The sequence below is a fragment of the Triturus cristatus genome, chromosome 1_1, assembly GCF_964204655.1.
Source record: "Triturus cristatus chromosome 1_1, aTriCri1.1, whole genome shotgun sequence".
Taxonomy (NCBI): Eukaryota; Metazoa; Chordata; class Amphibia; order Caudata; family Salamandridae; genus Triturus; species Triturus cristatus.
The window spans coordinates 696,218,112-696,290,200 of NC_140579.1; positions in this window are offsets into that span (position 1 = coordinate 696,218,112).

The following is a 72,089-nucleotide window of genomic DNA, read 5'->3' on the forward strand; positions in this document are numbered from 1 at the left end:
CAGAGAAATGGGGGTGGGTGCAGATGAATATCAGCAGAGTCCAGACATATGGGGGTGGGTGCACAAGACTCCCAGCAGTGGACAGAGACATGGGGGTGGGTGCAGTGGACTCCCAGCAGTGGACAGAGGCATGGGGGTGGTTGCAGAGGACTCCCAGCAGTGGACAGAGACATGGGGGTGGGTGCAGAGGACTCCCAGCAGTGGACAGAGACATGGGGGTGGGTGCAGATGAATACCAGCAGTGTCCAGACATATGAGGGTGGGTGCACAGGACTCCCAGCAGTGGACAGAGACATGGGGGTGGGTGCAGATGAATACCAGCAGTGTCCAGACATATGGGGGTGGGTGCACAGGACTCCCAGCAGTGGACAGAGACATGGGGGTGGGTGCAGAGGACTCCCAGCCGTGGACAGAGACATGGGGGTGGGTGTTGACGACTCCCAGCAGTGGAAAGAGACATGGAGGTGGGTGCAGAGGACTCCCAGCAGTGGACAGAGACATGGGGGTGGGTGCAGATGAATACCAGCAGTGGACAGAGACATGGGGGTGGGTGAAGAGGACTCCCAGCAGTGGACAGAGACATGGGGGTGGGTGCAGATGAATACCAGCAGTGTCCAGACATATGGGGGTGGGTGCACAGGACTCCCAGCAGTGGACAGAGACATGGGGGTGGGTGCAGAGGACTCCCAGCAGTGGACAGAGACATGGGGGTGGGTGCAGAGGACTCCCAGCAGTGGACAGAGGCATGGGGGTGGTTGCAGAGGACTCCCAGCAGTGGACAGAGACATGGGGGTGGGTGCAGATGAATACCAGCAGTAGACAGAGACATGGGGGTTGGTGCAGTGGCCTCCCAGCAGTGGACAGAGACATGGGGGTGGGTGCAAATGAATATCAGCAGAGTCCAGACATATGGGGATGGGTGCACAGGACTCCCAGCAGTGGACAGAGACATGGGGGTGGGTTCAGAGGTCTCCCAGCAGTGGACAGAGACATGGGGGTGGGTACAGAGGACTCCCAGCAGTGGACAGAGACATGGGGGTGGGTGCAGACGACTCCCAGCAGTGGACAGAGGCATGGGGGTGGGTGCGGAGGACTCCCAGCAGAGGACAGAGACATGGGTGTGGGTGCAGATGAATACCAGCAGTGGACAAAGACATGGGGGTGGGTGCAGAGGACTCCCAGCAGTGGACAGAGACATGGGGGTGGGTGCAGATGAATACCAGCAGTGTCCAGACATATGGGGTGGGTGCACAGGACTCCCAGCAGTGGACAGAAACATGGGGGTGGGTGCAGAGGACTCCCAGCAGTGGACAGAGACATATAGGTGGGTGCAGATGACTCCCAGCAGTGGACAGACACATGGGGGTGGGTGCAGAGGACTCACAGCAGTGGACAGAGACATGGGGGTGGGTGCAGATGAATACCAGCAGTGTCCAGACATATGGGGGTGGGTGCACAAGACTCCCAGCAGTGGACAGAGACATGGGGGTGGGTGCAGATGAATACCAGCAGTGTCCAGACATATGGGGGTGGGTGCACAGGACTCCCAGCAGTGGACAGAGACATGGGGGTGGGTGCAGATGAATACCAGCAGTAGACAGAGACATGGGGGTTGGTGCAGTGGACTCCCAGCAGTGGACAGAGACATGGGGGTGGGTGCAGACGACTCCCAGCAGTGGACAGAGGCATGGGGGTGGGTGCAGAGGACTCCCAGCAGTGGACAGAGACATGGGTGTGGGTGCAGATGAATACCAGCAGTGGACAGAGACATGGGGGTGGGTGCAGAGGACTCCCAGCAGTGGACAGAGACATGGGGGTGGGTGCAGATGAATACCAGCAGTGTCCAGACATATGGGGGTGACTGCACAGGACTCCCAGCAAGCAGTGGACAGAGACATGGGGTGGGTGCAGAAGACTCCCAGCAGTGGACAGAGACATGGGGGTGGGTGCAGACGACTCCCAGCAGTGGACAGAGACATGGGGGTGGGTGCACAGGACTCCCAGCAGTGGACAGAGACATAGGGGTGGGTGCAGATGAATACCAGCAGTGTCCAGACATATGGGGGTGGGTGCACAGGACTCCCAGCAGTGGACAGAGACATGGGGGTGGGTGCAGAGGACTCCCAGCAGTGGACAGGGAAATGGGGGTGGGTGCAGACGCTCCCAGCAGTGGACAGAGACATGGGGGTGGGTGCAGAGGATTCCCAGCAGTGGACAGAGACATGGGGGTGGGTGCAGATGAATACCAGCAGTGGGCAGAGACATGGGGGTGGGTGTAGAGGACTCCCAGCAGTGGACAGAGACATGGGGGTGGGTGCAGATGAATACCAGCAGTGTCCAGACATATGGGGGTGGGTGCACAGGGCTCCCAGCAGCGGACAGAGACATGGGGGTGGGTGCAGAGGACTCCCAGCAGTGGACAGAGACATGGGGGAGGGTGCAGATGACTCCCAGCAGTGGACAGAGACATGGGGGTGGGAGCAGAGGACTCCCAGCAGTGCACAGAGACATGGGGGTGGGTGCAGACGACTCCCAGCAGTGGACAGAGACATGGGGGTGGGTGCAGAGGACTCCCAGCAGTGGACAGAGACATGGGGGTGGGTGCAGATGAATACCAGCAGTGTCCAGACATATGAGGGTGGGTGCACAGGACTCCCAGCAGTGGACAGAGACATGGGGGTGGGTGCAGATGAATACCAGCAGTGTCCAGACATATGGGGGTGGGTGCACAGGACTCCCAGTAGTGGACAGAGACATGGGGGTGGGTGCAGAGGACTCCCAGCCGTGGACAGAGACATGGGGGTGGGTGTTGATGACTCCCAGCAGTGGAAAGAGACATGGAGGTGGGTGCAGAGGACTCCCAGCAGTGGACAGAGACATGGGGTCGGTGCAGATGAATACCAGCAGTGGACAGAGACATGGGGGTGGGTGAAGAGGACTCCGAGCAGTGGACAGAGACATGGGGGTGGGTGAAGAGGACTCCCAGCAGTGGACAGAGACATGGGGGTGGGTGCAGATGAATACCAGCAGTGTCCAGACATATGGGGGTGGGTGCACAGGACTCCCAGCAGTGGACAGAGACATGGGGGTGGGTGCAGAGGATTCCCAGCAGTGGACAGAGACATGGGGGTGGGTGCAGAGGACTCCCAGCAATGGACAGAGGCATGGGGGTGGTTGCAGAGGACTCCCAGCAGTGGACAGAGACATGGGGGTGGGTGCAGATGAATACCAGCAGTAGACAGAGACATGGGGGTTGGTGCAGTGGACTCCCAGCAGTGGACAGAGACATGGGGGTGGGTGCAGATGAATATCAGCAGAGTCCAGACATATGGGGATGGGTGCACAGGACTCCCAGCAGTGGACAGAGACATGGGGGTGGGATCAGAGGACTCCCAGCAGTGGACAGAGACATGGGGGTGGGTACAGAGGACTCCCAGCAGTGGACAGAGACATGGGGGTGGGGGCAGACGACTCCCAGCAGTGGACAGAGGCAGGGGGGGTGCAGAGGACTCCCAGCAGTGGACAGAGATATGGGTGTGGGTGCAGATGAATACCAGTAGTGGACAGAGACATGGGGGTGGGTGCAGAGGACTCCCAGCAGTGGACAGAGACATGGGGGTGGGTGCAGATGAATACCAGCAGTGCCCAGACATATGGGGGTGGGTGCACAGGACTCCCAGCAGTGGACAGAGACATGGGGGTGTGTGCAGAAGACTCCCAGCAGTGGACAGAGACATGGGGGTGGGTGCAGAGGACTCCCAGCAGTGGACAGAGACATGGGGGTGGGTGCAGATGAATACCAGCAGTGTCAAGACATATGGGGGTGGGTGCACAGGACTCCCAGCAGTGGACAGAGACATGGGGGTGGGTGCAGATGAATACCAGCAGTGTCCAGACATATGGGGGTGGGTGCACAGGACTCCCAGCATCGACAGAGACATGGGGGTGGGTGCAGAGGACTCCCAGCAGTGGACAGAGACATGGGGGTGGGTGCAGAGGACTCCCAGCAGTGGACAGAGACATGGGGGTGGGTGCAGATGAATACCAGCAGTGCCCAGACATATGGGGGTGGGTGCACAGGACTCCCAGCAGTGGACAGAGACATGGGGGTGTGTGCAGAAGACTCCCAGCAGTGGACAGAGACATGGGGGTGGGTGCAGAGGACTCCCAGCAGTGGACAGAGACATGGGGGTGGGTGCAGATGAATACCAGCAGTGTCAAGACATATGGGGGTGGGTGCACAGGACTCCCAGCAGTGGACAGAGACATGGGGGTGGGTGCAGATGAATACCAGCAGTGTCCAGACATATGGGGGTGGGTGCACAGGACTCCCAGCATCGACAGAGACATGGGGGTGGGTGCAGAGGACTCCCAGCAGTGGACAGGGAAATGGGGGTGGGTGCAGACGCTCTCAGCTGTGGACAGAGACATGGGGGTGGGTGCAGAGGATTCCCAGCAGTGGACAGAGACATGGGGGTGGGTGCAGATGAATACCAGCTGTGGGCAGAGACATGGGGGTGGGTGTAGAGGACTCCCAGCAGTGGACAGAGACATGGGGGTGGGTGCAGATGAATACCAGCAGTGTCCAGACATATGGGGGTGGGTGCACAGGACTCTCAGCAGTGGACAGAGACATGGGGGTGGGTGCAGAGGACTCCCAGCAGTGGACAGAGACATGGGGGTGGGTGCAGACGACTCCCAGCAGTGGACAGAGACATGGGGGTGGGTGCAAAGGACTCCCAGCAGTGGACAGAGACATGGGGGTGGGTGCAGACGACTCCCAGCAGTGGACAGAGGCATGGGGGTGGGTGCAGAGGACTCCCAGCAGTGGACAGAGACATGGGTGTGGGTGCAGATGAATACCAGCAGTGGACAGAGACATGGGGGTGGGTGCAGATGAATACCAGCAGTGTCAAGAAATATGGGGGTAGGTACAGAGGACTCCCAGCAGTGGACAGAGACATGAGGGTGGGTGCAGAGGACTCCCAGCAGTGGACAGAGGCATGGGGGTGGTTGCAGAGGACTCCCAGCAGTGGACAGAGACATGGGAGTGGGTGCAGATGAATACCAGCAGTAGACAGAGACATGGGGGTTGGTGCAGTGGACTCCCAGCAGTGGACAGAGACATGGGGGTGGGTGCAGATGAATATCAGCAGAGTCCAGACATATGGGGGTGGGTGCACAGGACTCCCAGCAGTGGACAGAGACATGGGGTGGGTGCAGAGGACTCCCAGCATTGGACAGAGACATGGGGGTGGGTGCAGACGACTCCCAGCAGTGGACAGAGACATGGGGGTGGGTGCAGATGAATACCAGCAGTGTCCAGACATATGAGGGTGGGTGTACAGGACTCCCAGCAGTGGACAGAGACATGGGGGTGGGTGCAGATGAATACCAGCAGCGTCCAGACATATGGGGGTGGGTGCACAGGACTCCCAGCAGTGGACAGAGACATGGGGGTGGGTGCAGAGGACTCCCAGCCGTGGACAGAGACATGGGGGTGGGTGTTGACGACTCCCAGCAGTGGAAAGAGACATGGGGGTGGGTACAGAGGACTCCCAGCAGTGGACAGAGAAATGGGGGTGGGTGCAGATGAATATCAGCAGAGTCCAGACATATGGGGGTGGGTGCACAAGACTCCCAGCAGTGGACAGAGACATGGGTGTGGGTGCAGATGAATACCAGCAGTGGACAGAGACATGGGGGTGGGTGCAGATGACTCCCAGCAGTGGACAGAGACATGGGGGTGGGTGCAGATGAATACCAGCAGTGTCCAGACATATGGGGGTGGGTGCACAGGACTCCCAGCAAGCAGTGGACAGAGACATGGGGGTGGGTGCAGAAGACTCCGAGCAGTGGACAGAGACATGGGGGTGGGTGCACAGGACTCCCAGCATTGGACAGAGACATAGGGGTGGGTGCAGATGAATACCAGCAGTGTCCAGACATATGGGGGTGGGTGCACAGGACTCCCAGCAGTGGACAGAGACATGGGGGTGGGTGCAGAGGACTCCCAGCAGTGGACAGGGAAATGGGGGTGGGTGCAGACGCTCCCAGCAGTGGACAGAGACATGGGGGTGGGTGCAGAGGATTCCCAGCAGTGGACAGAGACATGGGGGTGGGTGCAGATGAATACCAGCAGTGGGCAGAGACATGGGGGTGGGTGTAGAGGACTCCCAGCAGTGGACAGAGACATGGGGGTGGGTGCAGATGAATACCAGCAGTGTCCAGACATATGGGGGTGGGTGCACAGGGCTCCCAGCAGTGGACAGAGACATGGGGGTGGGTGCAGAGGACTCCCAGCAGTGGACAGAGACATGGGGGAGGGTGCATATGACTCCCAGCAGTGGACAGAGACATGGGGGTGGGTGCAGAGGACTCCCAGCAGTGCACAGAGACATGGGGGTGGGTGCAGACGACTCCCAGCAGTGGACAGAGACATGGGGGTGGGTGCAGAGGACTCCCAGCAGTGGACAGAGACATGGGGGTGGGTGCAGATGAATACCAGCAGTGTCCAGACATATGAGGGTCGATGCACAGGACTCCCAGCAGTGGACAGAGACATGGGGGTGGGTGCAGATGAATACCAGCAGTGTCCAGACATATGGGGGTGGGTGCACAGGACTCCCAGTAGTGGACAGAGACATGGGGGTGGGTGCAGAGGACTCCCAGCCGTGGACAGAGACATGGGGGTGGGTGTTGATGACTCCCAGCAGTGGAAAGAGACATGGAGGTGGGTGCAGAGGACTCCCAGCAGTGGACAGAGACATGGGGGTGGGTGCAGATGAATACCAGCAGTGGACAGAGACATGGGGGTGGGTGAAGAGGACTCCCAGCAGTGGACAGAGACATGGGGGTGGGTGCAGATGAATACCAGCAGTGTCCAGACATATGGGGGTGGGTGCACAGGACTCCCAGCAGTGGACAGAGACATGGGGGTGGGTGCAGAGGATTCCCAGCAGTGGACAGAGACATGGGGGTGGGTGCAGAGGACTCCCAGCAATGGACAGAGGCATGGGGGTGGTTGCAGAGGACTCCCAGCAGTGGACAGAGACATGGGGGTGGGTGCAGATGAATACCAGCAGTAGACAGAGACATGGGGGTGGGGGCAGACGACTCCCAGCAGTGGACAGAGGCAGGGGGGGGTGCAGAGGACTCCCAGCAGTGGACAGAGATATGGGTGTGGGTGCAGATGAATACCAGCAGTGGACAGAGACATGGGGGTGGGTGCAGAGGACTCCCAGCAGTGGACAGAGACATGGGGGTGGGTGCAGATGAATACCAGCAGTGCCCAGACATATGGGGGTGGGTGCACAGGACTCCCAGCAGTGGACAGAGACATGGGGGTGGGTGCAGAAGACTCCCAGCAGTGGACAGAGACATGGGGGTGGGTGCAGAGGACTCCCAGCAGTGGACAGAGACATGGGGGTGGGTGCAGATGAATACCAGCAGTGTCAAGACATATGGGGGTGGGTGCACAGGACTCCCAGCAGTGGACAGAGACATGGGGGTGGGTGCAGATGAATACCAGCAGTGTCCAGACATATGGGGGTGGGTGCACAGGACTCCCAGCATCGACAGAGACATGGGGGTGGGTGCAGAGGACTCCCAGCAGTGGACAGGGAAATGGGGGTGGGTGCAGACGCTCCCAGCTGTGGACAGAGACATGGGGGTGGGTGCAGAGGATTCCCAGCAGTGGACAGAGACATGGGGGTGGGTGCAGATGAATACCAGCAGTGGGCAGAGACATGGGGGTGGGTGTAGAGGACTCCCAGCAGTGGACAGAGACATGGGGGTGGGTGCAGATGAATACCAGCAGTGTCCAGACATATGGGGGTGGGTGCACAGGACTCTCAGCAGTGGACAGAGACATGGGGGTGGGTGCAGAGGACTCCCAGCAGTGGACAGAGACATGGGGGTGGGTGCAGACGACTCCCAGCAGTGGACAGAGACATGGGGGTGGGTGCAGAGGACTCCCAGCAGTGGACAGAGACATGGGGGTGGGTGCAGACGACTCCCAGCAGTGGACAGAGGCATGGGGGTGGGTGCAGAGGACTCCCAGCAGTGGACAGAGACATGGGTGTGGGTGCAGATGAATACCAGCAGTGGACAGAGACATGGGGGTGGGTGCAGATGAATACCAGCAGTGTCAAGAAATATGGGGGTAGGTACAGAGGACTCCCAGCAGTGGACAGAGACATGAGGGTGGGTGCAGAGGACTCCCAGCAGTGGACAGAGGCATGGGGGTGGTTGCAGAGGACTCCCAGCAGTGGACAGAGACATGGGGGTGGGTGCAGATGAATACCAGCAGTAGACAGAGACATGGGGGTTGGTGCAGTGGACTCCCAGCAGTGGACAGAGACATGGGGGTGGGTGCAGATGAATATCAGCAGAGTCCAGACATATGGGGGTGGGTGCACAGGACTCCCAGCAGTGGACAGAGACATGGGGTGGGTGCAGAGGACTCCCAGCATTGGACAGAGACATGGGGGTGGGTGCAGACGACTCCCAGCAGTGGACAGAGACATGGGGGTGGGTGCAGATGAATACCAGCAGTGTCCAGACATATGAGGGTGGGTGCAGAGGACTCCCAGCAGTGGACAGAGACATGGGGGTGGGTGCAGATGAATACCAGCAGTGTCCAGACATATGGGGGTGGGTGCACAGGACTCCCAGCAGTGGACAGAGACATGGGGGTGGGTGCAGAGGACTCCCAGCCGTGGACAGAGACATGGGGGTGGGTGTTGACGACTCCCAGCAGTGGACAGAGACATGGGGGTGGGTGCAGATGAATACCAGCAGTGTCCAGACATATGAGGGTGGGTGTACAGGACTCCCAGCAGTGGACAGAGACATGGGGGTGGGTGCAGATGAATACCAGCAGTGTCCAGACATATGGGGGTGGGTGCACAGGACTCCCAGCAGTGGACAGAGACATGGGGGTTGGTGCAGAGGACTCCCAGCCGTGGACAGAGACATGGGGGTGGGTGTTGACGACTCCCAGCAGTGGAAAGAGACATGGGGGTGGGTACAGAGGACTCCCAGCAGTGGACAGAGAAATGGGGGTGGGTGCAGATGAATATCAGCAGAGTCCAGACATATGGGGGTGGGTGCACAAGACTCCCGGCAGTGGACAGAGACATGGGTGTGGGTGCAGATGAATACCAGCAGTGGACAGAGACATGGGGGTGGGTGCAGATGACTCCCAGCAGTGGACAGAGACATGGGGGTGGGTGCAGATGAATACCAGCAGTGTCCAGACATATGGGGGTGGGTGCACAGGTCTCCCAGCAAGCAGTGGACAGAGACATGGGGGTGGGTGCAGAAGACTCCGAGCAGTGGACAGAGACATGGGGGTGGGTGCAGACGACTCCCAGCAGTGGACAGAGACATGGGGGTGGGTGCACAGGACTCCCAGCAGTGGACAGAGACATAGGGGTGGGTGCAGATGAATACCAGCAGTGTCCAGACATATGGCGGTGGGTGCACAGGACTCTCAGCAGTGGACAGAGACATGGGGGTGGGTGCAGAGGACTCCCAGCAGTGGACAGGGAAATGGGGGTGGGTGCAGACGCTCCCAGCAGTGGACAGAGACATGGGGGTGGGTGCAGAGGATTCCCAGCAGTGGACAGAGACATGGGGGTGGGTGCAGATGAATACCAGCAGTGGGCAGAGACATGGGGGTGGGTGTAGAGGACTCCCAGCAGTGGACAGAGACATGGGGGTGGGTGCAGATGAATACCAGCAGTGTCCAGACATATGGGGGTGGGTGCACAGGGCTCCCAGCAGTGGACAGAGACATGGGGGTGGGTGCAGAGGACTCCCAGCAGTGGACAGAGACATGGGGGAGGGTGCATATGACTCCCAGCAGTGGACAGAGACATGGGGGTGGGTGCAGAGGACTCCCAGCAGTGCACAGAGACATGGGGGTGGGTGCAGACGACTCCCAGCAGTGGACAGAGACATGGGGGTGGGTGCAGAGGACTCCCAGCAGTGGACAGAGACATGGGGGTGGGTGCAGATGAATACCAGCAGTGTCCAGACATATGAGGGTCGATGCACAGGACTCCCAGCAGTGGACAGAGACATGGGGGTGGGTGCAGATGAATACCAGCAGTGTCCAGACATATGGGGGTGGGTGCACAGGACTCCCAGTAGTGGACAGAGACATGGGGGTGGGTGCAGAGGACTCCCAGCCGTGGACAGAGACATGGGGGTGGGTGTTGATGACTCCCAGCAGTGGAAAGAGACATGGAGGTGGGTGCAGAGGACTCCCAGCAGTGGACAGAGACATGGGGGTGGGTGCAGATGAATACCAGCAGTGGACAGAGACATGGGGGTGGGTGAAGAGGACTCCCAGCAGTGGACAGAGACATGGGGATGGGTGCAGATGAATACCAGCAGTGTCCAGACATATGGGGGTGGGTGCACAGGACTCCCAGCAGTGGACAGAGACATGGGGGTGGGTGCAGAGGATTCCCAGAAGTGGACAGAGACATGGGGGTGGGTGCAGAGGACTCCCAGCAATGGACAGAGGCATGGGGGTGGTTGCAGAGGACTCCCAGCAGTGGACAGAGACATGGGGGTGGGTGCAGATGAATACCAGCAGTAGACAGAGACATGGGGGTTGGTGCAGTGGACTCCCAGCAGTGGACAGAGACATGGGGGTGGGTGCAGATGAATATCAGCAGAGTCCAGACATATGGGGATGGGTGCACAGGACTCCCAGCAGTGGACAGAGACATGGGGGTGGGATCAGAGGACTCCCAGCAGTGGACAGAGACATGGGGGTGGGTACAGAGGACTCCCAGCAGTGGACAGAGACATGGGGGTGGGGGCAGACGACTCCCAGCAGTGGACAGAGGCAGGGGGGGGTGCAGAGGACTCCCAGCAGTGGACAGAGATATGGGTGTGGGTGCAGATGAATACCAGCAGTGGACAGAGACATGGGGGTGGGTGCAGAGGACTCCCAGCAGTGGACAGAGACATGGGGGTGGGTGCAGATGAATACCAGCAGTGCCCAGACATATGGGGGTGGGTGCACAGGACTCCCAGCAGTGGACAGAGACATGGGGGTGGGTGCAGAAGACTCCCAGCAGTGGACAGAGACATGGGGGTGGGTGCAGAGGACTCCCAGCAGTGGACAGAGACATGGGGGTGGGTGCAGATGAATACCAGCAGTGTCAAGACATATGGGGGTGGGTGCACAGGACTCCCAGCAGTGGACAGAGACATGGGGGTGGGTGCAGATGAATACCAGCAGTGTACAGACATATGGGGGTGGGTGCACAGGACTCCCAGCATCGACAGAGACATGGGGGTGGGTGCAGAGGACTCCCAGCAGTGGACAGGGAAATGGGGGTGGGTGCAGACGCTCCCAGCTGTGGACAGAGACATGGGGGTGGGTGCAGAGGATTCCCAGCAGTGGACAGAGACATGGGGGTGGGTGCAGATGAATACCAGCAGTGGGCAGAGACATGGGGGTGGGTGTAGAGGACTCCCAGCAGTGGACAGAGACATGGGGGTGGGTGCAGATGAATACCAGCAGTGTCCAGACATATGGGGGTGGGTGCACAGGACTCTCAGCAGTGGACAGAGACATGGGGGTGGGTGCAGAGGACTCCCAGCAGTGGACAGAGACATGGGGGTGGGTGCAGACGACTCCCAGCAGTGGACAGAGACATGGGGGTGGGTGCAGAGGACTCCCAGCAGTGGACAGAGACATGGGGGTGGGTGCAGACGACTCCCAGCAGTGGACAGAGGCATGGGGGTGGGTGCAGAGGACTCCCAGCAGTGGACAGAGACATGGGTGTGGGTGCAGATGAATACCAGCAGTGGACAGAGACATGGGGGTGGGTGCAGATGAATACCAGCAGTGTCAAGAAATATGGGGGTAGGTACAGAGGACTCCCAGCAGTGGACAGAGACATGAGGGTGGGTGCAGAGGACTCCCAGCAGTGGACAGAGGCATGGGGGTGGTTGCAGAGGACTCCCAGCAGTGGACAGAGACATGGGGGTGGGTGCAGATGAATACCAGCAGTAGACAGAGACATGGGGGTTGGTGCAGTGGACTCCCAGCAGTGGACAGAGACATGGGGGTGGGTGCAGATGAATATCAGCAGAGTCCAGACATATGGGGGTGGGTGCACAGGACTCCCAGCAGTGGACAGAGACATGGGGTGGGTGCAGAGGACTCCCAGCATTGGACAGAGACATGGGGGTGGGTGCAGACGACTCCCAGCAGTGGACAGAGACATGGGGGTGGGTGCAGATGAATACCAGCAGTGTCCAGACATATGAGGGTGGGTGCAGAGGACTCCCAGCAGTGGACAGAGACATGGGGGTGGGTGCAGATGAATACCATTAGTGTCCAGACATATGGGGGTGGGTGCACAGGACTCCCAGCAGTGGACAGAGACATCGGGGTGGGTGCAGAGGACTCCCAGCCGTGGACAGAGACATGGGGGTGGGTGTTGACGACTCCCAGCAGTGGAAAGAGACATGGGGGTGGGTACAGAGGACTCCCAGCAGTGGACAGAGAAATGGGGGTGGGTGCAGATGAATATCAGCAGAGTCCAGACATATGGGGGTGGGTGCACAAGACTCCCAGCAGTGGACAGAGACATGGGTGTGGGTGCAGATGAATACCAGCAGTGGACAGAGACATGGGGGTGGGTGCAGAGGACTCCCAGCAGTGGACAGAGACATGGGGGTGGGTGCAGATGAATACCAGCAGTGTCCAGACATATGGGGGTGGGTGCACAGGACTCCCAGCAAGCAGTGGACAGAGACATGGGGGTGGGTGCAGAAGACTCCCAGCAGTGGACAGAGACATGGGGGTGGGTGCAGACGACTCCCAGCAGTGGACAGAGACATGGGGGTGGGTGCACAGGACTCCCAGCAGTGGACAGAGACATAGGGGTGGGTGCAGATGAATACCAGCAGTGTCCAGACATATGGGGGTGGGTGCACAGGACTCCCAGCAGTGGACAGAGACATGGGGGTGGGTGCAGAGGACTCCCAGCAGTGGACAGGGAAATGGGGGTGGGTGCAGACGCTCCCAGCAGTGGACAGAGACATGGGGGTGGGTGCAGAGGATTCCCAGCAGTGGACAGAGACATGGGGGTGGGTGCAGATGAATACCAGCAGTGGGCAGAGACATGGGGGTGGGTGTAGAGGACTCCCAGCAGTGGACAGAGACATGGGGGTGGGTGCAGATGAATACCAGCAGTGTCCAGACATATGGGGGTGGGTGCACAGGGCTCCCAGCAGTGGACAGAGACATGGGGGTGGGTGCAGAGGACTCCCAGCAGTGGACAGAGACATGGGGGAGGGTGCAGATGACTCCCAGCAGTGGACAGAGACATGGGGGTGGGTGCAGAGGACTCCCAGCAGTGCACAGAGACATGGGGGTGGGTGCAGACGACTCCCAGCAGTGGAAAGAGACATGGGGGTGGGTGCAGAGGACTCCCAGCAGTGGACAGAGACATGGGGGTGGGTGCAGATGAATACCAGCAGTGTCCAGACATATGAGGGTCGGTGCACAGGACTCCCAGCAGTGGACAGAGACATGGGGGTGGGTGCAGATGAATACCAGCAGTGTCCAGACATATGGGGATGGGTGCACAGGACTCCCAGTAGTGGACAGAGACATGGGGGTGGGTGCAGAGGACTCCCAGCCGTGGACAGAGACATGGGGGTGGGTGTTGATGACTCCCAGCAGTGGAAAGAGACATGGAGGTGGGTGCAGAGGACTCCCAGCAGTGGACAGAGACATGGGGGTGGGTGCAGATGAATACCAGCAGTGGACAAAGACATGGGGGTGGGTGAAGAGGACTCCCAGCAGTGGACAGAGACATGGGGGTGGGTGCAGACGACTCCCAGCAGTGGACAGAGACATGGGGGTGGGTGCAGAGGACTCCCAGCAGTGCACAGAGACATGGGGGTGGGTGCAGACGACTCCCAGCAGTGGACAGAGACATGGGGGTGGGTGCAGAGGACTCCCAGCAGTGGACAGAGACATGGGGGTGGGTGCAGATGAATACCAGCAGTGTCCAGACATATGAGGGTCGGTGCACAGGACTCCCAGCAGTGGACAGAGACATGGGGGTGGGTGCAGATGAATACCAGCAGTGTCCAGACATATGGGGGTGGGTGCACAGGACTCCCAGTAGTGGACAGAGACATGGGGGTGGGTGCAGAGGACTCCCAGCCGTGGACAGAGACATGGGGGTGGGTGTTGATGACTCCCAGCAGTGGTAAGAGACATGGAGGTGGGTGCAGAGGACTCCCAGCAGTGGACAGAGACATGGGGGTGGGTGCAGATGAATACCAGCAGTGGACAAAGACATGGGGGTGGGTGAAGAGGACTCCCAGCAGTGGAAAGAGACATGGGGGTGGGTGCAGATGAATACCAGCAGTGTCCAGACATATGGGGGTGGGTGCACAGGACTCCCAGCAGTGGACAGAGACATGGGGGTGGGTGCAGAGGATTCCCAGCAGTGGATAGAGACATGGGGGTGGGTGCAGAGGACTCCCAGCAATGGACAGAGGCATGAAGGTGGTTGCAGAGGACTCCCAGCAGTGGACAGAGACATGGGGGTGGGTGCAGATGAATACCAGCAGTAGACAGAGACATGGGGGTTGGTGCAGTGGACTCCCAGCAGTGGACAGAGACATGGGGGTGGGTGCAGATGAATATCAGCAGAGTCCAGACATATGGGGATGGGTGCACAGGACTCCCAGCAGTGGACAGAGACATGGGGGTGGGATCAGAGGACTCCCAGCAGTGGACAGAGACATGGGGGTGGGTACAGAGGACTCCCAGCAGTGTACAGAGACATGGGGGTGGGGGCAGACGACTCCCAGCAGTGGACAGAGGCAGGGGGGGGGGTGCAGAGGACTCCCAGCAGTGGACAGAGATATGGGTGTGGGTGCAGATGAATACCAGCAGTGGACAGAGACATGGGGGTGGGTGCAGAGGACTCCCAGCAGTGGACAGAGACATGGGGGTGGGTGCAGATGAATACCAGCAGTGCCCAGACATATGGGGGTGGGTGCACAGGACTCCCAGCAGTGGACAGAGACATGGGGGTGGGTGCAGATGAATATCAGCAGAGTCCAGACATATGGGGGTGGGTGCACAGGACTCCCAGCAGTGGACAGAGACATGGGGTGGGTGCAGAGGACTCCCAGCATTGGACAGAGACATGGGGGTGGGTGCAGACGACTCCCAGCAGTGGACAGAGACATGGGGGTGGGTGCAGATGAATACCAGCAGTGTCCAGACATATGAGGGTGGGTGCACAGGACTCCCAGCAGTGGACAGAGACATGGGGGTGGGTGCAGATGAATACCAGCAGTGTCCAGACATATGGGGGTGAGTGCACAGGACTCCCAGCAGTGGACAGAGACATGGGGGTGGGTGCAGAGGACTCCCAGCCGTGGACAGAGACATGGGGGTGGGTGTTGACGACTCCCAGCAGTGGAAAGAGACATGGGGGTGGGTACAGAGGACTCCCAGCAGTGGACAGAGAAATGGGGGTGGGTGCAGATGAATATCAGCAGAGTCCAGACATATGGGGGTGGGTGCACAAGACTCCCAGCAGTGGACAGAGACATGGGTGTGGGTGCAGATGAATACCAGCAGTGCCCAGACATATGGGGGTGGGTGCACAGGACTCCCAGCAGTGGACAGAGACATGGGGGTGGGTGCAGATGAATATCAGCAGAGTCCAGACATATGGGGGTGGGTGCACAGGACTCCCAGCAGTGGACAGAGACATGGGGTGGGTGCAGAGGACTCCCAGCATTGGACAGAGACATGGGGGTGGGTGCAGACGACTCCCAGCAGTGGACAGAGACATGGGGGTGGGTGCAGATGAATACCAGCAGTGTCCAGACATATGAGGGTGGGTGCACAGGACTCCCAGCAGTGGACAGAGACATGTGGGTGGGTGCAGATGAATACCAGCAGTGTCCAGACATATGGGGGTGAGTGCACAGGACTCCCAGCAGTGGACAGAGACATGGGGGTGGGTGCAGAGGACTCCCAGCCGTGGACAGAGACATGGGGGTGGGTGTTGACGACTCCCAGCAGTGGAAAGAGACATGGGGGTGGGTACAGAGGACTCCCAGCAGTGGACAGAAAAATGGGGGTGGGTGCAGATGAATATCAGCAGAGTCCAGACATATGGGGGTGGGTGCACAAGACTCCCAGCAGTGGACAGAGACATGGGTGTGGGTGCAGATGAATACCAGCAGTGGACAGAGACATGGGGGTGGGTGCAGAGGACTCCCAGCAGTGGACAGAGACATGGGGGTGGGTGCAGATGAATACCAGCAGTGTCCAGACATATGGGGGTGGGTGCACAGGACTCCCAGCAAGCAGTGGACAGAGACATGGGGGTGGGTGCAGAAGACTCCCAGCAGTGGACAGAGACATGGGGTTGGTGCAGACGACTCCCAGCAGTGGACAGAGACATGGGGGTGGGTGCACAGGACTCCCAGCAGTGGACAGAGACATAGGGGTGGGTGCAGATGAATACCAGCAGTGGGCAGAGACATGGGGGTGGGTGTAGAGGACTCCCAGCAGTGGACAGAGACATGGGGGTGGGTGCAGATGAATACCAGCAGTGTCCAGACATATGGGGGTGGGTGCACAGGGCTCCCAGCAGTGGACAGAGACATGGGGGTGGGTGCAGAGGACTCCCAGCAGTGGACAGAGACATGGGGGAGGGTGCAGATGACTCCCAGCAGTGGACAGAGACATGGGGGTGGGTGCAGAGGACTCCCAGCAGTGCACAGAGACATGGGGGTGGGTGCAGACGACTCCCAGCAGTGGACAGAGACATGGGGGTGGGTTCAGAGGACTACCAGCAGTGGAGAGAGACATGGGGGTGGGTACAGAGGACTCCCAGCAGTGGACAGAGACATGGGGGTGGGTACAGACGACTCCCAGCAGTGTACAGAGACATGGGGGTGGGTGCAGACGACTCCCAGCAGTGGACAGAGACATGGGGGTGGGTGCAGAGGATTCCCAGCAGTGGACAGAGACATGGGGGTGGGTGCAGATGAATACCAGCAGTGGACAGAGACATGGGGGTGGGTGCAGATGAATACCAGCAGTGTCCAGACATATGGGGGTGGGTGCACAGGGCTCCCAGCAGTGGACAGAGACATGGGGGTGGGTGCAGAGGACTCCCAGCAGTGGACAGAGACATGGGGGAGGGTGCAGATGACTCCCAGCAGTGGACAGAGACATGGGGGTGGGTGCAGAGGACTCCGAGCAGTGCACAGAGACATGGGGGTGGGTGCAGACGACTCCCAGCAGTGGACAGAGACATGGGGGTGGGTGCAGAGGACTCCCAGCAGTGCACAGAGACATGGGGGTGGGTGCAGACGACTCCCAGCAGTGGACAGAGACATGGGGGTGGGTGCAGAGGACTCCCAGCAGTGCACAGAGACATGGGGGTGGGTGCAGACGACTCCCAGCAGTGGACAGAGACATGGGGGTGGGTGCAGAGGACTCCCAGCAGTGGACAGAGACATGGGGGTGGGTGCAGATGAATACCAGCAGTGTCCAGACATATGAGGGTCGGTGCACAGGACTCCCAGCAGTGGACAGAGACATGGGGGTGGGTGCAGATGAATACCAGCTGTGTCCAGACATATGGGGGTGGGTGCACAGGACTCCCAGTAGTGGACAGAGACATGGGGGTGGGTGCAGAGGACTCCCAGCCGTGGACAGAGACATGGGGGTGGGTGTTGATGACTCCCAGCAGTGGACAGAGACATGGGGGTGGGTGCAGATGAATACCAGCAGTGGACAAAGACATGGGGGTGGGTGAAGAGGACTCCCAGCAGTGGACAGAGACATGGGGGTGGGTGCAGATGAATACCAGCAGTGTCCAGACATATGGGGGTGGGTGCACAGGACTCCCAGCAGTGGACAGAGACATGGGGGTGGGTGCAGAGGATTCCCAGCAGTGGATAGAGACATGGGGGTGGGTGCAGAGGACTCCCAGCAATGGACAGAGGCATGAGGGTGGTTGCAGAGGACTCCCAGCAGTGGACAGAGACATGGGGGTGGGTGCAGATGAATACCAGCAGTAGACAGAGACATGGGGGTTGGTGCAGTGGACTCCCAGCAGTGGACAGAGACATGGGGGTGGGTGCAGATGAATATCAGCAGAGTCCAGACATATGGGGATGGGTGCACAGGACTCCCAGCAGTGGACAGAGACATGGGGGTGGGATCAGAGGACTCCCAGCAGTGGACAGAGACATGGGGGTGGGTACAGAGGACTCCCAGCAGTGGACAGAGACATGGGGGTGGGGGCAGACGACTCCCAGCAGTGGACAGAGGCAGGGGGGGGGTGCAGAGGACTCCCAGCAGTGGACAGAGATATGGGTGTGGGTGCAGATGAATACCAGCAGTGGACAGAGACATGGGGGTGGGTGCAGAGGACTCCCAGCAGTGGACAGAGACATGGGGGTGGGTGCAGATGAATACCAGCAGTGCCCAGACATATGGGGGTGGGTGCACAGGACTCCCAGCAGTGGACAGAGACATGGGGGTGGGTGCAGATGAATATCAGCAGAGTCCAGACATATGGGGGTGGGTGCACAGGACTCCCAGCAGTGGACAGAGACATGGGGTGGGTGCAGAGGACTCCCAGCATTGGACAGAGACATGGGGGTGGGTGCAGACGACTCCCAGCAGTGGACAGAGACATGGGGGTGGGTGCAGATGAATACCAGCAGTGTCCAGACATATGAGGGTGGGTGCACAGGACTCCCAGCAGTGGACAGAGACATGGGGGTGGGTGCAGATGAATACCAGCAGTGTCCAGACATATGGGGGTGAGTGCACAGGACTCCCAGCAGTGGACAGAGACATGGGGGTGGGTGCAGAGGACTCCCAGCCGTGGACAGAGACATGGGGGTGGGTGTTGACGACTCCCAGCAGTGGAAAGAGACATGGGGGTGGGTACAGAGGACTCCCAGCAGTGGACAGAGAAATGGGGGTGGGTGCAGATGAATATCAGCAGAGTCCAGACATATGGGGGTGGGTGCACAAGACTCCCAGCAGTGGACAGAGACATGGGTGTGGGTGCAGATGAATACCAGCAGTGCCCAGACATATGGGGGTGGGTGCACAGGACTCCCAGCAGTGGACAGAGACATGGGGGTGGGTGCAGATGAATATCAGCAGAGTCCAGACATATGGGGGTGGGTGCACAGGACTCCCAGCAGTGGACAGAGACATGGGGTGGGTGCAGAGGACTCCCAGCATTGGACAGAGACATGGGGGTGGGTGCAGACGACTCCCAGCAGTGGACAGAGACATGGGGGTGGGTGCAGATGAATACCAGCAGTGTCCAGACATATGAGGGTGGGTGCACAGGACTCCCAGCAGTGGACAGAGACATGGGGGTGGGTGCAGATGAATACCAGCAGTGTCCAGACATATGGGGGTGAGTGCACAGGACTCCCAGCAGTGGACAGAGACATGGGGGTGGGTGCAGAGGACTCCCAGCCGTGGACAGAGACATGGGGGTGGGTGTTGACGACTTCCAGCAGTGGAAAGAGACATGGGGGTGGGTACAGAGGAATCCCAGCAGTGGACAGAGAAATGGGGGTGGGTGCAGATGAATATCAGCAGAGTCCAGACATATGGGGGTGGGTGCACAAGACTCCCAGCAGTGGACAGAGACATGGGTGTGGGTGCAGATGAATACCAGCAGTGGACAGAGACATGGGGGTGGGTGCAGAGGACTCCCAGCAGTGGACAGAGACATGGGGGTGGGTGCAGATGAATACCAGCAGTGTCCAGACATATGGGGGTGGGTGCACAGGACTCCCAGCAAGCAGTGGACAGAGACATGGGGGTGGGTGCAGAAGACTCCCAGCAGTGGACAGAGACATGGGGTTGGTGCAGACGACTCCCAGCAGTGGACAGAGACATGGGGGTGGGTGCACAGGACTCCCAGCAGTGGACAGAGACATAGGGGTGGGTGCAGATGAATACCAGCAGTGTCCAGACATATGGGGGTGGGTGCACAGGACTCCCAGCAGTGGACAGAGACATGGGGGTGGGTGCAGAGGACTCCCAGCAGTGGACAGGGAAATGGGGGTGGGTGCAGACGCTCCCAGCAGTGGACAGAGACATGGGGGTGGGTGCAGAGGATTCCCAGCAGTGGACAGAGACATGGGGGTGGGTGCAGATGAATACCAGCAGTGGGCAGAGACATGGGGGTGGGTGTAGAGGACTCCCAGCAGTGGACAGAGACATGGGGGTGGGTGCAGATGAATACCAGCAGTGTCCAGACATATGGGGGTGGGTGCACAGGGCTCCCAGCAGTGGACAGAGACATGGGGGTGGGTGCAGAGGACTCCCAGCAGTGGACAGAGACATGGGGGAGGGTGCAGATGACTCCCAGCAGTGGACAGAGACATGGGGGTGGGTGCAGAGGACTCCCAGCAGTGCACAGAGACATGGGGGTGGGTGCAGACGACTCCCAGCAGTGGACAGAGACATGGGGGTGGGTGCAGAGGACTCCCAGCAGTGGACAGAGACATGGGGGTGGGTGCAGATGAATACCAGCAGTGTCCAGACATATGAGGGTCGGTGCACAGGACTCCCAGCAGTGGACAGAGACATGGGGGTGGGTGCAGATGAATACCAGCAGTGTCCAGACATATGGGGGTGGGTGCACAGGACTCCCAGTAGTGGACAGAGACATGGGGGTGGGTGCAGAGGACTCCCAGCCGTGGACAGAGACATGGGGGTGGGTGTTGATGACTCCCAGCAGTGGAAAGAGACATGGAGGTGGGTGCAGAGGACTCCCAGCAGTGGACAGAGACATGGGGGTGGGTGCAGATGAATACCAGCAGTGGACAGAGACATGGGGGTGGGTGAAGAGGACTCCCAGCAGTGGACAGAGACATGGGGGTGGGTGCAGATGAATACCAGCAGTGTCCAGACATATGGGGGTGGGTGCACAGGACTCCCAGCAGTGGACAGAGACATGGGGGTGGGTGCAGAGGATTCCCAGCAGTGGACAGAGACATGGGGGTGGGTGCAGAGGACTCCCAGCAATGGACAGAGGCATGGGGGTGGTTGCAGAGGACTCCCAGCAGTGGACAGAGACATGGGGGTGGGTGCAGATGAATACCAGCAGAAGACAGAGACATGGGGGTTGGTGCAGTGGACTCCCAGCAGAGGACAGAGACATGGGGGTGGGTGCAGATGAATATCAGCAGAGTCCAGACATATGGGGATGGGTGCACAGGACTCCCAGCAGTGGACAGAGACATGGGGGTGGGATCAGAGGACTCCCAGCAGTGGACAGAGACATGGGGGTGGGTGCAGACGACTCCCAGCAGTGGACAGAGACATGGGGGTGGGTGCAGATGAATACCAGCAGTGTCCAGACATATGAGGGTGGGTGCACAGGACTCCCAGCAGTGGTCAGAGACATGGGGGTGGGTGCAGATGAATACCAGCAGTGTCCAGACATATGGGGGTGAGTGCACAGGACTCCCAGCAGTGGACAGAGACATGGGGGTGGGTGCAGAGGACTCCCAGCCGTGGACAGAGACATGGGGGTGGGTGTTGACGACTCCCAGCAGTGGAAAGAGACATGGGGGTGGGTACAGAGGACTCCCAGCAGTGGACAGAAAAATGGGGGTGGGTGCAGATGAATATCAGCAGAGTCCAGACATATGGGGGTGGGTGCACAAGACTCCCAGCAGTGGACAGAGACATGGGTGTGGGTGCAGATGAATACCAGCAGTGGACAGAGACATGGGGGTGGGTGCAGAGGACTCCCAGCAGTGGACAGAGACATGGGGGTGGGTGCAGATGAATACCAGCAGTGTCCAGACATATGGGGGTGGGTGCACAGGACTCCCAGCAAGCAGTGGACAGAGACATGGGGGTGGGTGCAGAAGACTCCCAGCAGTGGACAGAGACATGGGGTTGGTGCAGACGACTCCCAGCAGTGGACAGAGACATGGGGGTGGGTGCACAGGACTCCCAGCAGTGGACAGAGACATAGGGGTGGGTGCAGATGAATACCAGCAGTGGGCAGAGACATGGGGGTGGGTGTAGAGGACTCCCAGCAGTGGACAGAGACATGGGGGTGGGTGCAGATGAATACCAGCAGTGTCCAGACATATGGGGGTGGGTGCACAGGGCTCCCAGCAGTGGACAGAGACATGGGGGTGGGTGCAGAGGACTCCCAGCAGTGGACAGAGACATGGGGGAGGGTGCAGATGACTCCCAGCAGTGGACAGAGACATGGGGGTGGGTGCAGAGGACTCCCAGCAGTGCACAGAGACATGGGGGTGGGTGCAGACGACTCCCAGCAGTGGACAGAGACATGGGGGTGGGTGCAGAGGACTCCCAGCAGTGCACAGAGACATGGTGGTGGGTGCAGACGACTCCCAGCAGTGGACAGAGACATGGGGGTGGGTGCAGAGGATTCCCAGCAGTGGACAGAGACATGGGGGTGGGTGCAGATGAATACCAGCAGTGGGCAGAGACATGGGGGTGGGTGTAGAGGACTCCCAGCAGTGGACAGAGACATGGGGGTGGGTGCAGATGAATACCAGCAGTGTCCAGACATATGGGGGTGGGTGCACAGGGCTCCCAGCAGTGGACAGAGACATGGGGGTGGGTGCAGAGGACTCCCAGCAGTGGACAGAGACATGGGGGAGGGTGCAGATGACTCCCAGCAGTGGACAGAGACATGGGGGTGGGTGCAGACGACTCCCAGCAGTGGACAGAGACATGGGGGTGGGTGCAGAGGACTCCCAGCAGTGGACAGAGACATGGGGGTGGGTGCAGATGAATACCAGCAGTGTCCAGACATATGAGGGTCGGTGCACAGGACTCCCAGCAGTGGACAGAGACATGGGGGTGGGTGCAGATGAATACCAGCAGTGTCCAGACATATGGGGGTGGGTGCACAGGACTCCCAGTAGTGGACAGAGACATGGGGGTGGGTGCAGAGGACTCCCAGCCGTGGACAGAGACATGGGGGTGGGTGTTGATGACTCCCAGCAGTGGAAAGAGACATGGAGGTGGGTGCAGAGGACTCCCAGCAGTGGACAGAGACATGGGGGTGGGTGCAGATGAATACCAGCAGTGGACAGAGACATGGGGGTGGGTGAAGAGGACTCCCAGCAGTGGACAGAGACATGGGGGTGGGTGCAGATGAATACCAGCAGTGTCCAGACATATGGGGGTGGGTGCACAGGACTCCCAGCAGTGGACAGAGACATGGGGGTGGGTGCAGAGGATTCCCAGCAGTGGACAGAGACATGGGGGTGGGTGCAGAGGACTCCCAGCAATGGACTGAGGCATGGGGGTGGTAGCAGAGGACTCCCAGCAGTGGACAGAGACATGGGGGTGGGTGCAGATGAATACCAGCAGAAGACAGAGACATGGGGGTTGGTGCAGTGGACTCCCAGCAGAGGACAGAGACATGGGGGTGGGTGCAGATGAATATCAGCAGAGTCCAGACATATGGGGATGGGTGCACAGGACTCCAAGCAGTGGACAGAGACATGGGGGTGGGATCAGAGGACTCCCAGCAGTGGACAGAGACATGGGGGTGGGTACAGAGGACTCCCAGCAGTGGACAGAGACATGGGGGTGGGGGCAGACGACTCCCAGCAGTGGACAGAGGCAGGGGGGTGGGGGTGCAGAGGACTCCCAGCAGTGGACAGAGATATGGGTGTGGGTGCAGATGAATACCAGCAGTGGACAGAGACATGGGGGTGGGTGCAGAGGACTCCCGGCAGTGGACAGAGACATGGGGGTGGGTGCAGATGAATACCAGCAGTGCCCAGACATATGGGGGTGGGTGCACAGGACTCCCAGCAGTGGACAGAGACATGGGGGTGGGTGCAGAAGACTCCCAGCAGTGGACAGAGACATGGGGGTGGGTGCAGAGGACTCCCAGCAGTGGACAGAGACATGGGGGTGGGTGCAGATGAATACCAGCAGTGTCAAGACATATGGGGGTGGGTGCACAGGACTCCCAGCAGTGGACAGAGACATGGGGGTGGGTGCAGATGAATACCAGCAGTGTCCAGACATATGCGGGTGGGTGCACAGGACTCCCAGCATCGACATAGACATGGGGGTGGGTGCAGAGGACTCCCAGCAGTGGACAGGGAAATGGGGGTGGGTGCAAACGCTCCCAGCTGTGGACAGAGACATGGGGGTGGGTGCAGAGGATTCCCAGCAGTGGACAGAGACATGGGGGTGGGTGCTGATGAATACCAGCAGTGGGCAGAGACATGGGGGTGGGTGTAGAGGACTCCCAGCAGTGGACAGAGACATGGGGGTGGGTGCAGATGAATACCAGCAGTGTCCAGACATATGGGGGTGGGTGCACAGGACTCCCAGCATCGACAGAGACATGGGGGTGGGTGCAGAGGACTCCCAGCAGTGGACAGGAAAATGGGGGTGGGTGCAGACGCTCCTAGCTGTGGACAGAGACATGGGGGTGGGTGCAGAGGATTCCCAGCAGTGGACAGAGACATGGGGGTGGGTGCAGACGACTCCCAGCAGTGGACAGAGGCATGGGGGTGGGTGCAGAGGACTCCCAGCAGTGGACAGAGACATGGGTGTGGGTGCAGATGAATACCAGCAGTGGACAGAGACATGGGGGTGGGTGCAGATGAATACCAGCAGTGTCAAGAAATATGGGGGTAGGTACAGAGGACTCCCAGCAGTGGACAGAGACATGGGGGTGGGTGCAGAGGACTCCCAGCAGTGGACAGAGGCATGGGGGTGGTTGCAGAGGACTCCCAGCAGTGGACAGAGACATGGGGGTGGGTGCAGATGAATACCAGCAGTAGACAGAGACATGGGGGTTGGTGCAGTGGACTCCCAGCAGTGGACAGAGACATGGGGGTGGGTGCAGATGAATATCAGCAGAGTCCAGACATATGGGGGTGGGTGCACAGGACTCCCAGCAGTGGACAGAGACATGGGGTGGGTGCAGAGGACTCCCAGCATTGGACAGAGACATGGGGGTGGGTGCAGACGACTCCCAGCAGTGGACAGAGACATGGGGGTGGGTGCAGATGAATACCAGCAGTGTCCAGACATATGAGGGTGGGTGCACAGGACTCCCAGCAGTGGACAGAGACATGGGGGTGGGTGCAGATGAATACCAGCAGTGTCCAGACATATGGGGGTGGGTGCACAGGACTCCCAGCAGTGGATAGAGACATGGGGGTGGGTGCAGAGGACTCCCAGCCGTGGACAGAGACATGGGGGTGGGTGTTGACGACTCCCAGCAGTGGAAAGAGACATGGGGGTGGGTACAGAGGACTCCCAGCAGTGGACAGAGAAATGGGGGTGGGTGCAGATGAATATCAGCAGAGTCCAGACATAAGGGGGTGGGTGCACAAGACTCCCAGCAGTGGACAGAGACATGGGGGTGGGTGCAGTGGACTCCCAGCAGTGGACAGAGGCATGGGGGTGGTTGCAGAGGACTCCCAGCAGTGGACAGAGACATGGGGGTGGGTGCAGACGACTCTCAGCAGTGGACAGAGACATAGGGGTGGGTGAAGAGGACTCCTAGCAGTGGACAGAGACATGGGGGTGGGTGCGGATGAATACCAGCAGTGTCCAGACATATGAGGGTGGGTGCACAGGACTCCCAGCAGTGGACAGAGACATGGGGGTGGGTGCAGATGAATACCAGCAGTGTCCAGACATATGGGGGTGGGTGCACAGGACTCCCAGCAGTGGACAGAGACATGGGGGTGGGTGCAGAGGACTCCCAGCAGTGGACAGAGACATGGGGGTGGGTGCAAACGACTCCCAGCAGTGGACGGAGACATGGGGGTGGGTGCAGCGGACTCCCAGCAGTGGACAGAGACATGGGGGTGGGTGCAGATGAATACCAGCAGTGTCCAGAAATATGGGGGTAGGTACAGAGGACTCCCAGCAGTGGACAGAGACATGGGGGTGGGTGCAGAGGACTCCCAGCAGTGGACAGAGGCATGGGGGTGGTTGCAGAGGACTCCCAGCAGTGGACAGAGACATGGGGGTGGGTGCAGAGGATTCCCAGCAGTGGACAGAGACATGGGGGTGGGTGCAGAGGACTCCCAGCAATGGACAGAGGCATGGGGGTGGTTGCAGAGGACTCCCAGCAGTGGACAGAGACATGGGGGTGGGTGCAGATGAATACCAGCAGTAGACAGAGACATGGGGGTTGGTGCAGTGGACTCCCAGCAGAGGACAGAGACATGGGGGTGGGTGCAGATGAATATCAGCAGAGTCCAGACATATGGGGATGGGTGCACAGGACTCCCAGCAGTGGACAGAGACATGGGGGTGGGATCAGAGGACTCCCAGCAGTGGACAGAGACATGGGGGTGGGTACAGAGGACTCCCAGCAGTGGACAGAGACATGGGGGTGGGGGCAGACGACTCCCAGCAGTGGACAGAGGCAGGGGGGTGGGGGTGCAGAGGACTCCCAGCAGTGGACAGAGATATGGGTGTGGGTGCAGATGAATACCAGCAGTGGACAGAGACATGGGTGTGGGTGCAGAGGACTCCCGGCAGTGGACAGAGACATGGGGGTGGGTGCAGATGAATACCAGCAGTGCCCAGACATATGGGGGTGGGTGCACAGGACTCCCAGCAGTGGACAGAGACATGGGGGTGGGTGCAGAAGACTCCCAGCAGTGGACAGAGACATGGGGGTGGGTGCAGAGGACTCCCAGCAGTGGACAGAGACATGGGGGTGGGTGCAGATGAATACCAGCAGTGTCAAGACATATGGGGGTGGGTGCACAGGACTCCCAGCAGTGGACAGAGACATGGGGGTGGGTGCAGATGAATACCAGCAGTGTCCAGACATATGCGGGTGGGTGCACAGGACTCCCAGCATCGACATAGACATGGGGGTGGGTGCAGAGGACTCCCAGCAGTGGACAGGGAAATGGGGGTGGGTGCAAACGCTCCCAGCTGTGGACAGAGACATGGGGGTGGGTGCAGAGGATTCCCAGCAGTGGACAGAGACATGGGGGTGGGTGCAGATGAATACCAGCAGTGGGCAGAGACATGGGGGTGGGTGTAGAGGACTCCCAGCAGTGGACAGAGACATGGGGGTGGGTGCAGATGAATACCAGCAGTGTCCAGACATATGGGGGTGGGTGCACAGGACTCCCAGCATCGACAGAGACATGGGGGTGGGTGCAGAGGACTCCCAGCAGTGGACAGGAAAATGGGGGTGGGTGCAGACGCTCCCAGCTGTGGACAGAGACATGGGGGTGGGTGCAGAGGATTCCCAGCAGTGGACAGAGACATGGGGGTGGGTGCAGACGACTCCCAGCAGTGGACAGAGGCATGGGGGTGGGTGCAGAGGACTCCCAGCAGTGGACAGAGACATGGGTGTGGGTGCAGATGAATACCAGCAGTGGACAGAGACATGGGGGTGGGTGCAGATGAATACCAGCAGTGTCAAGAAATATGGGGGTAGGTACAGAGGACTCCCAGCAGTGGACAGAGACATGGGGGTGGGTGCAGAGGACTCCCAGCAGTGGACAGAGGCATGGGGGTGGTTGCAGAGGACTCCCAGCAGTGGACAGAGACATGGGGGTGGGTGCAGATGAATACCAGCAGTAGACAGAGACATGGGGGTTGGTGCAGTGGACTCCCAGCAGTGGACAGAGACATGGGGGTGGGTGCAGATGAATATCAGCAGAGTCCAGACATATGGGGGTGGGTGCACAGGACTCCCAGCAGTGGACAGAGACATGGGGTGGGTGCAGAGGACTCCCAGCATTGGACAGAGACATGGGGGTGGGTGCAGACGACTCCCAGCAGTGGACAGAGACATGGGGGTGGGTGCAGATGAATACCAGCAGTGTCCAGACATATGAGGGTGGGTGCACAGGACTCCCAGCAGTGGACAGAGACATGGGGGTGGGTGCAGATGAATACCAGCAGTGTCCAGACATATGGGGGTGGGTGCACAGGACTCCCAGCAGTGGATAGAGACATGGGGGTGGGTGCAGAGGACTCCCAGCCGTGGACAGAGACATGGGGGTGGGTGTTGACGACTCCCAGCAGTGGAAAGAGACATGGGGGTGGGTACAGAGGACTCCCAGCAGTGGACAGAGAAATGGGGGTGGGTGCAGATGAATATCAGCAGAGTCCAGACATAAGGGGGTGGGTGCACAAGACTCCCAGCAGTGGACAGAGACATGGGGGTGGGTGCAGTGGACTCCCAGCAGTGGACAGAGGCATGGGGGTGGTTGCAGAGGACTCCCAGCAGTGGACAGAGACATGGGGGTGGGTGCAGACGACTCTCAGCAGTGGACAGAGACATAGGGGTGGGTGAAGAGGACTCCTAGCAGTGGACAGAGACATGGGGGTGGGTGCGGATGAATACCAGCAGTGTCCAGACATATGAGGGTGGGTGCACAGGACTCCCAGCAGTGGACAGAGACATGGGGGTGGGTGCAGATGAATACCAGCAGTGTCCAGACATATGGGGGTGGGTGCACAGGACTCCCAGCAGTGGACAGAGACATGGGGGTGGGTGCAGAGGACTCCCAGCAGTGGACAGAGACATGGGGGTGGGTGCAAACGACTCCCAGCAGTGGACGGAGACATGGGGGTGGGTGCAGCGGACTCCCAGCAGTGGACAGAGACATGGGGGTGGGTGCAGATGAATACCAGCAGTGTCCAGAAATATGGGGGTAGGTACAGAGGACTCCCAGCAGTGGACAGAGACATGGGGGTGGGTGCAGAGGACTCCCAGCAGTGGACAGAGGCATGGGGGTGGTTGCAGAGGACTCCCAGCAGTGGACAGAGACATGGGGGTGGGTGCAGATGAATACCAGCAGTAGACAGAGACATGGGGGTTGGTGCAGTGGACTCCCAGCAGTGGACAGAGACATGGGGGTGGGTGCAGATGAATATCAGCAGAGTCCAGACATATGGGGGTGGGCGCACAAGACTCCCAGCAGTGGACAGAGACATGGGTGGGTGCAGAGGACTCCCAGCAGTGGACAGAGACATGGGGGTGGGTGCAGACGACTCCCAGCAGTGGACAGAGACATGGGGGTGGGTGCAGATGAATACCAGCAGTGTCCAGACATATGAGGGTGGGTGCACAGGACTCCCAGCAGTGGACAGAGACATGGGGGTGGGTGCAGATGAATACCAGCAGTGTCCATACATATGGGGGTGGGTGCACAGGACTCCCAGCAGTGGACAGCAACATGGGGGTGGGTGCAGAGGACTCCCAGCCGTGGACAGAGACATGGGGGTGGGTGTTGACGACTCCCAGCAGTGGAAAGAGACATGGAGGTGGGTGCAGAGGACTCCCAGCAGTGGACAGAGACAAGGGGGTGGGTGCAGATGAATACCAGCAGTGGACAGAGACATGGGGGTGGGTGAAGAGGACTCCCAGCAGTGGACAGAGACATGGGGGTGGGTGCAGATGAATACCAGCAGTGTCCAGACATATGGGGTGGGTGCACAGGACTCCCAGCAGTGGACAGAGACATGGGGGTGGGTGCAGAGGACTCCCAGCAGTGGACAGAGACATGGGGGTGGGTGCAGAGGACTCCCAGCAGTGGACAGGGGCATGGGGTGGTTGCAGAGGACTCCCAGCAGTGGACAGAGACATGGGGGTGGGTGCAGATGAATACCAGCAGTAGACAGAGACATGGGGGTTGGTGCAGTGGACTCCCAGCAGTGGACAGAGACATGGGGGTGGGTGCAGATGAATATCAGCAGAGTCCAGACATATGGGGATGGGTGCACAGGACTCCCAGCAGTGGAAAGAGACATGGGGGTGGGTTCAGAGGACTCCCAGCAGTGGACAGAGACATGGGGGTGGGTACAGAGGACTCCCAGCAGTGGACAGAGACATGGGGGTGGGTGCAGACGACTCCCAGCAGTGGACAGAGGCATGGGGGTGGGTGCAGAGGACTCCCAGCAGTGGACAGAGACATAGGTGTGGGTGCAGATGAATACCAGCAGTGGACAGATACATGGGGGTGGGTGCAGAGGACTCCCAGCAGTGGACAGAGACATGGGGGTGGGTGCAGATGAATACCAGCAGTGTCCAGACATATGGGGGTGGGTGCACAGGACTCCCAGCAGTGGACAGAGACATGGGGGTGGGTGCAGAGGACTCCCAACAGTGGACAGAGACATGTAGGTGGGTGCAGACGACTCCCAGCAGTGGATAGAGACATGGGGGTGGGTGCAGAGGACTCCCTGCAGTGGACAGAGACATGGGGTGGGTGCAGATGAATACCAGCAGTGTCCAGACATATGGGGGTGGGTGCACAGGACTCCCAGCAGTGGACAGAGACATGGGGGTGGGTGCAGATGAATACCAGCAGTGTCCAGACATATGGGGGTGGGTGCACAGGACTCCCAGCAGTGGACAGAGACATGGGGGTGGGTGCAGAGGACTCCCAGCAGTGGAGAGATACATGGGAGTGGGTGCAGACGACTCCCAGCAGTGGACAGAGGCATTGGGGTGGGTGCAGAGGACTCCCAGCAGTGGACAGAGACATGGGTGTGGGTGCAGATGAATACCAGCAGTGGACAGAGACATGGGGGTGGGTGCAGAGGACTCCCAGCAGTGGACAGAGACATGGGGGTGGGTGCAGATGAATACCAGCAGTGTCCATACATATGGGGGTGGTTGCACAGGACTCCCAGCAGTGGACAGAGACATGGGGGTGGGTGCAGAAGACTCCCAGCAGTGGACAGAGACATGGGGGTGGGTGCAGACGACTCCCAGCAGTGGACAGAGACATGGGGGTGGGTGCAGAGGACTCCCAGCAGTGGACAGAGACATGGGGGTGGGTGCAGATGAATACCAGCAGTGTCCAGACATATGGGGGTGGGTGCACAGGACTCCCAGCAGTGGACAGAGACATGGGGGTGGGTGCAGATGAATACCAGCAGTGTCCAGACATATGGGGGTGGGTGCACAGGACTCCCAGCAGTGGACAGAGACATGGGGGTGGGTGCAGAGGACTTCCAGCAGTGGACAGGGAAATGGGGGTGGGTGCAGACGCTCCCAGCAGTGGACAGAGACATGGGGGTGGGTGCAGAGGTTTCCCAGCAGTGGACAGAGACATGGGGGTGGGTGCAGATGAATACCAGCAGTGGGCAGAGACACGGGGGTGGGTGTAGAGGACTCCCAGCAGTGGACAGAGACATGGGGGTGGGTGCAGAGGACTCCCAGCAGTGGACAGAGACATGGGGGTGGGAGCAGACGACTCCCAGCAGTGGACAGAGACATGGGGGTGGGTGCAGAGGACTCACAGCAGTGGACAGAGACATGGGGGTGGGTGCAGACGACTCCCAGCAGTGGACAGAGGCATGGGGGTGGGTGCAGAGGACTCCCAGCAGTGTACAGAGACATGGGGGTGGGTGCAGACGACTCCCAGCAGTGGACAGAGACATGGGGGTGGGTGCAGCTGACTCCCAGCAGTGGACAGAGACATGGGGGTGGGTGCAGAGGACTCCCAGCAGTGGACAGAGGCATGGGGGTGGTTGCAGAGTACTCCCAGCAGTGGACAGAGACATGGGGTGGTTGCAGATGAATACCAGCAGTGGACAGAGACATGGGGGTGGGTGCAGAGGACTCCCAGCAGTGGACAGAGACATGGGGGTGGGTGCAAATGAATACCAGCAGTGTCCAGACATATGGGGGTGGGTGCACAGGACTCCCAGCAGTGGACAGAGACATGGGGGTGGGTGCAGAAGACTCCCAGCAGTGGACAGAGACATGGGGGTGGGTGCAGACGACTCCCAGCAGTGGACAGAGACATGGGGGTGGGTGCAGAGGTCTCCCAGCTGTGGACAGAGACATGGGGGTGGGTGCAGATGAATACCAGCAGTGTCCAGACATATGGGGGTGGGTGCACAGGACTCCCAGCAGTGGACAGAGACATGGGGGTGGGTGCAGATGAATACCAGCAGTGTCCAGACATATGGGGGTGGGTGCACAGGACTCCCAGCAGTGGACAGAGACATGGGGGTGGGTGCAGAGGACTTCCAGCAGTGGACAGGGAAATGGGGGTGGGTGCAGACGCTCCCAGCAGTGGACAGAGACATGGGGGTGGGTGCAGAGGATTTCCAGCAGTGGACAGAGACATGGGGGTGGGTGCAGATGAATACCAGCAGTGGGCAGAGACATGGGGGTGGGTGTAGAGGACTCCCAGCAGTGGACAGAGACATGGGGGTGGGTGCAGATGAATACCAGCAGTGTCCAGACATATGTGGGTGGGTGCACAGGACTCCCAGCAGTGGACAGAGACATGGGGGTGGGTGCAGAGGACTCCCAGCAGTGGACAGAGACATGGGGGTGGGTGCAGACGACTCCCAGCAGTGGACAGAGACATGGGGGTGGGTGCAGAGGACTCCCAGCAGTGGACAGAGACATGGGGGTGGGAGCAGACGACTCCCAGCAGTGGACAGAGGCATGGGGGTGGGTGCAGAGGACTCCCAGCAGTGGACAGAGACATGGGGGTGGGTGCAGATGACTCCCTTCAGTGGACAGAGACATGGGGGTGGGTGCAGCTGACTCCCAGCAGTGGACAGAGACATGGGGGTGGGTGCAGATGAATACCAGCAGTGTCCAGACATATGGGGGTGGGTACCGAGGACTCCCAGCAGTGGACAGAGACATGGGGGTGGGTGCAGAGGACTCCCAGCAGTGGACAGAGGCATGGGGTGGTTGCAGAGGACTCCCAGCAGTGGACAGAGACATGGGGGTGGGTACAGATGAATACCAGCAGTAGACAGAGACATGGGGGTTGGTGCAGTGGACTCCCAGCAGTGGACAGAGACATGGGGTGGGTGCAGATGAATATCAGCAGAGTCCAGACATATGGGGGTGGGTGCACAGGACTCCCAGCAGTGGACAGAGACATGGGGGTGGGTGCAGAGGACTCCCAGCAGTGGACAGAGACATGGGGGTGGGTGCAGAGGACTCCCAGCAGTGGACAGAGGCATGGGGTGTTTGCAGAGGACTCCCAGCAGTGGACAGAGACATGGGGGTGGGTGCAGATGAATACCAGCAGTAGACAGAGACATGGGGGTTGGTGCAGTGGACTCCTAGCAGTGGACAGAGACATGGGGGTGGGTGCAGATGAATATCAGCAGAGTCCAGACATATGGGGATGGGTGCACAGGATTCCCAGCAGTGGACAGAGACATGGGGGTGGGTTCAGAGGACTCCCAGCAGTGGACAGAGACATGGGGGTGGGTACAGAGGACTCCCAGCAGTGGACAGAGACATGGGGGTGGGTGCAGATGACTCCCAGCAGTGGACAGAGGCATGGGGGCGGGTGCAGAGGACTCCCAGCAGTGGACAGATACTTGGGTGTGGGTGCAGATGAATACCAGCAGTGGACAGAGACATGGGGGTGGGTGCAGAGGACTCCCAGCAGTGGACAGAGACATGGGGGTGGGTGCAGATGAATACCAGCAGTGTCCAGACATATGGGGGTGGGTGCACAGGACTCCCAGCAGTGGACAGAGACATGGGGGTGGGTGCAGAGGACTCCCAGCAGTGGACAGAGACATGTAGGTGGGTGCAGACGACTCCCAGCAGTGGATAGAGACATCATGGGGGTGGGTGCAGAGGACTCCCAGCAGTGGACAGAGACATGGGGGTGGGTGCAGATGAATACCAGCAGTGTCCAGACATATGGGGGTGGGTGCACAGGACTCCCAGCAGTGGACAGAGACATGGGGGTGGGTGCAGATGAATACCAGCAGTGTCTAGACATATGGGGGTGGGTGCACAGGACTCCCAGCAGTGGACAGAGACATGGGGGTGGGTGCAGACGACTCCCAGCAGTGGACAGAGGCATGGGGGTGGGTGCAGAGGACTCCCAGCAGTGGACAGAGACATGGGGGTGGGTACAGAGGACTCCCAGCAGTGAACAGAGACATAGGGGTGGGTGCAGACGACTCCCAGCAGTGGACAGAGGCATGGGGGTGGGTGCAGAGGACTCCCAGCAGTGGACAGATACATGGGTGTGGGTGCAGATGAATACCAGCAGTGGACAGAGACATGGGGGTGGGTGCAGAGGACTCCCAGCAGTGGACAGAGACATGGGGGTGGGTGCAGATGAATACCAGCAGTGTCCAGACATATGGGGGTGGGTACAGAGGACTCCCAGCAGTGGACAGAGACATGGGGGTGGGTGCAGAGGACTCCCAGCAGTGGACAGAGGCATGGGGGTGGTTGCAGAGGACTCTCAGCAGTGGACAGAGACATGGGGGTTGGTGCAGTGGGCTCCCAGCAGTGGTCAGAGACATGGGGTGGGTGCAGATGAATATCAGCAGAGTCCAGACATTTGGGGGTGGGTGCACAGGACTCCCAGCAGTGGACAGAGACATGGGGTGGGTTCAGAGGACTCCCAGCAGTGGACAGAGACATGGGGGTGGGTACAGAGGACTCCCAGCAGTGGACAGAGACATGGGGGTGGGTGCAGACGACTCCCAGCAGTGGACAGAGACATGGGGGTGGGTTCAGAGGACTCCCAGCAGTGGACAGAGACATGGGGGTGGGTACAGAGGACTCCCAGCAGTGGACAGAGACATGGGGGTGGGTGCAGACGACTCCCAGCAGTGGACAGAGGCATGGGGGTGGGTGCAGAGGACTCCCAGCAGTGGACAGAGACATGGGGGTGGGTGCAGATGAATACCAGCAGTGGACAGAGACATGGGGGTGGGTGCAGAGTACTCCCAGCAGTAGACAGAGACATGGGGGTGGGTGCAGATGAATACCAGCAGTGTCCAGACATATGGGGGTGGGTGCACAGGACTCCCAGCAGTGGACAGAGACATGGAGGTGGGTGCAGAAGACTCCCAGCAGTGGACAGAGACATGGGGGTGGGTGCAGACGACTCCCAGCAGTGGACAGATGTAGGAGAGTGGAATCTGACTAATGGTTGCCCCCAACTTTTTGCCTGGTATTTAAGTGGTTTTTGACTAGTCTGGCTGGGATCCTGCTATCCAGGACCCCAGCCTATCTGCTTTCTCCCTAAAACTGTTGTGAGTACTCTAGGTACAAACATAATTGGATGCTGGGCATGCCCTACCAGTCCCTTGTAGATGGTACCCTAGGTACCCAGGGCATGGGTCCCCCAGTAGGCCTACCAGGGCTGCAGCACTTATTGTGCCACCCTGGGACAGCCACCCAAACTGACACCACCGGGCCACTACTGTAGCCTGGGTAAGGTGGTGCTAGCACCCCTTACAGGGATGTAGGTACCCTATGTCCCATACCCTTACAACACATATACTCTCATAGGTCACCCCTATGGCAGGCCCTGGTAATCCTACAGGGCTGGGTGCTGAGGTATGTGTGAGGGGGGACCCCTACGTGAGTAGGACCTCTCTGCAACCTTCGTAAAATCGTTACTAGGTTGTTTGTAGTGTAGCCATACCATATACTCTTAACCGCATTATAAGTTATTGCGTCATCGCTGTAACTTAGGAATGGCTACACAGAACCATATCGTGTTTGGTGTCAAACATGAAGGAATCATACCCCCAGTCCAGCCATGGGCATGGGGGCACGATTCCCCCTTGCTAGGAGGGTGATATGGGAAAAGCGGTAGAATTTGGACACAAATTTAAAAGTGCACATGTACCACAAAATGGCTACTGTTCGCCACCTACACGACTCTGGCTGGCTGTTGCTGGGGAAAACCCCAGCCTCGCCATCTGGACAATAGGGCTCCTGTGGCAGGGAGGTGCCAGCACCTCCCCAGACAGGATATGTGGATTGGAACAGGGTGGGTGCACCAAATGTCCTTTCAGAGTTGCACGTAGGCAGCTGCAGAGCCCCAATTCTGCATACACCGCCTGGAACCGGTTCAGGGGCATCCTGCCCCTCGCCCAGGCGGGAAACACACAAAGGGGAGTGGGTGTAGCCACCCTTTCCCGCCTCTACTCTGATTGGTAGGCTCTATTTTGGACCATCCCCTAATCTTGGGGATATATGGGAATAACTTTGCCCTAGAGCCTTAGATTCGTACAGGACTTCACAGAACTGACCTTCGACGAGCTGCTGCCCAGCTGACTGAAGAAATCTCCCTTGGGATAAAGGAGTTATCCCCCTGCTTGGCAGGCACCTAAAAGACTACAAGATACCCGGTTGGAACTTCGTTGCTCTCACGACCTTCGACGCCTTCCAGCAACCTCGAGGTGGGTCTCCAGTGCATCCCAGCGTCCTGTGAGTGTGCCCAGCAAGTCTGAGCACCCTGGACCACGTGGGTGTCGAGATCCCCGCATACCCCGAGACACCGGCCACCTCTTGTCCAGCGCACGACCCCGACCAGTGGGGAAGTTGTGCTTTGGCCCATTCTTGAGCCAACCTTCAAGCAGCATTTGTTCCGACTCCCAGCTCCCTGGCCCGCTCCGGTGGCCCGTGGGAGCCCTTTTACGCACTCCATTTTGCTGCCTTCCGCGGTCCCTTGTCTCTCGACTTGTGGGCCCTGACGGAGAACAATCTTCTTTTCTAAGAGTTCCCCTGGTTGCTCCAGGCCTGCTCTACGCTCCCTGCAAAGGAGAGCACCCTCAGACCTCGTGGGTCTGCACCAGCAGCTGCTTTGTTCATCTTGCGTGGGTTGCGGTTGCCAATGCTTAGTGGATCCAATCGGGACACTAACACCGCAGCGACCCTCAGCCGACGTGGGACTGTTGCCCTCCAGAAGCTGGCCTTCCTTGAAGCCTCCCGGAGCCCGTGACTGCAGAGCCCAGCTGTACCTTCCACACCTGAAGCACCCGACATCCACGAGCTCCTTCCTGTGAGCTCCCTGGTCTCTGTGCTGTGACCCAGACTCTGTCCCCTCTGCTTTCAGGTTCCTCTTTGACTTTTCTTCAACTTTAATCTTCACGACTTCAACGACACTTCCAGCTAGCAGCAGTTTGGACTCCTTTTCCATAGAAAATCAGCCCGCGACCCGACACCAGAATCGACCTATGCACCCGGCTTCCCTGGGGCAGGTAACAGTGGTACTTCGGTACTTCCGTGGTGGTGGGCCCTCCAAAGCCTTAAGTCTCCAGCCTTAACTTTGTACTGTTGTTAGAAGTGTCCTTAAACCTTAATTATTCAACCGCGACATTCTCCATAGGCTAACATCGCGATCCTGATAGCAACTTCTCGCACTGCACACGCCTCCCGTGGGTCCCCTTTCTCTTAACTGTGGGTGGATTCTTAAGGGGCCAGCGATCCTGAATGCCCTAGGCATTGCCTGTAGAATTGTCGTGGTTCTTATACCACTATTTTAGTATATGGTTTGGTCCCCCCCTGGGGCCCATTGATTTCTGTGCTATTTATTGTGTTTATAAATGCTTGTTTAAAGTGTAACTTTGCCACTAGCCACATAAAGTGACTGTGGGATTCTGTCTAGAATAAATACATATATTTTATATATATACCTGTGTGGGCTACTCTTTCATTTGGTTATTCAAGAGGTTATTATGGTAAAACAATAAGCTTAACACTCCTTCAAGACTTAGCCTGAAGGCTGCTCTCCACAGCTACCACTAGGATAGCTTTCTTTAAAGGTTGTCTTAAACCTATCATCAATAGGAGTCGAATTGGACTGGTGCAAGGTGTCCCTATAACTAGGAACAGCATATGCCAGGCCAACTTCTCACATTGGTGTGCAGCGGTTGGATTCAAGCTTGCCATTGTTTTACCAGATAACAAATTGAATTTCTAAAGTGAAAGCCACAAGGTACCAAAGGTACATATAAATTCAAGCTAGAATACAATAAGTTCTACTGAACTTGGAGTTGTGTGTAGAGGGCTTAGCACACCTTGACTACAACTCAAGAGAGGGTTCAGTAGGCCACACTTAGTGTAGGTAGATACATCACTACACTAAACATGTCTTCAGGTGGCACTAAGGCTATGGAAGGACCCCAGAGGGTCCCAGTAGATAAGTATGATAATTTCACCTTTGCAGAGCTCAGGGAAATGTGCACCCTTAGAAAACTGAAGACAAACAAAGGTGCCAACACAAAACGTCTCAGGGAAATCCTGCTCATAGCAGACTTTATGGAGTCCATAGGGTCCAGAGGGACGGACAGAGTGGGTGGGCATCCTTCAGAAGAGGACACTCCCAGAGTAGACTCTGATGAGGAACAGGAAGAGGATGAAAATCCTGACCTGGAAGAAACAGACCACTCACAGCATGGAGGTGATGGCTCAAGAGGCACTCCCTCCACCCTTAAAAGGAGAGTGGTGGATCCAAGAAGGAACAGATCCCCCTCAGTGGGATCCAACCATTCTAGGAGATCCAAAGGGTCCTCTGCCTCTTCTCAGAGAAGAGAATCCTCCCATGAGAGGAAATGCAGACTGATCAAATTTGAGCAGGCTAAGCTTGAGCTTAAAAGAGAACAGTTAGCATTGGACAGGGAAACCCTGGAGCTTCAGAAAGCTTCAAGAAAATGGGGTCTAGAGATCCCTGGTGGCAGTAATGAAACCCCTAGAGTTAGAGAGAAAGTCCCTGACAATAGGAACCTCCACAAGATTGTGCCCCCCTATCAGAATGGGGATGATATCCACAAATGGATGTCTGCTCTTGAGAGGGCCTGTAGAGTACAAAGGGTCCCAGTAGAGCAGTGGGCAGCAATCCTGTGGCTCTCCTTTTCAGATAAAGGTAGAGACAAGCTCCTCTCTGTAAGAGAAGAGGATGCTGATGATTATTATATCTTGAAAGCTGCTTTAATAGATGGGTTTGGCTTAACCACTGATCAATACAGACTTAAGTTCAGAGACACCCAGAAAGCACAGAATCAAGATTGGGTAGACTTTGTGGATTGTGCAACCAAGGCACTGGAAGGTTGGTTAAATGGCAGTAAAGTTAATGATTATCAAGGATTGTATAATCTCATTATGAGGGAGCAGATTCTTAATAATTGTCAGAACCAACTTTTACACCAGCACCTGGTGGACTCTGATCTGACCTCTCCCCAAGAATTGGGAAAGAAGGCAGACAAATGGGTCAGAACCAGGATTAGGCCTAAGAACCAAGTTGGTGACCAGAAGAAGGATTCCACTAAGCCCAAAGAGAAAGGTGGGGATGATAAACAAGAAAAGTCCTCTGAAGGGCCCCAACAACCCAGTGCTGGGGGTGGGTCCCAAAATACTTCCTCTAATAACAAGAAACCATATTGCCATGTGTGTAAGAAACCTGGCCACTGGAAAACTGACTCCAGCTGTCCAAAGAATGGCAATAAGGAGAATGTTCCTCCAAAACCAGCTCCAACACCTCCTGTTGCTACTAGTAGTAATCCCCCCAGGTGGTGGGAGTGCACCCAAAAACTTAGTTGGGTTCTCTTTGGGGACACCAGTGGACTCTGGCCTAGCCAGGTCCCCTGCATTAGCAACTATGGTCTGTGATGGTGGCATGGGGTTTGCCAACTTTACCATGAGTCCCAGTATTCTGGGCAGGTACAGACAAGAACCAATAATCAATGGTCAGAAGGCGGTGGCCTATAAGGACACAGGGGCCAGTGTCACCATGGTGACCAAGAGGCTAGTGCCCCCAGATCAGCTTTTACCTGGGTTTAGCTACCAGGTGACCAACATAGATGGAATCAGGACAGATCATCCCATGGCAGTGATAAATCTCAGCTGGGGAGGGGTCACTGGCCCCAAGAGAGTGGCAGTGTCCCCAAACTTGCCTGTAGATTGTCTACTGGGGAATGATCTAGAAATCTCAGCCTGGGCTGAGGTTGACCACAAGGCCCATTTGAAAATGGTAGGAATCCCTGAGAAAGTGGATGAGACCCTGAGGGCCTCACCTCCACCCCAGGAGAAAATAGAAAGAGTGAAGCCTGAAACTATGGATCACTCTACCCAAACAGAGAGCATAGGGGAAGAGGAACAGTCCTCCCCCCACCAGACTACAGGTAAGGGTCAAGTTTCTCAGGGAACTGATCCTGCCCCTTGTGAAGTAACTGCCCCAGAAGTGGACAGGCCTGACCTGCCCACCTCTCTGATGGCAGGGGATCCTACCAAGGTGGTACCCAGTCTGGAGCAGGTATCCTGCCCCTCTCTACCCTGCCTCAGTCAGCCCAGGGCTGCAGAGGTCAGGGAGGTCAGTGGACCCTTATTGGGCCCCTGCCCAGAGGAACCCCCTCATCAACAGATTAGGGACACCCAGCAGAGTAGTTTCAGCCAGGTGAAAATTCCTCTACAAACTGAGGGATCCCCCTTACCCCTAGGTATAGGCACCCCTCAAATGGATGTTGTTGAGCACAGGGAAACCTGGGGCCTAGCGGCCCCAAACCTTCCAGTGCCCTCCACTATTCCAGCCAAAGGGATCCAACCCCCAGCTGTAGGCAGCCAGAGGTTGACCCTTAGGGCCAGATATGACACAGTCATGGGCAGAAAGGCTTCCATAGTGGCCAGTGATCTGAGGAGGTTGAGACCAACCCAAGTAGGGTCTCACTTCCAGACTCAGACACCCCACCAGCCCACCTCTGACCCAAAAACCAATACAGGTAATTTCCCTAGACTTTGGAGAAACTCTAGAACCCCTTGGGGTAGGATTTCCCAAGTGGACCATGACACAGGGAGCAACCATGTTAGTACAGGTTCTTCCTTATATGGCCACTCAGGAAATAAAGGCTTATCTGGACAAGGTTAGCCTTATCTCCTTTCGTTTGGGGGGGGGTTATGTAGGAGAGTGGAATCTGACTAATGGTTGCCCCCAACTTTTTGCCTGGTATTTAAGTGGTTTTTGACTAGTCTGGCTGGGATCCTGCTATCCAGGACCCCAGCCTATCTGCTTTCTCCCTAAAACTGTTGTGAGGACTCTAGGTACAAACATAATTGGATGCTGGGCATGCCCTACCAGTCCCTTGTAGATGGTACCCTAGGTACCCAGGGCATGGGTCCCCCAGTAGGCCTACCAGGGCTGCAGCACTTATTGTGCCACCCTGGGACAGCCACCCAAACTGACACCACCGGGCCACTACTGTAGCCTGGGTAAGGTGGTGCTAGCACCCCTTACAGGGATGTAGGTACCCTATGTCCCATACCCTTACAACACATATACTCTCATAGGTCACCCCTATGGCAGGCCCTGGTAATCCTACAGGGCTGGGTGCTGAGGTATGTGTGAGGGGGGACCCCTACGTGAGTAGGACCTCTCTGCAACCTTCGTAAAATCGTTACTGGGTTATTTGTAGTGTAGCCATACCATATACTCTTAACCGCATTATAAGTTATTGCGTCATCGCTGTAACTTAGGAATGGCTACACAGAACCATATCGTGTTTGGTGTCAAACATGAAGGAATCATACCCCCAGTCCAGCCATGGGCATGGGGGCACGATTCCCCCTTGCTAGGAGGGTGATATGGGAAAAGCGGTAGAATTTGGACACCAATTTAAAAGTGCACATGTACCACAAAATGGCTACTGTTCGCCACCTACACGACTCTGGCTGGCTGTTGCTGGGGAAAACCCCAGCCTCGCCATCTGGACAATAGGGCTCCTGTGGCAGGGAGGTGCCAGCACCTCCCCAGACAGGATATGTGGATTGGAACAGGGTGGGTGCACCAAATGTCCTTTCAGAGTTGCACGTAGGCAGCTGCAGAGCCCCAATTCTGCATACACCGCCTGGAACCGGTTCAGGGGCATCCTGCCCCTCGCCCAGGCGGGAAACACACAAAGGGGAGTGGGTGTAGCCACCCTTTCCCGCCTCTACTCTGATTGGTAGGCTCTATTTTGGACCATCCCCTAATCTTGGGGATATATGGGAATAACTTTGCCCTAGAGCCTTAGATTCGTACAGGACTTCACAGAACTGACCTTCGACGAGCTGCTGCCCAGCTGACTGAAGAAATCTCCCTTGGGATAAAGGAGTTATCCCCCTGCTTGGCAGGCACCTAAAAGACTACAAGATACCCGGTTGGAACTTCGTTGCTCTCACGACCTTCGACGCCTTCCAGCAACCTCAAGGTGGGTCTCCAGTGCATCCCAGCGTCCTGTGAGTGTGCCCAGCAAGTCTGAGCACCCTGGACCACGTGGGTGTCGAGATCCCCGCATACCCCGAGACACCGGCCACCTCTTGTCCAGCGCACGACCCCGACCAGTGGGGAAGTTGTGCTTTGGCCCATTCTTGAGCCAACCTTCAAGCAGCATTTGTGCCGACTCCCAGCTCCCTGGCCCGCTCCGGTGGCCCGTGGGAGCCCTTTTACGCACTCCATTTTGCTGCCTTCCGCGGTCCCTTGTCTCTCGACTTGTGGGCCCTGACGGAGGACAATCTTCTTTTCTAAGAGTTCCCCTGGTTGCTCCAGGCCTGCTCTACGCTCCCTGCAAAGGAGAGCACCCTCAGACCTCGTGGGTCTGCGCCAGCAGCTGCTTTGTTCATCTTGCGTGGGTTGCGGTTGCCAATGCTTAGCGGATCCAATCGGGACACTAACACCGCAGCGACCCTCAGCCAACGTGGGACAGTCGCCCTCCAGAAGCTGGCCTTCCTTGAAACCTCCCGGAGCCCGTGACTGCAGAGCCCAGCTGTACCTTCCACACCTGAAGCACCCGACATCCACGAGCTCCTTCCTGTGAGCTCCCTGGTCACTGTGCTGTGACCCAGACTCTGTCCCCTCTGCTTTCAGGTTCCTCTTTGACTTTTCTTCAACTTTAATCTTCACGACTTCAACAACACTTCCAGCTAGCAGCAGTTTGGACTCTTTTTCCATAGAAAATCAGCCCGCGACCCGACACCAGAATCGACCTATGCACCCGGCTTCCCTGGGGCAGGTAACAGTGGTACTTCGGTACTTCCGTGGTGGTGGGCCCTCCAAAGCCTTAAGTCTCCAGCCTTAACTTTGTACTGTTGTTAGAAGTGTCCTTAAACCTTAATTATTCAACCGCGACATTCTCCATAGGCTAACATTGCGATCCTGATAGCAACTTCTCGCACTGCACACGCCTCCCGTGGGTCCCCTTTCTCTTAACTGTGGGTGGATTCTTAAGGGGCCAGCGATCCTGAATGCCCTAGGCATTGCCTGTAGAATTGTCGTGGTTCTTATACCACTATTTTAGTATATGGTTTGGTCCCCCCCTGGGGCCCATTGATTTCTGTGCTATTTATTGTGTTTATAAATGCTTGTTTAAAGTGTAACTTTGCCACTAGCCACATAAAGTGACTGTGGGATTCTGTCTAGAATAAATACATATATTTTATATATATACCTGTGTGGGCTACTCTTTCATTTGGTTATTCAAGAGGTTATTATGGTAAAACAATAAGCTTAACACTCCTTCAAGACTTAGCCTGAAGGCTGCTCTCCACAGCTACCACTAGGATAGCTTTCTTTAAAGGTTGTCTTAAACCTATCATCAATAGGAGTCGAATTGGACTGGTGCAAGGTGTCCCTATAACTAGGAACAGCATATGCCAGGCCAACTTCTCACAACAGAGACATGGGGGTGGGTGCAGAGGACTCCCAGCTGTGGACAGAGACATGGGGGTGGGTGCAGATGAATACCAGCAGTGTCCAGACATATGGGGGTGGGTGCGCAGGACTCCCAGCAGTGGACAGAGACATGGGGTGGGTGCAGATGAATACCAGCAGTGTCCAGACATATGGGGGTGGGTGCACAGGACTCCCAGCAGTGGACAGAGACATGGGGGTGGGTGCAGAGGACTTCCAGCAGTGGACAGGGAAATGGGGGTGGGTGCAAACGCTCCTAGCAGTGGACAGAGACATGGGGGTGGGTGCAGAGGATTCCCAGCAGTGGACAGAGACATGGGGGTGGGTGCAGATGAATACCAGCAGTGGGCAGAGACATGGGGGTGGGTGTAGAGGACTCCCAGCAGTGGACAGAGACATGAGGGTGGGTGCAGATGAATACCAGCAGTGTCCAGACATATGTGGGTGGGTGCACAGGACTCCCAGCAGTGGACAGAGACATAGGGGTGGGTGCAGAGGACTCCCAGCAGTGGACAGAGACATAGGGGTGGGTGCAGACGACTCCCAGCAGTGGACAGAGACATGGGGGTGGGGTCAGAGGACTCCCAGCAGTGGACAGAGACATGGGGGTGGGTGCAGACGACTCCCAGCAGTGGACAGAGACATGGGGGTGGGTGCAGATGAATACCAGCAGTGGGCAGAGACATGGGGGTGGGTGTAGAGGACTCCCAGCAGTGGACAGAGACATAGGGGTGGGTGCAGATGAATACCAGCAGTGTCCAGACATATGGGGGTGGGTGCACAGGACTCCCAGCAGTGGACAGAGACATGGGGGTGGGTGCAGAGGACACCCAGCAGTGGACAGGGAAATGGGGGTGGGTGCAGACGCTCCCAGCAGTGGACAGAGACATGGGGGTTGGTGCAGAGGATTCCCAGCAGTGGACAGAGACATGGGGGTGGGTGCAGACGACTCCCAGCAGTGGACAGAGACATGGGGGTGGGTGCAGCTGACTCCCAGCAGTGGACAGAGACATGGGGGTGGGTGCAGATGAATACCAGCAGTGTCCAGACATATGGGGGTGGGTACAGAGGACTCCCAGCAGTGGACAGAGGCATGGGGGTGGTTGCAGAGGACTCCCAGCAGTGGACAGAGACATGGGGGTGGGTGCAGATGAATACCAGCAGTAGACAGAGACATGGGGGTTGGTGCAGTGGACTCCCAGCAGTGGACAGAGACATGGGGTGGGTGCAGATGAATATCAGCAGAGTCCAGACATATGGGGGTGGGTGCACAGGACTCCCAGCAGTGGACAGAGATATGGGGGTGGGTGCAGAGGACTCCCAGCAGTGGACAGAGACATGGGGGTGGGTGCAGAGGACTCCCAGCAGTGGACAGAGGCATGGGGTGGTTGCAGAGGACTCCCAGCAGTGGACAGAGACATGGGGGTGGGTGCAGATGAATACCAGCAGTAGACAGAGACATGGGGGTTGGTGCAGTGGACTCCTAGCAGTGGACAGAGACATGGGGGTGGGTGCAGATGAATATCAGCAGAGTCCAGACATATGGGGATGGGTGCACAGGACTCCCAGCAGTGGACAGAGACATGAGGGTGGGTTCAGAGGACTCCCAGCAGTGGACAGAGACATGGGGGTGGGTACAGAGGACTCCCAGCAGTGGACAGAGACATGGGGGTGGGTGCAGATGACTCCCAGCAGTGGACAGAGGCATGGGGGTGGGTGCAGAGGACTCCCAGCAGTGGACAGAGACATGGGTGTGGGTGCAGATGAATACCAGCAGTGGACAGAGACATGGGGGTGGGTGCAGAGGACTCCCAGCAGTGGACAGAGACATGGGGGTGGGTGCAGATGAATACCAGCAGTGTCCAGACATATGGGGGTGGGTGCACAGGACTCCCAGCAGTGGACAGAGACATGGGGGTGGGTGCAGAGGACTTCCAGCAGTGGACAGGGAAATGGGGGTGGGTGCAAACGCTCCTAGCAGTGGACAGAGACATGGGGGTGGGTGCAGAGGATTCCCAGCAGTGGACAGAGACATGGGGGTGGGTGCAGATGAATACCAGCAGTGGGCAGAGACATGGGGGTGGGTGTAGAGGACTCCCAGCAGTGGACAGAGACATGGGGGTGGGTGCAGATGAATACCAGCAGTGTCCAGACATATGTGGGTGGGTGCACAGGACTCCCAGCAGTGGACAGAGACATGGGGGTGGGTGCAGAGGACTCCCAGCAGTGGACAGAGACATAGGGGTGGGTGCAGACGACTCCCAGCAGTGGACAGAGACATGGGGGTGGGGTCAGAGGACTCCCAGCAGTAGACAGAGACATGGGGGTGGGTGCAGACGACTCCCAGCAGTGGACAGAGACATGGGGGTGGGTGCAGATGAATACCAGCAGTGGGCAGAGACATGGGGGTGGGTGTAGAGGACTCCCAGCAGTGGACAGAGACATAGGGGTGGGTGCAGATGAATACCAGCAGTGTCCAGACATATGGGGGTGGGTGCACAGGACTCCCAGCAGTGGACAGAGACATGGGGGTGGGTGCAGAGGACACCCAGCAGTGGACAGGGAAATGGGGGTGGGTGCAGACGCTCCCAGCAGTGGACAGAGACATGGGGGTTGGTGCAGAGGATTCCCAGCAGTGGACAGAGACATGGGGGTGGGTGCAGACGACTCCCAGCAGTGGACAGAGACATGGGGGTGGGTGCAGCTGACTCCCAGCAGTGGACAGAGACATGGGGGTGGGTGCAGATGAATATCAGCAGTGTCCAGACATATGGGGGTGGGTACAGAGGACTCCCAGCAGTGGACAGAGGCATGGGGGTGGTTGCAGAGGACTCCCAGCAGTGGACAGAGACATGGGGGTGGGTGCAGATGAATACCAGCAGTAGACAGAGACATGGGGGTTGGTGCAGTGGACTCCCAGCAGTGGACAGAGACATGGGGTGGGTGCAGATGAATATCAGCAGAGTCCAGACATATGGGGGTGGGTGCACAGGACTCCCAGCAGTGGACAGAGATATGGGGGTGGGTGCAGAGGACTCCCAGCAGTGGACAGAGACATGGGGGTGGGTGCAGAGGACTCCCAGCAGTGGACAGAGGCATGGGGTGGTTGCAGAGGACTCCCAGCAGTGGACAGAGACATGGGGGTGGGTGCAGATGAATACCAGCAGTAGACAGAGACATGGGGGTTGGTGCAGTGGACTCCTAGCAGTGGACAGAGACATGGGGGTGGGTGCAGATGAATATCAGCAGAGTCCAGACATATGGGGATGGGTGCACAGGACTCCCAGCAGTGGACAGAGACATGGGGGTGGGTTCAGAGGACTCCCAGCAGTGGACAGAGACATGGGGGTGGGTACAGAGGACTCCCAGCAGTGGACAGAGACATGGGGGTGGGTGCAGATGACTCCCAGCAGTGGACAGAGGCATGGGGGTGGGTGCAGAGGACTCCCAGCAGTGGACAGAGACATGGGTGTGGGTGCAGATGAATACCAGCAGTGGACAGAGACATGGGGGTGGGTGCAGAGGACTCCCAGCAGTGGACAGAGACATGGGGGTGGGTGCAGATGAATACCAGCAGTGTCCAGACATATGGGGGTGGGTGCACAGGACTCCCAGCAGTGGACAGAGACATGGGGGTGGGTGCAGAGGACTCCCAGCAGTGGACAGAGACATGTAGGTGGGTGCAGACGACTCCCAGCAGTGGATAGAGACATGGGGGTGGGTGCAGAGGACTCCCAGCAGTGGACAGAGACATGGGGGTGGGTGCAGATGAATACCAGCAGTGTCCAGACATATGGGGGTGGGTGCACAGGACTCCCAGCAGTGGACAGAGACATGGGGGTGGGTGCAGATGAATACCAGCAGTGTCCAGACATATGGGGGTGGGTGCACAGGACTCCCAGCAGTGGACAGAGACATGGGGTGGGTGCAGAGGACTCCCAGCAGTGGACAGAGACATGGGGGTGGGTACAGAGGACTCCCAGCAGTGAACAGAGACATGGGGGTGGGTGCAGACGACTCCCAGCAGTGGACAGAGGCATGGGGGTGGGTGCAGAGGACTCCCAGCAGTGGACAGAGACATGGGTGTGGGTGCAGATGAATACCAGCAGTGGACAGATACATGGGGGTGGGTGCAGATGACTCCCAGCAGTGGACAGAGACATGGGGGTGGGTGCAGATGAATACCAGCAGTGTCCAGACATATGGGGGTGGGTACAGAGGACTCCCAGCAGTGGACAGAGACATGGGGGTGGGTGCAGAGGACTCCCAGCAGTGGACAGAGGCATGGGGGTGGTTGCAGAGGACTCCCAGCAGTGGACAGAGACATGGGGGTGGGTGCAGATGAATACCAGCAGTAGACAGAGACATAGGGGTTGGTGCAGTGGACTCCCAGCAGTGGACAGAGACATGGGGTGGGTGCAGATGAATATCAGCAGAGTCCAGACATATGGGGGTGGGTGCACAGGACTCCCAGCAGTGGACAGAGACATGGGGTGGGTGCAGAGGACTCCCAGCAGTGGACAGAGACATGGGGGTGGGTGCAGACGACTCCCAGCAGTGGACAGAGACATGGGGGTGGGTGCAGAGGACTCCCAGCAGTGGACAGAGACATGGGGGTTGGTGCAGATGAATACCAGCAGTGTCCAGACATATGAGGGTTGGTGCACAGGACTCCCAGCAGTGGACAGAGACATGGGGGTGGGTGCAGATGAATACCAGCAGTGTCCAGACATATGGGGGTGGGTGCACAGGACTCCCAGCAGTGGAGAGAGGCATGGGGGTGGGTGCAGAGGACTCCCAGCCGTGGACAGAGACGTGGGGGTGGGTGTTGACGACTCCCAGCAGTCGAAAGAGACATGGAGGTGGGTGCAGAGGACTCCCAGCAGTGGACAGAGACATGGGGGTGGGTGCAGATGAATACCAGCAGTGGACAGAGACATGGGGGTGGGTGAAGAGGACTCCCAGCAGTGGACTGAGACATGGGGGTGGGTGCAGATGAATACCAGCAGTGTCCAGACATATGGGGGTGGGTGCACAGGACTCCCAGCAGTGGACAGAGACATAGGGGTGGGTGCAGAGGACTCCCAGCAGTGGACAGAGACATGGGGGTGGGTGCAGAGGACTCCCAGCAGTGGACAGAGGCTTGGGGGTGGGTGAAGAGGACTCCCAGCAGTGGACTGAGACATGGGGGTGGGTGCAGATGAATACCAGCAGTGTCCAGACATATGGGGTGGGTGCACAGGACTCCCAGCAGTGGACAGAGACATAGGGGTGGGTGCAGAGGACTCCCATCAGTGGACAGAGACATGGGGGTGGGTACAGAGGACTCCCAGCAGTGGACAGAGGCATGGGGGTGGTTGCAGAGGACTCCCAGCAGTGGACAGAGACATGGGGGTGGGTGCAGATGAATACCAGCAGTAGACAGAGACATGGGGGTTGGTGCAGTGGACTCCCAGCAGTGGACAGAGACATGGGGTGGGTGCAGATGAATATCAGCAGAGTCCAGACATATGGGGGTGGGTGCACAGGACTCCCAGCAGTGGACAGAGATATGGGGGTGGGTGCAGAGGACTCCCAGCAGTGGACAGAGACATGGGGGTGGGTGCAGAGGACTCCCAGCAGTGGACAGAGGCATGGGGTGGTTGCAGAGGACTCCCAGCAGTGGACAGAGACATGGGGGTGGGTGCAGATGAATACCAGCAGTAGACAGAGACATGGGGGTTGGTGCAGTGGACTCCTAGCAGTGGACAGAGACATGGGGGTGGGTGCAGATGAATATCAGCAGAGTCCAGACATATGGGGATGGGTGCACAGGACTCCCAGCAGTGGACAGAGACATGGGGGTGGGTTCAGAGGACTCCCAGCAGTGGACAGAGACATGGGGGTGGGTACAGAGGACTCCCAGCAGTGGACAGAGACATGGGGGTGGGTGCAGATGACTCCCAGCAGTGGACAGAGGCATGGGGGTGGGTGCAGAGGACTCCCAGCAGTGGACAGAGACATGGGTGTGGGTGCAGATGAATACCAGCAGTGGACAGAGACATGGGGGTGGGTGCAGAGCACTCCCAGCAGTGGACAGAGACATGGGGGTGGGTGCAGATGAATACCAGCAGTGTCCAGACATATGGGGGTGGGTGCACAGGACTACCAGCAGTGGACAGAGACATGGGGGTGGGTGCAGAGGACTCCCAGCAGTGGACAGAGACATGTAGGTGGGTGCAGACGACTCCCAGCAGTGGATAGAGACATGGGGGTGGGTGCAGAGGACTCCCAGCAGTGGACAGAGACATGGGGGTGGGTGCAGATGAATACCAGCAGTGTCCAGACATATGGGGGTGGGTGCAGTGGACTCCTAGCAGTGGACAGTGACATGGGGGTGGGTGCAGATGAATATCAGCAGAGTCCAGACATATGGGGATGGGTGCACAGGACTCCCAGCAGTGGACAGAGACATGGGGGTGGGTTCAGAGGACTCCCAGCAGTGGACAGAGACATGGGGGTGGGTACAGAGGACTCCCAGCAGTGGACAGAGACATGGGGGTGGGTGCAGATGACTCCCAGCAGTGGACAGAGGCATGGGGTGGGTGCAGAGGACTCCCAGCAGTGGGCAGAGACATGGGTGTGGGTGCAGATGAATACCACCAGTGGACATAGACATGGGGGTGGGTGCAGAGGACTCCCAGCAGTGGACAGAGACATGGGGGTGGGTGCAGATGAATACCAGCAGAGTCCAGACATATGGGGATGGGTGCACAGGACTCCCAGCAGTGGACAGAGACATGGGGGTGGGTTCAGAGGACTCCCAGCAGTGGACAGAGACATGGGGGTGGGTACAGAGGACTCCCAGCAGTGGACAGAGACATGGGGGTGGGTGCAGATGACTCCCAGCAGTGGACAGAGGCATGGGGGTGGTTGCAGAGGACTCCCAGCAGTGGACAGAGACATGGGGGTGGGTGCAGATGAATACCAGCAGTAGACAGAGACATGGGGGTTGGTGCAGTGGACTCCCAGCAGTGGACAGAGACATGGGGTGGGTGCAGATGAATATCAGCAGAGTCCAGACATATGGGGGTGGGTGCACAGGACTCCCAGCAGTGGACAGAGATATGGGGGTGGGTGCAGAGGACTCCCAGCAGTGGACAGAGACATGGGGGTGGGTGCAGAGGACTCCCAGCAGTGGACAGAGGCATGGGGTGGTTGCAGAGGACTCCCAGCAGTGGACAGAGACATGGGGGTGGGTGCAGATGAATACCAGCAGTAGACAGAGACATGGGGGTTGGTGCAGTGGACTCCTAGCAGTGGACAGAGACATGGGGGTGGGTGCAGATGAATATCAGCAGAGTCCAGACATATGGGGATGGGTGCACAGGACTCCCAGCAGTGGACAGAGACATGGGGGTGGGTTCAGAGGACTCCCAGCAGTGGACAGAGACATGGGGGTGGGTACAGAGGACTCCCAGCAGTGGACAGAGACATGGGGGTGGGTGCAGATGACTCCCAGCAGTGGACAGAGGCATGGGGGTGGGTGCAGAGGACTCCCAGCAGTGGACAGAGACATGGGTGTGGGTGCAGATGAATACCAGCAGTGGACAGAGACATGGGGGTGGGTGCAGAGGACTCCCAGCAGTGGACAGAGACATGGGGGTGGGTGCAGATGAATACCAGCAGTGTCCAGACATATGGGGGTGGGTGCACAGGACTACCAGCAGTGGACAGAGACATGGGGGTGGGTGCAGAGGACTCCCAGCAGTGGACAGAGACATGTAGGTGGGTGCAGACGACTCCCAGCAGTGGATAGAGACATGGGGGTGGGTGCAGAGGACTCCCAGCAGTGGACAGAGACATGGGGGTGGGTGCAGATGAATACCAGCAGTGTCCAGACATATGGGGGTGGGTGCACAGGACTCCCAGCAGTGGACAGAGACATGGGGGTGGGTGCAGATGAATACCAGCAGTGTCCAGACATATGGGGGTGGGTGCACAGGACTCCCAGCAGTGGACAGAGACATGGGGGTGGGTGCAGAGGACTCCCAGCAGTGGACAGAGACATGGGGGTGGGTACAGAGGACTCCCAGCAGTGAACAGAGACATGGGGGTGGGTGCAGACGACTCCCAGCAGTGGACAGAGGCATGGGGGTGGGTGCAGAGGACTCCCAGAAGTGGACAGAGACATGGGTGTGGGTGCAGATGAATACCAGCAGTGGACAGATACATGGGGGTGGGTGCAGATGACTCCCAGCAGTGGACAGAGACATGGGGGTGGGTGCAGATGAATACCAGCAGTGTCCAGACATATGGGGGTGGGTACAGAGGACTCCCAGCAGTGGACAGAGACATGGGGGTGGGTGCAGAGGACTCCCAGCAGTGGACAGAGTCATGGGGGTGGTTGCAGAGGACTCCCAGCAGTGGACAGAGACATGGGGGGGGTGCAGATGAATACCAGCAGTAGACAGAGACATGGGGGTTGGTGCAGTGGACTCCCAGCAGTGGACAGAGACATGGGGTGGGTGCAGATGAATATCAGCAGAGTCCAGACATATGGGGGTGGGTGCACAGGACTCCCAGCAGTGGACAGAGACATGGGGTGGGTGCAGAGGACTCCCAGCAGTGGACAGAGACATGGGGGTGGGTGCAGACGACTCCCAGCAGTGGACAGAGACATGGGGGTGGGTGCAGAGGACTCCCAGCAGTGGACAGAGACATGGGGGTTGGTGCAGATGAATACCAGCAGTGTCCAGACATATGAGGGTTGGTGCACAGGACTCCCAGCAGTGGACAGAGACATGGGGGTGGGTGCAGATGAATACCAGCAGTGTCCAGACATATGGGGGTGGGTGCACAGGACTCCCAGCAGTGGACAGAGGCATGGGGGTGGGTGCAGAGGACTCCCAGCCGTGGACAGAGACGTGGGGGTGGGTGTTGACGACTCCCAGCAGTCGAAAGAGACATGGAGGTGGGTGCAGAGGACTCCCAGCAGTGGACAGAGACATGGGGGTGGGTGCAGATGAATACCAGCAGTGGACAGAGACATGGGGGTGGGTGAAGAGGACTCCCAGCAGTGGACTGAGACATGGGGGTGGGTGCAGATGAATACCAGCAGTGTCCAGACATATGGGGGTGGGTGCACAGGACTCCCAGCAGTGGACAGAGACATAGGGGTGGGTGCAGAGGACTCCCAGCAGTGGACAGAGACATGGGGGTGGGTGCAGAGGACTCCCAGCAGTGGACAGAGGCTTGGGGTTGGGTGAAGAGGACTCCCAGCAGTGGACTGAGACATGGGGGTGGGTGCAGATGAATACCAGCAGTGTCCAGACATATGGGGTGGGTGCACAGGACTCCCAGCAGTGGACAGAGACATAGGGGTGGTTGCAGAGGACTCCCAGCAGTGGACAGAGACATGGGGGTGGGTGCAGATGAATACCAGCAGTAGACAGAGACATGGGGGTTGGTGCAGTGGACTCCCAGCAGTGGACAGAGACATGGGGGTGGGTGCAGATGAATATCAGCAGAGTCTAGACATATGGGGATGGGTGCACAGAACTCCCAGCAGTGGACAGAGACATGGGGGTGGGTTCAGAGGACTCCCAGCAGTGGACAGAGACATGGGGGTTGGTACAGAGGACTCCCAGCAGTGGACAGAGACATGGGGGTGGGTGCAGACAACTCCCAGCAGTGGACAGAGACATGGGGGTGGGTTCAGAGAACTCCCAGCAGTGGACAGAGACATGGGGGTGGGTACAGAGGACTCCCAGCAGTGGACAGAGACATGGGGACGGGTGCAGACGACTCCCAGCAGTGGACAGAGGCATAGGGGTGGGTGCAGAGGACTCCCAGCAGTGGACAGAGACATGGGGGTGGGTGCAGATGAATACCAGCAGTGGACAGAGACATGGGGGTGGGTGCAGAGGACTCCCAGCAGTGGACAGAGACATGGGGATGGGTCCAGATGAATACCAGCAGTGTCCAGACATATGGGGGTGGGTGCACAGGACTCCCAGCAGTGGACAGAGACATAGGGGTGGGTGCAGAGGACTCCCATCAGTGAACAGAGACATGGGGGTGGGTGCAGAGGACTCCCAGCAGTGGACAGAGGCTTGGGGTGGTTGCAGAGGACTCCCAGCAGTGGACAGAGACATGGGGGTGGGTGCAGATGAATACCAGCAGTAGACAGAGACATGGGGGTTGGTGCAGTGGACTCCCAGCAGTGGACAGAGACATGGGGGTGGGTGCAGATGAATATCAGCAGAGTCTAGACATATGGGGATGGGTGCACAGGACTCCCAGCAGTGGACAGAGACATGGGGGTGGGTTCAGAGGACTCCCAGCAGTGGAGAGAGACATGGGGGTTGGTACAGAGGACTCCCAGCAGTGGACAGAGACATGGGGGTGGGTGCAGACAACTCCCAGCAGTGGACAGAGACATGGGGGTGGGTTCAGAGAACTCCCAGCAGTGGACAGAGACATGGGGGTGGGTACAGAGGACTCCCAGCAGTGGACAGAGACATGGGGACGGGTGCAGACGACTCCCAGCAGTGGACAGAGGCATAGGGGTGGGTGCAGAGGACTCCCAGCAGTGGACAGAGACATGGGGGTGGGTGCAGATGAATACCAGCAGTGGACAGAGACATGGGGGTGGGTGCAGAGGACTCCCAGCAGTGGACAGAGACATGGGGATGGGTGCAGATGAATACCAGCAGTGTCCAGACATATGGGGGTGGGTGCACAGGACTCCCAGCAGTGGACAGAGACATGGGAGTGGGTGCAGAGGACTCCCAGCAGTGGACAGAGACATGTAGAGAGACATGGGGTTTGGTGCAGAGGACTCCCATCCGTGGACAGAGACATGGGGGTGGGTGCAGATGAATACCAGCAGTGTCCAGACATATGGGGGTGGGTGCACAGGACTCCCAGCAGTGGACAGAGACATGGGGGTGGGTGCAGATGAATACCAGCAGTGTCCAGACATATGGGGGTGGGTGCACAGGACTCCCAGCAGTGGACAGAGACATGGGGGTGGGTGCAGAGGACTCCCAGCAGTGGACAGGGAAATGGGGGTGGGTGCAGACGCTCCCAGCAGTGGACAGACACATGGGGGTGGGTGCAGAGGATTCCCAGCAGTGGACAGAGACATGGGGGTCGGTGCAGATGAATACCAGCAGTAGACAGAGACATGGGGGTTGGTGCAGTGGACTCCCAGCAGTGGACAGAGACATGGGGTGGGTGCAGATGAATACCAGCAGTGTCCAGACATATGGGGGTGGGTGCACAGGACTCCCAGCAGTGGACAGAGACATGGGGGTGGGTGCAGAGGACTCTCAGCAGTGGACAGAGACATGGGGGTGGGTGCAAACGACTCCCAGCAGTGGACAGAGACATGGGGGTGGGTGCAGCGGACTCCCAGCAGTGGACAGAGACATGGGGGTGGGTGCAGATGAATACCAGCAGTGTCCAGACATATGGGGGTAGGTACAGAGGACTCCCAGCAGTGGACAGAGACAGGGGGGTGGGTGCAGAGGACTCCCAGCAGTGGACAGAGGCATGGGGGTGGTTGCAGAGGACTCCCAGCAGTGGACAGAGACATGGGGTTGGGTGCAGAGGACTCCCAGCAGTGGACAGAGGCATGGGGTGGTTGCAGAGGACTCCCAGCAGTGGACAGAGACATGGGGGTGGGTGCAGATGAATACCAGCAGTAGACAGAGACATGGGGGTTGGTGCAGTGGACTCCTAGCAGTGGACAGTGACATGGGGGTGGGTGCAGATGAATATCAGCAGAGTCCAGACATATGGGGATGGGTGCACAGGACTCCCAGCAGTGGACAGAGACATGGGGGTGGGTTCAGAGGACTCCCAGCAGTGGACAGAGACATGGGGGTGGGTACAGAGGACTCCCAGCAGTGGACAGAGACATGGGGGTGGGTGCAGATGACTCCCAGCAGTGGACAGAGGCATGGGGTGGGTGCAGAGGACTCCCAGCAGTGGGCAGAGACATGGGTGTGGGTGCAGATGAATACCAGCAGTGGACATAGACATGGGGGTGGGTGCAGAGGACTCCCAGCAGTGGACAGAGACATGGGGGTGGGTGCAGATGAATACCAGCAGAGTCCAGACATATGGGGATGGGTGCACAGGACTCCCAGCAGTGGACAGAGACATGGGGGTGGGTTCAGAGGACTCCCAGCAGTGGACAGAGACATGGGGGTGGGTACAGAGGACTCCCAGCAGTGGACAGAGACATGGGGGTGGGTGCAGATGACTCCCAGCAGTGGACAGAGGCATGGGGGTGGTTGCAGAGGACTCCCAGCAGTGGACAGAGACATGGGGGTGGGTGCAGATGAATACCAGCAGTAGACAGAGACATGGGGGTTGGTGCAGTGGACTCCCAGCAGTGGACAGAGACATGGGGTGGGTGCAGATGAATATCAGCAGAGTCCAGACATATGGGGGTGGGTGCACAGGACTCCCAGCAGTGGACAGAGATATGGGGGTGGGTGCAGAGGACTCCCAGCAGTGGACAGAGACATGGGGGTGGGTGCAGAGGACTCCCAGCAGTGGACAGAGGCATGGGGTGGTTGCAGAGGACTCCCAGCAGTGGACAGAGACATGGGGGTGGGTGCAGATGAATACCAGCAGTAGACAGAGACATGGGGGTTGGTGCAGTGGACTCCTAGCAGTGGACAGAGACATGGGGGTGGGTGCAGATGAATATCAGCAGAGTCCAGACATATGGGGATGGGTGCACAGGACTCCCAGCAGTGGACAGAGACATGGGGGTGGGTTCAGAGGACTCCCAGCAGTGGACAGAGACATGGGGGTGGGTACAGAGGACTCCCAGCAGTGGACAGAGACATGGGGGTGGGTGCAGATGACTCCCAGCAGTGGACAGAGGCATGGGGGTGGGTGCAGAGGACTCCCAGCAGTGGACAGAGACATGGGTGTGGGTGCAGATGAATACCAGCAGTGGACAGAGACATGGGGGTGGGTGCAGAGGACTCCCAGCAGTGGACAGAGACATGGGGGTGGGTGCAGATGAATACCAGCAGTGTCCAGACATATGGGGGTGGGTGCACAGGACTACCAGCAGTGGACAGAGACATGGGGGTGGGTGCAGAGGACTCCCAGCAGTGGACAGAGACATGTAGGTGGGTGCAGACGACTCCCAGCAGTGGATAGAGACATGGGGGTGGGTGCAGATGACTCCCAGCAGTGGACAGAGACATGGGGGTGGGTGCAGATGAATACCAGCAGTGTCCAGACATATGGGGGTGGGTGCACAGGACTCCCAGCAGTGGACAGAGACATGGGGGTGGGTGCAGATGAATACCAGCAGTGTCCAGACATATGGGGGTGGGTGCACAGGACTCCCAGCAGTGGACAGAGACATGGGGGTGGGTGCAGAGGACTCCCAGCAGTGGACAGAGACATGGGGGTGGGTACAGAGGACTCCCAGCAGTGAACAGAGACATGGGGGTGGGTGCAGACGACTCCCAGCAGTGGACAGAGGCATGGGGGTGGGTGCAGAGGACTCCCAGAAGTGGACAGAGACATGGGTGTGGGTGCAGATGAATACCAGCAGTGGACAGATACATGGGGGTGGGTGCAGATGACTCCCAGCAGTGGACAGAGACATGGGGGTGGGTGCAGATGAATACCAGCAGTGTCCAGACATATGGGGGTGGGTACAGAGGACTCCCAGCAGTGGACAGAGACATGGGGGTGGGTGCAGAGGACTCCCAGCAGTGGACAGAGTCATGGGGGTGGTTGCAGAGGACTCCCAGCAGTGGACAGAGACATGGGGGGGTGCAGATGAATACCAGCAGTAGACAGAGACATGGGGGTTGGTGCAGTGGACTCCCAGCAGTGGACAGAGACATGGGGTGGGTGCAGATGAATATCAGCAGAGTCCAGACATATGGGGGTGGGTGCACAGGACTCCCAGCAGTGGACAGAGACATGGGGTGGGTGCAGAGGACTCCCAGCAGTGGACAGAGACATGGGGGTGGGTGCAGACGACTCCCAGCAGTGGACAGAGACATGGGGGTGGGTGCAGAGGACTCCCAGCAGTGGACAGAGACATGGGGGTTGGTGCAGATGAATACCAGCAGTGTCCAGACATATGAGGGTTGGTGCACAGGACTCCCAGCAGTGGACAGAGACATGGGGGTGGGTGCAGATGAATACCAGCAGTGTCCAGACATATGGGGGTGGGTGCACAGGACTCCCAGCAGTGGACAGAGGCATGGGGGTGGGTGCAGAGGACTCCCAGCCGTGGACAGAGACGTGGGGGTGGGTGTTGACGACTCCCAGCAGTCGAAAGAGACATGGAGGTGGGTGCAGATGAATACCAGCAGTGGACAGAGACATGGGGGTGGGTGAAGAGGACTCCCAGCAGTGGACTGAGACATGGGGGTGGGTGCAGATGAATACCAGCAGTGTCCAGACATATGGGGGTGGGTGCACAGGACTCCCAGCAGTGGACAGAGACATAGGGGTGGGTGCAGAGGACTCCCAGCAGTGGACAGAGACATGGGGGTGGGTGCAGAGGACTCCCAGCAGTGGACAGAGGCTTGGGGTTGGGTGAAGAGGACTCCCAGCAGTGGACTGAGACATGGGGGTGGGTGCAGATGAATACCAGCAGTGTCCAGACATATGGGGTGGGTGCACAGGACTCCCAGCAGTGGACAGAGACATAGGGGTGGGTGCAGAGGACTCCCATCAGTGAACAGAGACATGGGGGTGGGTGCAGAGGACTCCCAGCAGTGGACAGAGGCTTGGGGTGGTTGCAGAGGACTCCCAGCAGTGGACAGAGACATGGGGGTGGGTGCAGATGAATACCAGCAGTAGACAGAGACATGGGGGTTGGTGCAGTGGACTCCTAGCAGTGGACAGTGACATGGGGGTGGGTGCAGATGAATATCAGCAGAGTCCAGACATATGGGGATGGGTGCACAGGACTCCCAGCAGTGGACAGAGACATGGGGGTGGGTTCAGAGAACTCCCAGCAGTGGACAGAGACATGGGGGTGGGTACAGAGGACTCCCAGCAGTGGACAGAGACATGGGGACGGGTGCAGACGACTCCCAGCAGTGGACAGAGGCATAGGGGTGGGTGCAGAGGACTCCCAGCAGTGGACAGAGACATGGGGGTGGGTGCAGATGAATACCAGCAGTGGACAGAGACATGGGGGTGGGTGCAGAGGACTCCCAGCAGTGGACAGAGACATGGGGATGGGTGCAGATGAATACCAGCAGTGTCCAGACATATGGGGGTGGGTGCACAGGACTCCCAGCAGTGGACAGAGACATGGGAGTGGGTGCAGAGGACTCCCAGCAGTGGACAGAGACATGTAGAGAGACATGGGGTTTGGTGCAGAGGACTCCCATCCGTGGACAGAGACATGGGGGTGGGTGCAGATGAATACCAGCAGTGTCCAGACATATGGGGGTGGGTGCACAGGACTCCCAGCAGTGGACAGAGACATGGGGGTGGGTGCAGATGAATACCAGCAGTGTCCAGACATATGGGGGTGGGTGCACAGGACTCCCAGCAGTGGACAGAGACATGGGGGTGGGTGCAGAGGACTCCCAGCAGTGGACAGGGAAATGGGGGTGGGTGCAGACGCTCCCAGCAGTGGACAGACACATGGGGGTGGGTGCAGAGGATTCCCAGCAGTGGACAGAGACATGGGGGTCGGTGCAGATGAATACCAGCAGTAGACAGAGACATGGGGGTTGGTGCAGTGGACTCCCAGCAGTGGACAGAGACATGGGGTGGGTGCAGATGAATACCAGCAGTGTCCAGACATATGGGGGTGGGTGCACAGGACTCCCAGCAGTGGACAGAGACATGGGGGTGGGTGCAGAGGACTCTCAGCAGTGGACAGAGACATGGGGGTGGGTGCAAACGACTCCCAGCAGTGGACAGAGACATGGGGGTGGGTGCAGCGGACTCCCAGCAGTGGACAGAGACATGGGGGTGGGTGCAGATGAATACCAGCAGTGTCCAGACATATGGGGGTAGGTACAGAGGACTCCCAGCAGTGGACAGAGACAGGGGGGTGGGTGCAGAGGACTCCCAGCAGTGGACAGAGGCATGGGGGTGGTTGCAGAGGACTCCCAGCAGTGGACAGAGACATGGGGTTGGGTGCAGAGGACTCCCAGCAGTGGACAGAGGCATGGGGTGGTTGCAGAGGACTCCCAGCAGTGGACAGAGACATGGGGGTGGGTGCAGATGAATACCAGCAGTAGACAGAGACATGGGGGTTGGTGCAGTGGACTCCTAGCAGTGGACAGTGACATGGGGGTGGGTGCAGATGAATATCAGCAGAGTCCAGACATATGGGGATGGGTGCACAGGACTCCCAGCAGTGGACAGAGACATGGGGGTGGGTTCAGAGGACTCCCAGCAGTGGACAGAGACATGGGGGTGGGTACAGAGGACTCCCAGCAGTGGACAGAGACATGGGGGTGGGTGCAGATGACTCCCAGCAGTGGACAGAGGCATGGGGTGGGTGCAGAGGACTCCCAGCAGTGGGCAGAGACATGGGTGTGGGTGCAGATGAATACCAGCAGTGGACATAGACATGGGGGTGGGTGCAGAGGACTCCCAGCAGTGGACAGAGACATGGGGGTGGGTGCAGATGAATACCAGCAGAGTCCAGACATATGGGGATGGGTGCACAGGACTCCCAGCAGTGGACAGAGACATGGGGGTGGGTTCAGAGGACTCCCAGCAGTGGACAGAGACATGGGGGTGGGTACAGAGGACTCCCAGCAGTGGACAGAGACATGGGGGTGGGTGCAGATGACTCCCAGCAGTGGACAGAGGCATGGGGGTGGTTGCAGAGGACTCCCAGCAGTGGACAGAGACATGGGGGTGGGTGCAGATGAATACCAGCAGTAGACAGAGACATGGGGGTTGGTGCAGTGGACTCCCAGCAGTGGACAGAGACATGGGGTGGGTGCAGATGAATATCAGCAGAGTCCAGACATATGGGGGTGGGTGCACAGGACTCCCAGCAGTGGACAGAGATATGGGGGTGGGTGCAGAGGACTCCCAGCAGTGGACAGAGACATGGGGGTGGGTGCAGAGGACTCCCAGCAGTGGACAGAGGCATGGGGTGGTTGCAGAGGACTCCCAGCAGTGGACAGAGACATGGGGGTGGGTGCAGATGAATACCAGCAGTAGACAGAGACATGGGGGTTGGTGCAGTGGACTCCTAGCAGTGGACAGAGACATGGGGGTGGGTGCAGATGAATATCAGCAGAGTCCAGACATATGGGGATGGGTGCACAGGACTCCCAGCAGTGGACAGAGACATGGGGGTGGGTTCAGAGGACTCCCAGCAGTGGACAGAGACATGGGGGTGGGTACAGAGGACTCCCAGCAGTGGACAGAGACATGGGGGTGGGTGCAGATGACTCCCAGCAGTGGACAGAGGCATGGGGGTGGGTGCAGAGGACTCCCAGCAGTGGACAGAGACATGGGTGTGGGTGCAGATGAATACCAGCAGTGGACAGAGACATGGGGGTGGGTGCAGAGGACTCCCAGCAGTGGACAGAGACATGGGGGTGGGTGCAGATGAATACCAGCAGTGTCCAGACATATGGGGGTGGGTGCACAGGACTACCAGCAGTGGACAGAGACATGGGGGTGGGTGCAGAGGACTCCCAGCAGTGGACAGAGACATGTAGGTGGGTGCAGACGACTCCCAGCAGTGGATAGAGACATGGGGGTGGGTGCAGATGACTCCCAGCAGTGGACAGAGACATGGGGGTGGGTGCAGATGAATACCAGCAGTGTCCAGACATATGGGGGTGGGTGCACAGGACTCCCAGCAGTGGACAGAGACATGGGGGTGGGTGCAGATGAATACCAGCAGTGTCCAGACATATGGGGGTGGGTGCACAGGACTCCCAGCAGTGGACAGAGACATGGGGGTGGGTGCAGAGGACTCCCAGCAGTGGACAGAGACATGGGGGTGGGTACAGAGGACTCCCAGCAGTGAACAGAGACATGGGGGTGGGTGCAGACGACTCCCAGCAGTGGACAGAGGCATGGGGGTGGGTGCAGAGGACTCCCAGAAGTGGACAGAGACATGGGTGTGGGTGCAGATGAATACCAGCAGTGGACAGATACATGGGGGTGGGTGCAGATGACTCCCAGCAGTGGACAGAGACATGGGGGTGGGTGCAGATGAATACCAGCAGTGTCCAGACATATGGGGGTGGGTACAGAGGACTCCCAGCAGTGGACAGAGACATGGGGGTGGGTGCAGAGGACTCCCAGCAGTGGACAGAGTCATGGGGGTGGTTGCAGAGGACTCCCAGCAGTGGACAGAGACATGGGGGGGTGCAGATGAATACCAGCAGTAGACAGAGACATGGGGGTTGGTGCAGTGGACTCCCAGCAGTGGACAGAGACATGGGGTGGGTGCAGATGAATATCAGCAGAGTCCAGACATATGGGGGTGGGTGCACAGGACTCCCAGCAGTGGACAGAGACATGGGGTGGGTGCAGAGGACTCCCAGCAGTGGACAGAGACATGGGGGTGGGTGCAGACGACTCCCAGCAGTGGACAGAGACATGGGGGTGGGTGCAGAGGACTCCCAGCAGTGGACAGAGACATGGGGGTTGGTGCAGATGAATACCAGCAGTGTCCAGACATATGAGGGTTGGTGCACAGGACTCCCAGCAGTGGACAGAGACATGGGGGTGGGTGCAGATGAATACCAGCAGTGTCCAGACATATGGGGGTGGGTGCACAGGACTCCCAGCAGTGGACAGAGGCATGGGGGTGGGTGCAGAGGACTCCCAGCCGTGGACAGAGACGTGGGGGTGGGTGTTGACGACTCCCAGCAGTCGAAAGAGACATGGAGGTGGGTGCAGATGAATACCAGCAGTGGACAGAGACATGGGGGTGGGTGAAGAGGACTCCCAGCAGTGGACTGAGACATGGGGGTGGGTGCAGATGAATACCAGCAGTGTCCAGACATATGGGGGTGGGTGCACAGGACTCCCAGCAGTGGACAGAGACATAGGGGTGGGTGCAGAGGACTCCCAGCAGTGGACAGAGACATGGGGGTGGGTGCAGAGGACTCCCAGCAGTGGACAGAGGCTTGGGGTTGGGTGAAGAGGACTCCCAGCAGTGGACTGAGACATGGGGGTGGGTGCAGATGAATACCAGCAGTGTCCAGACATATGGGGTGGGTGCACAGGACTCCCAGCAGTGGACAGAGACATAGGGGTGGGTGCAGAGGACTCCCATCAGTGAACAGAGACATGGGGGTGGGTGCAGAGGACTCCCAGCAGTGGACAGAGGCTTGGGGTGGTTGCAGAGGACTCCCAGCAGTGGACAGAGACATGGGGGTGGGTGCAGATGAATACCAGCAGTAGACAGAGACATGGGGGTTGGTGCAGTGGACTCCCAGCAGTGGACAGAGACATGGGGGTGGGTGCAGATGAATATCAGCAGAGTCTAGACATATGGGGATGGGTGCACAGGACTCCCAGCAGTGGACAGAGACATGGGGGTGGGTTCAGAGGACTCCCAGCAGTGGACAGAGACATGGGGGTTGGTACAGAGGACTCCCAGCAGTGGACAGAGACATGGGGGTGGGTGCAGACAACTCCCAGCAGTGGACAGAGACATGGGGGTGGGTTCAGAGAACTCCCAGCAGTGGACAGAGACATGGGGGTGGGTACAGAGGACTCCCAGCAGTGGACAGAGACATGGGGACGGGTGCAGACGACTCCCAGCAGTGGACAGAGGCATAGGGGTGGGTGCAGAGGACTCCCAGCAGTGGACAGAGACATGGGGGTGGGTGCAGATGAATACCAGCAGTGTCCAGACATATGGGGGTGGGTGCACAGGACTCCCAGCAGTGGACAGAGACATGGGGGTGGGTGCAGAGGACTCCCAGCAGTGGACAGAGACATGGGGATGGGTGCAGATGAATACCAGCAGTGTCCAGACATATGGGGGTGGGTGCACAGGACTCCCAGCAGTGGACAGAGACATGGGAGTGGGTGCAGAGGACTCCCAGCAGTGGACAGAGACATGTAGAGAGACATGGGGTTTGGTGCAGAGGACTCCCAGCAGTGGACAGAGACATGGGGGTGGGTGCAGATGAATACCAGCAGTGTCCAGACATATGGGGGTGGGTGCACAGGACTCCCAGCAGTGGACAGAGACATGGGGGTGGGTGCAGATGAATACCAGCAGTGTCCAGACATATGGGGGTGGGTGCACAGGACTCCCAGCAGTGGACAGAGACATGGGGGTGGGTGCAGAGGACTCCCAGCAGTGGACAGGGAAATGGGGGTGGGTGCAGACGCTCCCAGCAGTGGACAGACACATGGGGGTGGGTGCAGAGGATTCCCAGCAGTGGACAGAGACATGGGGGTCGGTGCAGATGAATACCAGCAGTAGACAGAGACATGGGGGTTGGTGCAGTGGACTCCCAGCAGTGGACAGAGACATGGGGTGGGTGCAGATGAATACCAGCAGTGTCCAGACATATGGGGGTGGGTGCACAGGACTCCCAGCAGTGGACAGAGACATGGGGGTGGGTTCAGAGAACTCCCAGCAGTGGACAGAGACATGGGGGTGGGTACAGAGGACTCCCAGCAGTGGACAGAGACATGGGGACGGGTGCAGACGACTCCCAGCAGTGGACAGAGGCATAGGGGTGGGTGCAGAGGACTCCCAGCAGTGGACAGAGACATGGGGGTGGGTGCAGATGAATACCAGCAGTGTCCAGACATATGGGGGTGGGTGCACAGGACTCCCAGCAGTGGACAGAGACATGGGGGTGGGTGCAGAGGACTCCCAGCAGTGGACAGAGACATGGGGATGGGTGCAGATGAATACCAGCAGTGTCCAGACATATGGGGGTGGGTGCACAGGACTCCCAGCAGTGGACAGAGACATGGGAGTGGGTGCAGAGGACTCCCAGCAGTGGACAGAGACATGTAGAGAGACATGGGGTTTGGTGCAGAGGACTCCCAGCAGTGGACAGAGACATGGGGGTGGGTGCAGATGAATACCAGCAGTGTCCAGACATATGGGGGTGGGTGCACAGGACTCCCAGCAGTGGACAGAGACATGGGGGTGGGTGCAGATGAATACCAGCAGTGTCCAGACATATGGGGGTGGGTGCACAGGACTCCCAGCAGTGGACAGAGACATGGGGGTGGGTGCAGAGGACTCCCAGCAGTGGACAGGGAAATGGGGGTGGGTGCAGACGCTCCCAGCAGTGGACAGACACATGGGGGTGGGTGCAGAGGATTCCCAGCAGTGGACAGAGACATGGGGGTCGGTGCAGATGAATACCAGCAGTAGACAGAGACATGGGGGTTGGTGCAGTGGACTCCCAGCAGTGGACAGAGACATGGGGTGGGTGCAGATGAATACCAGCAGTGTCCAGACATATGGGGGTGGGTGCACAGGACTCCCAGCAGTGGACAGAGACATGGGGGTGGGTGCAGAGGACTCTCAGCAGTGGACAGAGACATGGGGGTGGGTGCAAACGACTCCCAGCAGTGGACAGAGACATGGGGGTGGGTGCAGCGGACTCCCAGCAGTGGACAGAGACATGGGGGTGGGTGCAGATGAATACCAGCAGTGTCCAGACATATGGGGGTAGGTACAGAGGACTCCCAGCAGTGGACAGAGACAGGGGGGTGGGTGCAGAGGACTCCCAGCAGTGGACAGAGGCATGGGGGTGGTTGCAGAGGACTCCCAGCAGTGGACAGAGACATGGGGTTGGGTGCAGAGGACTCCCAGCAGTGGACAGAGGCATGGGGTGGTTGCAGAGGACTCCCAGCAGTGGACAGAGACATGGGGGTGGGTGCAGATGAATACCAGCAGTAGACAGAGACATGGGGGTTGGTGCAGTGGACTCCTAGCAGTGGACAGTGACATGGGGGTGGGTGCAGATGAATATCAGCAGAGTCCAGACATATGGGGATGGGTGCACAGGACTCCCAGCAGTGGACAGAGACATGGGGGTGGGTTCAGAGGACTCCCAGCAGTGGACAGAGACATGGGGGTGGGTACAGAGGACTCCCAGCAGTGGACAGAGACATGGGGGTGGGTGCAGATGACTCCCAGCAGTGGACAGAGGCATGGGGTGGGTGCAGAGGACTCCCAGCAGTGGGCAGAGACATGGGTGTGGGTGCAGATGAATACCAGCAGTGGACATAGACATGGGGGTGGGTGCAGAGGACTCCCAGCAGTGGACAGAGACATGGGGGTGGGTGCAGATGAATACCAGCAGTGTCCAGACATATGGGGGTGGGTGCACAGGACTCCCAGCAGTGGACAGAGACATGGGGGTGGGTGCAGAGGACTCCCAGCAGTGGACAGAGACATGTAGGTGGGTGCAGACGACTCCCAGCAGTGGATAGAGACATGGGGGTGGGTGCAGAGGACTCCCAGCAGTGGACAGAGACATGGGGGTGGGTGCAGATGAATACCAGCAGTGTCCAGACATATGGGGGTGGGTGCACAGGACTCCCAGCAGTGGACAGAGACATGGGGGTGGGTGCAGATGAATACCAGCAGTGTCCAGACATATGGGGGTGGGTGCACAGGACTCCCAGCAGTGGACAGAGACATGGGGGTGGGTGCAGAGGACTCCCAGCAGTGGACAGAGACATGGGGGTGGGTGCAAACGACTCCCAGCAGTGGACAGAGACATGGGGGTGAGTGCAGCGGACTCCCAGCAGTGGACAGAGACATGGGGTGGGTGCAGATGAATACCAGCAGTGTCCAGACATAAGGGGGTAGGTACAGAGGACTCCCAGCAGTGGACAGAGACATGGGGGTGGGTGCAGAGGACTCCCAGCAGTGGACAGAGGCATGGGGGTGGTTGCAGAGGACTCCCAGCAGTGGACAGAGACATGGGGGTGGGTGCAGAGGACTCCCAGCAGTGGACAGAGGCATGGGGTGGTTGCAGAGGACTCCCAGCAGTGGACAGAGACATGGGGGTGGGTGCAGATGAATACCAGCAGTAGACAGAGACATGGGGGTTGGTGCAGTGGACTCCTAGCAGTGGACAGAGACATGGGGGTGGGTGCAGATGAATATCAGCAGAGTCCAGACATATGGGGATGGGTGCACAGGACTCCCAGCAGTGGACAGAGACATGGGGGTGGGTTCAGAGGACTCCCAGCAGTGGACAGAGACATGGGGGTGGGTACAGAGGACTCCCAGCAGTGGACAGAGACATGGGGGTGGGTGCAGAGGACTCCCAGCAGTGGACAGAGACATGGGGGTGGGTGCAGATGAATACCAGCAGTGTCCAGACATATGGGGGTGGGTGCACAGGACTCCCAGCAGTGGACAGAGACATGGGGGTGGGTGCAGATGAATACCAGCAGTGTCCAGACATATGGGGGTGGGTGCACAGGACTCCCAGCAGTGGACAGAGACATGGGGGTGGGTGCAGAGGACTCCCAGCAGTGGACAGAGACATGGGGGTGGGTGCAAACGACTCCCAGCAGTGGACAGAGACATGGGGGTGGGTGCAGTGGACTCCCAGCAGTGGACAGAGACATGGGGGTGGGTGCAGATGAATACCAGCAGTGTCCAGACATATGGGGGTAGCTACAGAGGACTCCCAGCAGTGGACAGAGACATGGGGGTGGGTGCAGAGGACTCCCAGCAGTGGACAGAGGCATGGGGGTGGTTGCAGAGGACTCCCAGCAGTGGACAGAGACATGGGGGTGGGTGCAGAGGACTCCCAGCAGTGGACAGAGGCATGGGGTGGTTGCAGAGGACTCCCAGCAGTGGACAGAGACATGGGGGTGGGTGCAGATGAATACCAGCAGTAGACAGAGACATGGGGGTTGGTGCAGTGGACTCCTAGCAGTGGACAGAGACATGGGGGTGGGTGCAGATGAATATCAGCAGAGTCCAGACATATGGGGATGGGTGCACAGGACTCCCAGCAGTGGACAGAGACATGGGGGTGGGTTCAGAGGACTCCCAGCAGTGGACAGAGACATGGGGGTGGGTACAGAGGACTCCCAGCAGTGGACAGAGACATGGGGGTGGGTGCAGATGACTCCCAGCAGTGGACAGAGGCATGGGGGTGGGTGCAGAGGACTCCCAGCAGTGGACAGAGACATGGGTGTGGGTGCAGATGAATACCAGCAGTGGACAGAGACATGGGGGTGGGTGCAGAGGACTCCCAGCAGTGGACAGAGACATGGGGGTGGGTGCAGATGAATACCAGCAGTGTCCAGACATATGGGGGTGGGTGCACAGGACTCCCAGCAGTGGACAGAGACATGGGGGTGGGTGCAGAGGACTCCCAGCAGTGGACAGAGACATGTAGGTGGGTGCAGACGACTCCCAGCAGTGGATAGAGACATGGGGGTGGGTGCAGAGGACTCCCAGCAGTGGACAGAGACATGGGGGTGGGTGCATATGAATACCAGCAGTGTCCAGACATATGGGGTTGGGTGCACAGGACTCCCAGCAGTGGACAGAGACATGGGGGTGGGTGCAGATGAATACCAGCAGTGTCCAAACATATGGGGGTGGGTGCACAGGACTCCCAGCAGTGGACAGAGACATGGGGGTGGGTGCAGAGGACTCCCAGCAGTGGACAGAGACATGGGGGTGGGTACAGAGGACTCCCAGCAGTGAACAGAGACATGGGGGTGGGTGCAGACGACTCCCAGCAGTGGACAGAGGCATGGGGGTGGGTGCAGATGAATACCAGCAGTGTCCAGACATATGGGGGTGGGTGCACAGGACTCCCAGCAGTGGACAGAGACATAGGGGTGGGTGCAGAGGACTCCCAGCAGTGGACAGAGGCTTGGGGGTGGGTGAAGAGGACTCCCAGCAGTGGACTGAGACATGGGGGTGGGTGCAGATGAATACCAGCAGTGTCCAGACATATGGGGGTGGGTGCACAGGACTCCCAGCAGTGGACAGAGACATAGGGGTGGGTGCAGAGGACTCCCAGCAGTGGACAGAGACATGGGGGTGGGTGCAGAGGACTCCCAGCAGTGGACAGAGGCTTGGGGGTGGGTGAAGAGGACTCCCAGCAGTGGACTGAGACATGGGGGTGGGTGCAGATGAATACCAGCAGTGTCCAGACATATGGGGGTGGGTGCACAGGACTCCCAGCAGTGGACAGAGACATAGGGGTGGGTGCAGAGGACTCCCATCAGTGGACAGAGACATGGGGGTGGGTGCAGAGGACTCCCAGCAGTGGACAGAGGCTTGGGGTGGTTGCAGAGGACTCCCAGCAGTGGACAGAGACATGGGGGTGGGTGCAGATGAATACCAGCAGTAGACAGAGACATGGGGGTTGGTGCAGTGGACTCCCAGCAGTGGACAGAGACATGGGGGTGGGTGCAGATGAATATCAGCAGAGTCCAGACATATGGGGATGGGTGCACAGGACTCCCAGCAGTGGACAGAGACATGGGGGTGGGTTCAGAGGACTCCCAGCAGTGGACAGAGACATGGGGGTTGGTACAGAGGACTCCCAGCAGTGGACAGAGACATGGGGGTGGGTGCAGACAAGTCCCAGCAGTGGACAGAGACATGGGGGTGGGTTCAGAGAACTCCCAGCAGTGGACAGAGACATGGGGGTGGGTACAGAGGACTCCCAGCAGTGGACAGAGACATGGGGGTGGGTGCAGACGACTCCCAGCAGTGGACAGAGGCATAGGGGTGGGTGCAGAGGACTCCCAGCAGTGGACAGAGACATGGGGGTGGGTGCAGATGAATACCAGCAGTGGACAGAGACATGGGGGTGGGTGCAGAGGACTCCCAGCAGTGGACAGAGACATGGGGATGGGTGCAGATGAATACCAGCAGTGTCCAGACATATGGGGGTGGGTGCACAGGACTCCCAGCAGTGGACAGAGACATGGGAGTGGGTGCAGAGGACTCCCAGCAGTGGACAGAGACATGTAGGTGGGTGCAGACGACTCCCAGCAGTGGACAGAGACATGGGGTTTGGTGCAGAGGACTCCCAGCAGTGGACAGAGACATGGGGGTGGGTGCAGATGAATACCAGCAGTGTCCAGACATATGGGGGTGGGTGCACAGGACTCCCAGCAGTGGACAGAGACATGGGGGTGGGTGCAGATGAATACCAGCAGTGTCCAGACATATGGGGGTGGGTGCACAGGACTCCCAGCAGTGGACAGAGACATGGGGGTGGGTGCAGAGGACTCCCAGCAGTGGACAGGGAAATGGGGGTGGGTGCAGACGCTCCCAGCAGTGGACAGAGACATGGGGGTGGGTGCAGAGGATTCCCAGCAGTGGACAGAGACATGGGGGTCGGTGCAGATGAATACCAGCAGTAGACAGAGACATGGGGGTTGGTGCAGTGGACTCCCAGCAGTGGACAGAGACATGGGGTGGGTGCAGATGAATACCAGCAGTGTCCAGACATATGGGGGTGGGTGCACAGAACTCCCAGCAGTGGACAGAGACATGGGGGTGGGTGCAGAGGACTCTCAGCAGTGGACAGAGACATGGGGGTGGGTGCAAACGACTCCCAGCAGTGGACAGAGACATGGGGGTGGGTGCAGCGGACTCCCAGCAGTGGACAGAGACATGGGGGTGGGTGCAGATGAATACCAGCAGTGTCCAGACATATGGGGGTAGGTACAGAGGACTCCCAGCAGTGGACAGAGACATGGGGGTGGGTGCAGAGGACTCCCAGCAGTGGACAGAGGCATGGGGGTGGTTGCAGAGGACTCCCAGCAGTGGACAGAGACATGGGGTTGGGTGCAGAGGACTCCCAGCAGTGGACAGAGGCATGGGGTGGTTGCAGAGGACTCCCAGCAGTGGACAGAGACATGGGGGTGGGTGCAGATGAATACCAGCAGTAGACAGAGACATGGGGGTTGGTGCAGTGGACTCCTAGCAGTGGACAGTGACATGGGGGTGGGTGCAGATGAATATCAGCAGAGTCCAGACATATGGGGATGGGTGCACAGGACTCCCAGCAGTGGACAGAGACATGGGGGTGGGTTTAGAGGACTCCCAGCAGTGGACAGAGACATGGGGGTGGGTACAGAGGACTCCCAGCAGTGGACAGAGACATGGGGGTGGGTGCAGATGACTCCCAGCAGTGGACAGAGGCATGGGGGTGGGTGCAGAGGACTCCCAGCAGTGGGCAGAGACATGGGTGTGGGTGCAGATGAATACCAGCAGTGGACATAGACATGGGGGTGGGTGCAGAGGACTCCCAGCAGTGGACAGAGACATGGGGGTGGGTGCAGATGAATACCAGCAGTGTCCAGACATATGGGGGTGGGTGCACAGGACTCCCAGCAGTGGACAGAGACATGGGGGTGGGTGCAGAGGACTCCCAGCAGTGGACAGAGACATGTAGGTGGGTGCAGACGACTCCCAGCAGTGGATAGAGACATGGGGGTGGGTGCAGAGGACTCCCAGCAGTGGACAGAGACATGGGGGTGGGTGCAGATGAATACCAGCAGTGTCCAGACATATGGGGGTGGGTGCACAGGACTCCCAGCAGTGGACAGAGACATGGGGGTGGGTGCAGATGAATACCAGCAGTGTCCAGACATATGGGGGTGGCTGCACAGGACTCCCAGCAGTGGACAGAGACATGGGGGTGGGTGCAGAGGACTCCCAGCAGTGGACAGAGACATGGGGGTGGGTGCAAACGACTCCCAGCAGTGGACAGAGACATGGGGGTGGGTGCAGCGGACTCCCAGCAGTGGACAGAGACATGGGGTGGGTGCAGATGAATACCAGCAGTGTCCAGACATATGGGGGTAGGTACAGAGGACTCCCAGCAGTGGACAGAGACATGGGGGTGGGTGCAGAGGACTCCCAGCAGTGGACAGAGGCATGGGGGTGGTTGCAGAGGACTCCCAGCAGTGGACAGAGACATGGGGGTGGGTGCAGAGGACTCCCAGCAGTGGACAGAGGCATGGGGTGGTTGCAGAGGACTCCCAGCAGTGGACAGAGACATGGGGGTGGGTGCAGATGAATACCAACAGTAGACAGAGACATGGGGGTTGGTGCAGTGGACTCCTAGCAGTGGACAGAGACATGGGGGTGGGTGCAGATGAATATCAGCAGAGTCCAGACATATGGGGATGGGTGCACAGGACTCCCAGCAGTGGACAGAGACATGGGGGTGGGTTCAGAGGACTCCCAGCAGTGGACAGAGACATGGGGGTGGGTACAGAGGACTCCCAGCAGTGGACAGAGACATGGGGGTGGGTGCAGAGGACTCCCAGCAGTGGACAGAGACATGGGGGTGGGTGCAGATGAATACCAGCAGTGTCCAGACATATGGGGGTGGGTGCACAGGACTCCCAGCAGTGGACAGAGACATGGGGGTGGGTGCAGATGAATACCAGCAGTGTCCAGACATATGGGGGTGGGTGCACAGGACTCCCAGCAGTGGACAGAGACATGGGGGTGGGTGCAGAGGACTCCCAGCAGTGGACAGAGACATGGGGGTGGGTGCAAACGACTCCCAGCAGTGGACAGAGACATGGGGGTGGGTGCAGTGGACTCCCAGCAGTGGACAGAGACATGGGGGTGGGTGCAGATGAATACCAGCAGTGTCCAG